This window comes from Lutjanus erythropterus, chromosome 23 (assembly GCF_056507025.1).
Source record: "Lutjanus erythropterus isolate fLutEry1 chromosome 23, fLutEry1.hap2, whole genome shotgun sequence".
NCBI lineage: Eukaryota > Metazoa > Chordata > Actinopteri > Lutjaniformes > Lutjanidae > Lutjanus > Lutjanus erythropterus.
In genome coordinates, this window is record NC_139339.1 from 11,086,563 (window position 1) to 11,147,510 (window position 60,948).

General features: G+C 40.4%; 3 protein-coding genes across 5 annotated transcripts; 1 reads left to right on the top strand and 2 right to left on the bottom strand.

The window, feature by feature from the left end:
* Positions 1 to 8,756: 8,756 nt before the first annotated feature.
* On the bottom strand, positions 8,757 to 25,877 carry trmt44 (tRNA methyltransferase 44 homolog). Its single transcript, XM_084712612.1, has 11 exons — positions 25,318 to 25,877; positions 25,108 to 25,225; positions 24,706 to 24,925; positions 23,664 to 23,732; positions 23,103 to 23,210; positions 21,943 to 22,014; positions 19,334 to 19,440; positions 18,822 to 19,005; positions 16,556 to 16,904; positions 10,776 to 10,892; positions 8,757 to 9,389 (listed from the first exon to the last, which is right to left on the bottom strand). Exons 1-11 carry the CDS (start codon positions 25,652 to 25,654, stop codon positions 9,157 to 9,159), a joined length of 1,914 nt encoding a protein of 637 aa, XP_084568738.1. The 5' UTR covers positions 25,655 to 25,877; the 3' UTR covers positions 8,757 to 9,156.
* A 3,326-nt stretch (positions 25,878 to 29,203) lies between these two features.
* On the top strand, positions 29,204 to 42,490 carry tnk1 (tyrosine kinase, non-receptor, 1). Of its 2 annotated transcripts, XM_084712545.1 has the most exons (15): positions 29,204 to 29,286; positions 29,396 to 29,550; positions 32,714 to 32,892; positions 33,439 to 33,497; positions 33,609 to 33,800; positions 34,767 to 34,919; positions 35,007 to 35,284; positions 35,364 to 35,490; positions 35,681 to 35,827; positions 35,948 to 36,042; positions 36,687 to 36,929; positions 38,246 to 38,310; positions 39,555 to 40,081; positions 40,168 to 40,263; positions 41,947 to 42,490. In XM_084712545.1, exons 3-15 carry the CDS (start codon positions 32,730 to 32,732, stop codon positions 42,115 to 42,117), a joined length of 2,316 nt encoding a protein of 771 aa, XP_084568671.1. In that variant the 5' UTR covers positions 29,204 to 29,286; positions 29,396 to 29,550; positions 32,714 to 32,729; the 3' UTR covers positions 42,118 to 42,490. The 2 variants fall into 2 exon arrangements, with proteins under 2 accessions (XP_084568671.1, XP_084568670.1); XM_084712544.1 differs by lacking the exon at positions 29,204 to 29,286 and having other exon boundaries at positions 29,293 to 29,550.
* Positions 42,491 to 46,189: 3,699 nt separating this feature from the next.
* LOC146305643 (phospholipid scramblase 2-like) lies at positions 46,190 to 60,320 on the bottom strand. 2 transcript variants are annotated; one of them, XM_084711800.1, is made up of 8 exons: positions 60,013 to 60,320; positions 58,672 to 58,769; positions 53,179 to 53,465; positions 51,664 to 51,706; positions 51,238 to 51,458; positions 48,445 to 48,606; positions 46,886 to 47,047; positions 46,190 to 46,764 (listed from the first exon to the last, which is right to left on the bottom strand). In XM_084711800.1, the coding sequence occupies exons 2-8, from the start codon at positions 58,682 to 58,684 to the stop codon at positions 46,705 to 46,707; spliced, it is 948 nt and encodes a 315-aa protein (XP_084567926.1). In that variant the 5' UTR covers positions 58,685 to 58,769; positions 60,013 to 60,320; the 3' UTR covers positions 46,190 to 46,704. The 2 variants fall into 2 exon arrangements, with proteins under 2 accessions (XP_084567926.1, XP_084567927.1); XM_084711801.1 differs by lacking the exons at positions 58,672 to 58,769; positions 60,013 to 60,320 and adding an exon at positions 54,441 to 54,598.
* Between the last annotated feature and the right edge of the window lie 628 nt (positions 60,321 to 60,948).

The window sequence follows — 60,948 nt, forward strand, 5'->3', positions numbered from 1 at the left end:
AGATGTTTTCGGAGAGGGTTGTCTTGTTTTTGTGAAGGGAGTATGGTTGGTTTGGTGAGAGCAATAAAAAAGTTGTTTCTGGTGAAACAAAATGCATCTTATGCTTTAAAGGAAAAAAAAACTTATCGCTGTAGTCATCCTTTCTATAATGTTGTCAGACAGACTGCAATGGTCGCCCTCAACGCTGGAACATTTTCAAAAATTGTTGTTCCTATTAGTCACTTCAACGCACCTTGAAGCACCTCGGAAAGCAGGGTCAAGGGTTGAAAACTACTAAGGTTCCCTTTAATTAAGATTTTTAATGCAATACTTTTAGTTGAAATATTTCTACAAAGTGGTATTACTACTTTTGCTTTATTAAAACGTCTTAAAATTTCTTCCACCACTGCATGAGTATTGATCTCCTCGTCTAACTCTCAGCGTGTTGAAACAAACGTGTTGAACGATTCCTTTAAAGGTGCTCATCGCTTTCTCTGTGCTCTCATTTTATTCCACAAGCTTTAGGCGAATAAATCTAAATCAAACGTGTGCTCCAGTGGCCAGCTTTAATTAAACAAACGGCACAGCAGCAGTCAGGTCTGTGTTTTGACACTGTTTGCGCTCCCCTGTGCAGCCACATGTATCTGTCGAACTGTTTAACTTTTCCTTATTGGCTGCCAGCGGTGCTCACCTCAAAGCAAACACACACACACACACACACACACACACTCACACACACAGATAATACAACTGCGTATTTGGAGAGGTTGTGCTTGATGAAAGGTAAACACTGATGCTTTTGTATTTTTCATGCACGATTTAAATGCAGCAGTACAGTTTGTGTCCAGGCTTGGGGGGTGTGAGTGTTTGACAGCAGACTTCTGGGTAATGCAGTGTCCGTGGCTTCATCTGGATTATATCAGACAGGCTAAAGTGTAGCTGTCAAAGCAGAGTAGCCTCAGATGCTTTTGTGCCATCTGGGTCACCTCGGCCCGTCGCCCATGGTAACGGCACCCCTTCTCAGGTCTGCCTCTATGGTAACCCCCATTTTCACTTCACAACAGAGCCGCGGAGCTGCTCTCATGTTGGCCACACGCATTTTCTTTTTTCACCTTGCGAGTTTGCGAAGACAAGTGTTTACCTCGTGGGGCCTGGATGCTCGCAGCGCATCTTCACACGATGATCAGCTGAAGGTGTGATGTCACACTGAAGGCAAAAGAGCAGTTTTATGTAATATTGCATCATATTTGCTGGAAACAGAAGCTGGCATTGAATGTCTTTCCCAGAATGATAGAATGAAATGGTCTTGTGATGACCAGTCATCCCGAATCATAAAATGAGATTGATGAACAGTTGATTAAAAGGTGATTGTGCAACAGGATGATGGATTGGCTCAGCTTGGTTGCATTCGTATCGTTTTTACCCACATTCAGATGTCTAGACGTGGTCTAAGACTGCTAATGCGGTGATGCAGTGATCACGACTACAAAAACATTAGCTTAACTTTTAATGCTTTTTGAAACAGGAGAGGAGTGTTGATTTGGTAGAAATTATCATCCAAACAGAAAACATTTAAATTTTCGTGCAAAACTTTAAGGAGTTTTTATGTATTTATGTTTATTGACACAACACGTTTTTTTTTTCTTATCCTTTTCGTGGGGTTGGAGTCCCTGTGCTTTACATCCTCTTTTGTTTCTATAGTTTCTTTTTATTTTTCTTCTTCTTTGTCTTCCTTTCTGGGATTTTTTTTCTTATTTGCACTCTACTTTTTCTTTCTCTCTCTTAACTGTATTCAGAGGCATTTATCAATTTGTTCATATAAAGCCATCTTTTTTCTAGGGCTGGTTTTGAAAATAAATATCTTTTTATGAGTGATTTATGAACTAGTTTGTTTTTCTACTTTAATGATCCCATAAATTTCAGTTTTATGAACTTTCCTGTGAATTTGTAACAGTCATCTCTGATGTATTTGGTCCAACAGTTAAGTTAAACCATTAAAGGTCTAATGCTGAGCAGCGAGTGTCAGTCTGTGTCTTGTGCATGTTGGCTGCCTGAGTCACAAAGTCTCTGTTTGTCTGAGAAAGTTTGGAAATAATTATCTCTGATATGAAACATAAATCATCGTTTCATGTTTTTCAGCCTTTGGCCTGTGCTCTCATGGAACAATTTAGATAAGAGGCTCAATCTCAATAAGAAATATGTTTATGCACATGTTTAGAAATAGGTTCTAAACCCAGAACCAGGAACATTTGCTACTGAAGATCCCTTGAAGACAAGGTTCGTCAAGGCTTCGTTGTAAAACTAAGGGTTCCATTAAGAACCCTTCTCATCCAAACACCCCCTTTTGAAAGAAAGGTGGATTATTAAAATCCTTGAAGAAATCTTTCATCAAGGGTTCTTTGTACCATAATATAACAGTGTTCTCAGTAGAATCCCCTGGGTGTGTTCTAGATGTGTGTGTGTGTTCTTGGAATAAGGTTTTCCCATAACCCCCTGGGTGGGTTCTTGTTAGCGCTCTGAGGAAGTGGAAAGGTTCAATGTGGTGCTCCCAGAGCTGGTTCTGCATTGAACCGTTACACCTTAGAAGGGTTCTCTGCACCTCTCATAGGGGGTTCTGGGTGAAACCTTTCACAGATGATTCTGGGTATAACCATTTATGTTGGGTTCTAGGTAGAACTCTCTGAAAGGGTTCAAAGTGGAACTTTCCTAAAAGGTTCTACCAGAAACCAAAAAGGGTATCCTACTGAGAAAAGCCATCTTTATTTCTAAAAGTGTAAGCACAAAAACAGACTCCTCTCTGTTTTAAAAAGAAAGTTTGAATTGTTTTACAGATGAAAATGTGTCATGTAAACACGTAACATGATCGTCACTCTGCACTTTCATACTCCCCAGACTGCACCGTCGCTGAGATTGAAACAGACAGTAATTTGATAGTACATGAAAAAGGAAAATCTATATTTTGATGTGATGAGCAATGGGGAAAGGACCGGGCGAGTGGGAATTCACACTCTGTGAGGCATCTCATTTTGTGCAGAACACAGTATTAGATTAACATCTCATCAAATATTAATCCAGTGGATTGACTCCCAAGTGGCAATTTCAACAAGCGAAAAAATATATTTGGATGCTGCAGATCAATCTGTGAATAAAAGTGATTGTGTTGTGATTCTGTTGTAAAAGAATTCTCTCAGATCAAATTTAATAAATTAGATAAATCAGAGTGTGTATACTCTTAGAAATAAGGGTACCAGAACCATGTTGTTCTGTCAAGAGCCATTATAAAGGCTATAAAGGGTTCTCAGGATAACCCTCTGGTTGAGTTCAAGATAAAACAACTGGAGTACTCTGTAGAACCCCTTGTGTCGGTTCTAGGTAAAACGCTCGGAATATGAAAAGTTTGAGGAAGAACCCCCTGGGTGGGTTCAAGACCCTGGAATATAAAAGGGATTTCCTTAGAAACCTCTTGGTGGGTTCTAGATGAAATCCTTAAAATGTAAAAGGGTTCTCGATAGAACCCCCTGGGTGGGTTCAACATAAAACCCATGGAATATAAAAGGGTTCTCGGAAGAATCCACTTGGTGGATTCTAGATAAAACCCTTGGAATATAAAAGAGTTCTCAACAGAACCCCTTGGGTGGGTTCTAAATGAAATCCCTGGAATATCAAAGGGTTCTTTGTAGAACCCCTTGCATGGGTCCTAAGATAAAACCAGTTCTGGATAGAACCCCCTGAGAGGGTTCTGGGTGGAACCATTTCATCATAGAAGGGTTCTCATTAAGAACCTTTCGTAGGGGGTTCTGGTGAAACATTTCGCAGATGGTTTTAGCTATCATCCTTTATGTTGGGTTCTACATAGAACTCTCTGAAAGGTTTCCAAATGATTCCTTTATAAAAGGTCCTACCAGGACCCAAAAAGGGTTCTCACGTGGGGACAGAAGCACGGTTTATGGTTCTAGTTAACCCCTTTATTTCAAAGTGTGTGTATGACAGATCATATGCATCCATATTCTAATTTTACCTCCATGTACATGCGAGCGTGTTGGGCGGACGCCACGGCACGGTCCGTGTGTGTATCGGTTATTTCCAGCTCTGGGTTGAGAAGAAGAGGTGCCATCCAGGCTCTGGCAGCTCTCCACTGGTGATCACACAATGATAAACTTTTTTTCATTTCAAATGCAGCACGTGTTCAACGGTGAAATGTCAAAAGGAAACACTCTGTCTCTCTCTGTGGGGGACGGTTGATGCGGCGTCACAGTGAGGGAGCACCTGGTCCGACAGCCGCAGAGAGCCTAACACCCTTATCTCTGAGCTTCGCCCTGGTCTGAGGAGGTGATGATGAGGAGGGTCGAGGCCGTGGCTGCTGCATGGGAGGATGGTGGAGTGGGTGAAAAGGGGGCACCTCCGGGTACAGTATGACACTCTGTCAGTAGTGAGTACACAAAAAAACAAGACTGTTATCTGCGGTGGCCATCTGCTTGTCAGCTTCAGACATTGATCGGGTGTATTGACTTATCAAACCTCAAGCGGGAGAGGATTTAAGACTTGTTGTGGCCTTTTTCTGTGGTTGCGAAATCCTCCTCTGAGCTCATCTTTTCAACTAAGTTATGGAACAAACTGAGGAAAAGTTCATGTTTTGATGTCTGTTAGCTGAGTCATTTCTGATTGTTTTTTCTTTGCAACAGTACTTCTTGCATCATCAAGCCAAAAGCAATTTCATAATGACAGAATATTTTTAGTGAGAGACACTCCATCAACTGTGTAACTTCATCAGAAGAAGAGGGGCGAAAAGTACAAAAGAAATTAGATAAACAAGAATAAATACCTCAATATTCCAAAAAACAACACAAAAGTGCCCTCTTGGCCCTCAACGGTAACTCAGCAGAACCAAAGGACAGGGGCAATACTACACACTACATTTGTGAGGTTACTGGTTATGTTTTTACAAAGCCCCAGTTCACGAGTATCCATTGTAGTGTCTCCACACAGATGTTACTACATCGGAGCGTTCAGGCAAACGTTAGCAGCTCTCTTGCTTTGTTATTTGGGAGAATTTTCTCCAACAATCCTAGCTAAAATAAAAGCATTAGTCTCCATCCTAGAGGTCTTTTCTCTTGTAATGTTGAAAGCAAATCATGGCAACGGTTATAAATTAATAAAACAATTAAAACAATTCTGTTTCTTTATTTCCATGTCTTCCACATGAAATATTAAAAATCTTGACTTTTTGTGTGGGTCATTGTGTGGTCACAATATAACGTTTATAGCCATTTAAGACTCCTATATGTGGTTCTTGTTAAAACAAGTCAAGACAACATTTTCGATCCACCTTATGAAGCTAACATTAGCCTATTTAGTTGGCCACAGCTAATTAAAAATGCTAAAGATCACTGTCATTTCAGATTCAAAATCTTTAGTCGCCATTTAAAACTAAGAAACCCGCTTTTGTTGTCAACTGCCTGAAATCAAGGATTGCTTTCAAAATCACCAGTAATTACAAGCGGTTAATCTGCCCCCACTATCACAAAGCAGGAAGATTAGCGTAGGCGTAGCAACAAGCTAAGTGAGATGTCAGCTGAGGTAAAAGTGAATTACTGCAGTTCCATAAATTCAGGCATAAATAAATAGAGATACAGACACATAATGTACTGAAACAACTCCTCGCTCCACAAATCAAATAAAAAGTGAATAAAAAGAGGATTTTCTGAGGCAGCAGCAACAGTCAAACAAAAGATTTCATTGCAGTGACAGCTGTCAGAGTTGCAGTCCTACATGGCTCGCTTTGCTGAGAGAGACTTCTGTACGTCCAAAATAGTGTCTTGGAGACGCTACATTACATCGGGCCCCATGGTGCCACAATGAATAAAGCATGAGGGGAACACAGGAAAAGTTGTTGGCTTAGGCAAAGAGATGCAGCCACTTCTCCCTGACCTAGATTTCAAGCATGGGGAGTAAATTTGTCTGTCTGCTAATGTGTTCCGCTCTGTCCTTTCTTTTGCTCTCTGCATCTTTAATACAACATGTACACGTATAGGCATGTACACGGCTGAGAAATCTAGGAAAAAAAGCTTTTCTTCTTTAGTTATCGCAAAAAGTCACTAAAGTGTTGCCAAATAACTAACCAGAGCCCCTGTTCAGTATCGAACACTGTGGAAGACAGATGCACTTTTAAAGGAAACAGTTTGTTTACATAGTTCACATAGTTTTCCAGTGAACAGCAACAGGATCCTGATATCTGGTTTCGTATGTTTAAGATGTTAGAAACTAACTAAACTAAACTAAAGATGAACATTCCCCTCATAGATTTCTTTTTAACAGTTCTCCAGGAAAAAGAAAAGATTTAGGAAAAGTCAGATACAAATAAACATAAATTGTGTCACAGAAATGTTTTCCTGTATTCTTAATCACTTTATGACTCCTCAGATTATTTTAATGTCCCTTTGGGGGGACGAAACACTGTCCTGCTGGTACTGAAACCACATTTTACACTTAAAACAGATCTGTCTCATAGTCAGGATTTATTTTTTAATGATGAAGACAATGGGACAATGGAAAATGTAAAGTGTCCTCCAGAGTGCCTTCCCAGTGGACAAAACATGATAAAGTGTCCTCTATAGTACCTGTCTAGTGTACAAAATGTGATAGTGTCCTGTAGAGTGCCTTTCCAATGGAGAAAATATAATTAAGTGTCCTCTAGTGTACCTTTCCAGCAGACAAAACATGACAAAGTTTCCTCTAGAGTAAATTTCCAGTGGCTCTGTTTTATTTTTTCCCTCTTGCCCCTCAAGATAACATTTACTTTCTAACCACATGACATGCAGTTTTAATCTTGACACTCAGACATCTCTTGACCAGCAAATTACCAAAACAAGGCTCACTGCGTCTTACTTAAGCCATGTGTTGTGCAGATAAAACAGTTTTCATGTTTGTATCAGCTGCTGTTTTTGGCTCGGTGCTGCATTCTTCAGCTGGATGAGCAGCAGCAGACCTCCTCTGATGTGTTTATGTGATGGGTGAGAGCAGGGAGAATCTCTCGCTGAGGGCGGGGCGGGGAGGAGGGAAGGATGGATGGAGGGGTGGGGTTCATTTTGCTCTCTCTCTCGCTCCCTTCCTCTGGTCTCCAGGGCAGCGGCGCGAGGAGGACTTACACTGATTCATGATGATGGCTTATTGGACAGCGATCAGAGAGGGCTGGGGTCAAGAGGTCACGACAGAGAGTGCGCGGTGGGGGATTCGGGCAGGTGAACGCCCCCGCTCCCCCGGCCACGTCACACTCCTCGGCAGTTAAATGTAGGGCAGCAGGTCGATTGGACCGGGCGGTGTTTGCAGCTGCAGGAGTATTTTCATGAATTGATTTCTTCCTGGAAGCATAATGACATGGGGGGGGGGGCGAAATGATTTAAACAGGTCATTAAAACCCACACATTACCGTGCACATTATGACTGAGCACAGCCTGTCAAAACACAACCACACTCACTTTGTAGTTTATGTCCATCACAGCTGAAGCTTCATATATGTCTAAATGGCCTTTCATCGATGGTAAATTATCTACCAGCTCTCAGAAAACTATTAAGATGTTGTTTTTTGCTCTGTTTGTTGAACCTGTGGTCACGCTGAGTAAATACGTATCCGTCTTCATCAATATTCAATGATGCAGCCATTGAGCTGAAGGGGATGTGGGAGCTTCCAGTGGGCTAATATGTAACTAACCCGAGGATGTCCCTCTCAGCCGAAGTATGGATTTATCCTGTGAACAGGAAAACCAGCCAATGGATTCAGTGCTCATGACACACAGCAGCTACCTGAGACAGGACTCACTGCTGAGTTGTGTCCTTAATATGGAGTCAGTTGATTTTTAAATGGTCATTGTCTAAATCACAAGAACAAAGATATGAGATACAGAGTCAGACCTTTTATTATGAGATGGTATGTCAAAATTATGGTAATGACAAAGGTGGAAACTATATTTTAAAGGAAGAGTGTGCATCATATGTTTCATTTTGGAGTGTGACTTATTTTCCTCTCTTCCTCTTTTTAGTCTGCATAGCCATGCTGTTGCAGCACATACAGAATGTGTCTTGCTGGATAATAATGTATAAAACGTAATAAAGTGTCTTCTATACCTTTAAGCTTCAGTACGTTGCACATATGTGGCTTCAGATGGAAAAAAGAGAACCGAGATATCATCTAATATCAGAAACCTGTGCACAGCACTTAAGCTTCCTGTGATGTAACGTCAATATTCTCAGTCTTCTTTGTCACTTCACCTTCTTCATCTGTGCGAGATTGAAAAAAGAATAGATTTGTATTTCCTGTCCTTTACAGCATGAATGCTCTGATTGTTGTCGCTCACAAAACAAACCCAGGACCCGGGGAGGCTCTTCCCATCACCGCCGTCCCTGGGTGGGCCTTAGTGTCTTTGACATTTGAGCCACGGGGTGATGGCAAACTGTGTTAGAGAGACACAGCAGTGAGCGCTCGTCCAGAGGGGACGACACGCAGCTCACCCCTCATCTCCCGCCAACAAATAATTCATATGGCTAACATTTACTTTGTTCAAACGCCGTCCGGTCTTTATCCACCGCCCCGCCTGCCTGCGAACCTCAAAGTACCTGTCTGAGGTCAACTGACTGTCTAAGTGAAGCGTACAGAAGCTTTTAAAGTTTTGCTGCAGTGGACTGAAAAGTTGAAAAATACCAAAGTGCTCAACAACCTCTTCACCGGGATGAAAACAAAAATCCATGACAGACTTGATTATCTTTAAATAAATACAAAGATGTAGCTTGAAAACACTTTATATACACAAAGTATACAATTTTCTGAGCTTCACAAAAGTCCACTTCTTAAACGAATAAAAAGAAAGACAAAATAATGCCTTGAAATTAAATTTCAGCAGGCAATATAAGCCAGAGGTGTCAGCGATCTCCAACTGTGAAACCTGAAGCTGCACCGGGAAGCATCACACAGATGAAAGAGGATACTGTGAAATTTCAAAGACTCAATTCCCAGAAATGATGTAACGTCGCATCAATAAAACTCACACTGCTTGGACCTGAACTTCTTCCTCTATGGTTCAAGACTTTCAGAATTTCAAGCACTGATGGACATGCTGTTAATTAGAAAAGCAGTTACTCAAAAAAAATCAACTAAATAAAATCAATTAAAGTTTCCAGGAGGCATCAAAATGCGTTGTGTTTAATCTTCTTCAGAGGTTTGGTCGAGGGTCGGAGGTCTTCAGGCCCGTGGGCGAAGGCACAGAGTTCAGCCTGCAGGGGGCAGCGCTGAGGGTGGTGGTCGTGAAACCAGCAGAGACGAGTTTTCAGGGCTCCGGGGGCAACAGGCTTCCTCTTGGCGTCCATCCTGGAGGACTTCCTGTCCCGCCAGTCTCTTATGTACACCCGTCCTCCTTCCACTGAAAGACAGGAAGACGCAAGACCCCTTCAGAATAAAGTGCTCCTTCGAAAAGTTACAAACAAATCTGTTCCTGAAGAGCAGCAGCCCAAAGTGGCATCCTCACATTGTTTTTTCGTCCAACGTTTATATCATAAATGACAAAAAAAAATCATCTAAGTTATGAAGCTGGAACCTGCCCCCAATCAAAGACTTTTTTTGCTTAAAAAATGAATGAAATGATTAATAGTTTATCAAACTAGTTTGTCAAAAAACAACTCCCATGGTCCCATTTTTATCTGTTCCAAGCGATTTATCAGAAAGCTAATCAAACATTAAGCAGTTTGAAGAGTTTGCTTTAAGATTCCTGGTCGTTGTTGGATGTATTCAGTGGCTAAAAGTGGAAGCACTTAAATGTGCCACAGCTCTGATTTGCTGCTGGCCTCTTCTCCATGGCAACAACATCTGAACTTGATGGTCATCACAAAAACCTGCAGTACTGTTAAATTATCAAAGGAACGATTAAAAGAAGACTTTCCCGAAAAAAATACTTTCCCAACTATAATCCTCTCTGATTTTTTTTTCTCTAATTGAAGCAATTGATTAAGTGATTAACAGGGACAACAAATTTTGAAATGTGTCCAGTACTGAGAGAGAGAGCGCTGCAGCTGTCAGCCGTGAAACATGCTGCAATGTAATCCTTACAGGCAATTTCACAACATTATAGAAAGGAGATAGAGAGGAGATAGAGATTTTTTTTAAAGAGTAAGACCCCAGAAACAGCTGATTTATCACTCTCCCCAGAATAACCAGACTCTCTTTGCAGAAGCAGTCAGATTAACATCATGAAACACAGTTCGTTCAAATGTGAAAAAACTAAATCAAACCTTCTTGCTTTGTTTTTCCACTGTTCAAACCAAATAAACCCTTAATTCACCAAGTTAGATGAGAAACTATTCTGGCTGTACACTCATTTCCTCCCTGCTGCTTCTCTTCTTCCTCTCACTCATCTTCAAATATGAATTATAGGGCTGAGAATTTGCAACAATCTGTCGATACGATGCTTATCACGATACAGGGGTTACGATTCAATATACTGCAATAATGTCTTTTATCTCAAGTCCTTAAAGGTTTCTCATTTACTCTTGTATCTGGTCCGCCGTCACTGATTTAATAACAAAAGCAGAAACCAATAAAGGATAGTGCCAATGTGCAATGAATAAACAAGGTTTTCTAAAGAGTGTGAGGTCATTCTCACACTTGAAATTGTGTATCTCCATGACAACTGAGCCCATTCCAATATTTTTTCTATTCAGTGGAATGTTACCACATTTGGGAAAACATTTTTTTCCCCCCAGTTTTATGTGGAGTAGTTATGAAGATGTTTATAAGCGTGTAGCCCAACTACCTCTGAAGACTTGGTGGTTGTTCTTGAGCAGCGTCTGAAGACCGCCACACTCCTTCTTCAGGAGCCGCAGGGTTTCCTGCTCCAGCAGCCCGGCGACCTCGCTCACAGAGAGGCTGCCTGAAGAGGAGGATGAAAGAACAGAGTGACAAAGGAGCAGGATGAGGTCCATTGATGTCATGTTCATCAATATATTAGCACGCTGCTTCAGGCATGCACAGAAATCGTTTTTATCCGCCATTACAGCGTGAGCAAGGAGCAGCATCCGATACGGCAGATTGGCTCGAGTCGATGTCACCAGTTGTTTTGAGAGTCTGACATCGCCTCAGTGAAAATGTTCCAGGAGTGAAGGGGTGATAAATGCTATATACAGAAAAACACCTCAGCCACTGTCTTTCACTGTTAGTCAGGGCTGTGAAGTGTGCTCAATTAAAGCTGCTCCAACAAGCTGTCAGAGCAACCAGCATGCATTTCACCGCTGCATATCCTGACGGCCGCTCGAGAGCGTGAGTCATTGTCGTCACTCCCCCACTGGGACAGTAATTTTAGATACCAAAGAGCAAAAAATTAGACAGGGCTGTAGTGAAATGCACTCAGTCCTATGCCGTGAGTTCAGTGAATGGTAAACAGATAAATGGCAGACCCCTTTCTGTTCACAGCACCCTGCCTTTGGGCTCCGTTTCAGGAGATTTTCAGTATTTCTGGCTTTGCCCTTTTTCCCTCAGAAGAGAATTCAATCGGGGCTGACCTTTGGTTTGTATAAATGACAATCCTCCTCTTCCTCTTCATATTGGAGAGGGACACACCGCAGGATCTCTAATGCTCCTTTGTGCCGTTTCATAAACAATATTTGACAGAAATCTGCAGACATCTTAATGTGATCCTCATCATACTTTTATACCAAACCTCTGGTGGCACTTCAGACAATCCCTGTTGTCTTAGAGGTGACTGAATATGAGAGAATATATTGTCCAGACTGGGCTGCACCAAGAATGATTAATTTAATCTGAGATTAGTTCTGATCAGAGTTCAGCAAAACTAGGTTTAAAATGAGTAAAGTACAAAAGTTAACTAAAATTATATTGTCTGCTGGATAGCTAAAAAGTTAACAAAATGTTACATTGCTGTCTAGCTAGTCAATAAAACTACTGTATAAGTTCTCCTTTGAGAAAAACTTGTTGGCCAAATTATCAACTGGAATGAAAGAAAGAAAGAAGAGACGGATCTACACTTGATTATTTTGCTCAGTCCATCTCAAAAGGCAGCTTTTTAAAAATTGAAATCGATCACATTTTAATTTTGGTGCAACAGAATTAGATTTAATCTACATTTAGAGTTTTTTAAATTTAAGAGAATTTAATATTTCTTACTTTTAAGCTTGTTTAAAAGTTTGGTGCGACATTATTTAAAGTTAAACTATGATTTAATCTGGTTTAAAAATTAATTCTTGATGGTGCCACTCAGCCTAAGCCTCTGATCCAAGTTCAACTGGTCAATTTAATTGATTTTACAGTACATCAACAACCAGATTTGGTATGATATGATAGTCTTCAGTTTTCTAAAACTTGTTTTTCTGGCACTAAAATTTGTGAGAAAACATATTGTCCACTCCAATTCATCCTAAATTTAGCCGGTCAAATTGCTGAGTTAATCCGTAAAATATGCAACACACTCCCACATTCACAGACACTCGCGCAGCCAAACGCAGCCCTGCACTGCAGAGTGTGAAACTGGGCAGAGTGCCGTCCTACAGCAGACGCCAGGGAGCTCCAGGCCTTAATATAATATCAATACACCGTTTAGGTCTGCCCTTTACTGCCTACAATGTTAATGGGGATTAATGGGAGAAGGTCAGTATTGACAGAGTAGACTCTGTTTGGACTAAGACCAACATAGACGATTATTAATGGCTTGGCTCGGCGTACAGTTGTGTTTTTTTTTTTATGTTGAATGCTAAAATGGCCAGCGATTGATTGCTTGTTGTGGATGATTGTTTTTGCTGCTGAGACCAATTCACAATCAGGCTGAGTGGAGAAAATTAGCTTTAAAATTGCTGAGTGGTGACTAAAACATTTGACAGGGTCAGCTGTAATACAGGACTACTCAAGTTTTCTTTTCATTGTCTATCAAAACATGAAAATGCCCAAAAATAGTTAACTCAGAACTATGGCAAGGGGTCTCAAGATGATTAACAAGTCGGTAAAGATTTTTGATTTATGATTTATGACTATAATAATAACAATAATAATAGTATAACCAAAAGAAGTTGCATTAGTTGCATTGCATGTCACACATCTCCTGCCTCTACAGGGAATAATGTGAAATGTGAAAAATAGAGCAAAGCAAATGTTTTAAATCACACATATTTTTTTCAACACTGAATAATGTTCCACTTAATAGTGAAAAACTGCAATTTTCCAAAGGCCAGGTTGACATATTAAAATAGTTTAAAACCAGAAAAAGACTCTGCAACAGCAAATATTCAAGTTTCAGATGCTGGAGCCGGATCATTTTGGCATTTTTGCATAAAACATTGTTTCCAATTAACTTTTTATTTCCACTGGTTAATTAGGGTTGTGTGGAAAAATAAGGGACACCTTGCCAGCGAGCTCATGCCTGCAGGACACAAATCAAGTGGTGGATCTGGGGTCGTCCCCCATGAGAGTATCAGATACTGCATTCTGCTGATTTACGCACCAGTTTGTGCTTTTTATACACCAATTTCAAAGTTATCTGATACACTCAACATCGATGTAAAAACCTTAAGAGGAAAGCACAGTTGCCTCAGTTATATTAATGGCTAAAACATCTGATCATGGACAAAATGTTTAGTAGTCCTCTGCTGAATCTTGCGTCAGATCTGTCTGCACAACAAGACCGATATTATCTGTCAGCCTCTTTCTTTTTACAGGCAGACTCGAGCTGGATGGTATTCACCAACATTTAAAACACGCACATCTCCGTAACCATGGCAACAATGACAGACACCTCACCTGTCACCAGTTCATACAACCAACAGAAGAAAGAAGAATTAAAGGTGAAACCCTTACAAAAAGGCTACTTTTAGATCCCCCTGGGTGGGTTCTAAATGAACAAAGGTTCTGGGAGGAAGCGATACACCATAGAAGGGTTCTCTGTACATGCTCTCATAGTAGGTTCTGGTTGGAACCTTTAACAGAGGGTTCTAGATATAACCCTTTATGTTCGTGTCTAGGTAGAACTCTCTGAAGGCTCTTTTCCACCAAATTAGCTCTGGTTCTTGAACCGTTTTTAAGATTCTTGGAACCAGGTTTTGAGCGGAACCATTTATAAAAGGTTCTACTGGAAACAAAAAAGGGTTCTCCTGTGAGAACAAGCTATATGGGTTTAGTAAGCACCTAAGAATAACTCCTACGAACACGTGCAGGTGGGTGCAGTTCAGATCAGTGAAGGCTGCAGGTGTGGAGGATGAGGATGATAATGCTGCTGGGTCTTCTGAGGGATTGTGGGTCTAAATGTCTAAATGATGAGACATGTCCACCCGTTAATAACACACTGAACCAGGTCTCACCCACTCCCTCTTTAATGCAAACTGCTTCTGTTCGACACATTTAAAAAAAAGTGGACACAGAAAGAACACAAAGAACATTTACACATGATCTGATACTATGTGATTTTTTTTTGATTTACTGTACCGGAAAAAATGTCTAAGAATCCAGAAGTGACTGAGTTGAGGTTTAGTGTTGCATGTTAGATGTAAAGCCGCTCTGGTTCTCAGCAGGATTACGCAAGACCAGTCAGCAGTACAGTACAGCATGCATGAATAAGTAACTCACCTCAAACCTAAAGCAGCCAGCTTCACACAACCACACTCTTCACACGTTAACTATTCAACAATACCACTGAGATATACAGTATTTTAAAGTCAGGACACAGATATTATGCTACAAAACAGCAGCAGTGTTTCAAATAATGAGCTTTGATTAAATAGAAAGCAGTCTAAAACATAGACTGTATCATGAGAAGTGGACTGAGCTTACAGGTCCACTGGTTGCAAAAAGTAATCAAACCGTATGAAGTCTATGAAAAAAGAACTATATTTCTCACCAGATTTATTACCTCAGAAAGACAGCAGAATTTTTACCAGTCCTTCCAGAAAGTTGTGATGTTGCAGGGTAAAAAACATCCAACACAAAATATTTGTTCGGGCAAATCTGCTGGCTCATAAAGGCAACAAACTGTTTGTTAAATACGCAGCAGAACCCTGTTTGTTTATGAGCTAAACGTGTGTTTTTGAGATCTGTTTGTATTTGCAGTGACAGACGAGGAGGCGGCTGATAAATATATTCAACAAAAATTTGGTCACTAACGCCGGGAGGCTGTACAAGCAAAATTCTACTGAAGTATCGCTTTAAATATCAAAAACTAATATATTAAAATATCAATAATTCTCACAGTCTTTGAAGATGCATTAAAAATGGAGAGGAACTGAATCTCAAAGTCCTTCCGATGACTCAGAGGTCCTCCTGGATCTATTCAAGATAACCTGAAGTTACCCTTTGTTCTTACGCAGCAGATAACTGGTAGGAATACCTCAATACAAATGCATACTCATGCATAAATCATAGATGGTGGTGCATTATTCATCCAGTCATCTCTATACAGAGTCACACACTCCCTTCATTCGCTCTCCATCATATCTTCTACCTTAATATCAGCACCGACATCCTGACAGAGAATTTTCTGTTTTAATCATAGTAGTCCTCATCTCCTTATCTCATTCATATTGTGTGTGTCTGTGTGGCAGCGGGGGTGCAGAGGCGTTCACAAAGGTGAAGCGTGGGCGGTGTGCGAGTGAAACAGTGTGTGTGTGTGTGTGTGTGTATGTTGCACTCTCTGTACCGTGCGGCGCAGGAAGAGGCTGGCGGAGGGCGAGATACGGAGTTCAAAGTGGCCTCGCTCTGTGTCACGAAGGCCCCGCCGACTGATGCCGAGAGGGGGACAGGGTGTTGACGAGAGAGGTGGAGGGTTTGATAGGATGATGGAGGGGGGATCAGACGAGAGGTTCAGAAGCTGTGGAAGCTGCCAGTGTGCCACAAAGCACCTAGAAACATATTTTGAAAGGCACTGACGAGAAATGTGAGAAGTGAGTCATCGGTGTTGTTTTGGAGGTATTTATGGCCGCCCTACAAAGACAAACAGGAACTAAATATATATATCTTTTGTCTAAATCGAGTTTAAAAAAATAGTTTGACATTTTTAGGAATATTTATTTTTCCTTTTCCAGCAGAAAGATAAATGTGAAGATCAACACCACTGTAAATAATTTAAGTTTTCTTAAACATATTTGTTAGAAGGCTAAATGAATATATTTTTGTCAGTGGTGAATTTTCCTCCTGCAGAATGTGGTATCTGCATTTTAAAGTATTATATTGGTTTTAAGGCAGGAGGAGGTTTAATAATCAGCCTAAAGATGCTCTGGCATTAAAACCTTTGCATCGATTATACAGTTTGCCAGCCAGCCTGAAAACTTTGACCCATTTTTTCCTCAGATTCGCTGCCTCTGTAGATACTAATCTCTTTCTTTGTATGGGCAGTACAGCTAAAAGATATTACAAAGTAATGAATTCAGAAACCCTCAGAGTGCTCGATAATAAGTCTGGATCAGTGAGCTTCACAGATAATGTGTCCTGCTCTGGATCTAATCTGAACCTGTTCGTCACTTCAGCTGCAGCTCATAGTTCGGGGAGACCTCTGTGATTTACTTGTTCGTCTCGGGTGTTTTGTGGCCGGTGGCGGTTTACCTCCTCGGTTCCAGTCACCGCAGAACCCCCCGCCGTCAGCCGCAGTCATTCCCAGAAGGACGTTAGCAACCTGCAGGACAACGCCATCAACAAAGTCCCGCGGGAGGGCAGCGCAGTTTCGAACCGTTTCCACCCTGTCTCTGGGCTGGAACCCGGCTCCCCAGCTGCTCCCGGGGGTCCTCTCGGTGTCTTTGTTACCATGGAAACAATGTCTGTCATTTCTGATGTCTGACCCTTGAACTGCAGCCCCAGAGGCAGTCTGGCGGCTCTCGACATAATTAGCTCTTTTCCGCTCGACCTCGGCCTCATCAGGTTGCTGGTAGTTTCTGGACTTTCCCACCAGGCAGACCTGCAGACAGAGGAGCTGAAAGTCAGGACGACTCCCAGGGGTGCAGAGGCTCAAAACTGTAAAACTAGAAGCTCAAAAATGGAAAATGACAAAACAAAACCTCAACATATCGGTTACTATGGCCGAAGCATTTTGATTTTTATGTGTCCACGTGCGCAGAAGCCAATAATGGCCACCAGCTGCAAAAGAAATATCCTTTTGGGGACGATAAAGACTATTTATTTCTGTCCGGCTACACTAAATGAGGTTTAAGGATGAACAGCTGTACCTGTTTGAATACCAGGAATACATTTTATAATAATGCTGCAAAGAAATCTGATGGCTTTTTATAAGAAAAAAAAATGTGTTCATCAAATATCTGCTTTACTGGAAAGTAACAGTGAGGAAAAAAAGAGATGTAACAAAAGTCAGAGTCACATCTACGGCTTCAGCGGTATGAGGTACGAGTGCATTAGCTATTCAAGAAACCAGCGTGCTGCCTTGACGTTTTACCACCCACCGATTCTACCACTATGTCATCTTTTTACACACTGCCAGCGCTGTGAAAAGTTACAAGTGTGAACACACACTATATATATCAACATCTTTTCTGTTGTTGTGGTCATTTTCAAACGGAGGGTCTGTCCTAAAATATCTCAGGTACCAGTTCCTGACTGGTCAGTACTGAAATATTGGTAAGTTCATGAATAAACAATACCACTATCAGTATTTATGTAACCTGACATAAACAGAGGACAGAGCAAAACATTCAACAGTGTGGCCTCACTTTACTAAATGTGACGAAAATGCAGCTAAATGACTCAGGAAACAGGTTAACTTGATCTTTGTAGAATGAAAGCAAAGCAAAAATTACTTCTGAATCTTTTCACATCTTTTCAGCTCATGGCTTTATTTTTTTCACCAGATTAAATTGAGTAGAATCACTAGTAGGATGTTTTCGGAGCCACCTACGGGAGCCTGTACCTGGGATCAGTGGGTCATCTCACTCCTGAGATGACTGGTCAGTGAAAGTCTACCATCATCCCAGACCTGATGAACTGGTCTTTGCAGCACTTCGCTCATTTACTGCCGGCTCTAATGTCTCTGTAGCATGTTGATGAACGACATAATTCCTTTTGGATAAAAAATGTCGGACTCACAGATGAAATCTAACAATTTTAAGTTAGCTGCAACATTAGTTTGACTGTGGAGCAAAACGTACAGCAGAGTTTAGCCTGGTAATGTCAAACCTCTCTATTTCCCCTATGAGACAGATGATTCACTGAGTTAAAAGGCGAATTATAACTGGTTCAGGTGGTGTATTAGTGAAATTTCTTTTTGATTGACTGCGAGCCTCTGATTGGACAAATTAAAAAAAAAGATTGACAACTACCACACCCCTTCCAAAGTCTCCGGTCTGCATCTCATTCCTCGGGTCAGATAGACGGACAGTCTAAAGAAAATAACGCAGATTTCCAACAAAAAAGTCAGTGCTACAATGTGGAGTTTGAAAGATAGGTCCAGTGACACTGTTGAGTTGCATTATGGGAAGTGCCGGATTGAGGGTTTTTGCAGCATGATGCATACGAGGGGCTAAAGGTCAGGAAGTGTTCGGCTCTGCTGCATCAACTTTGACTGCTCTTTATGGAAGACTTTTTACAGAGGATTTTTTTCTGTGATAACTAACAGGAGAGATGGACAGAGGCGAGAGTCAGTGAGACGACGTGCAACAAAGGTCCCCTTCAAAAATCAAAACAGGAAAGTTGCAATTACACTACCACTTGGTCACATGGACGGACGGATTTAAAGGTTTGATTTTATGTACAAATAAGGAGTTGGTAATTTCTTTTTGAGTAAAAAAGATGTAAATATGACAGATGTTTGTGGGGAAGGATAAGTTGTGTAGAATATCCAAATCTGTGGACTGTGCCAGCTTACCCGTTTGGTGGATGGTATCCTCAGGCAGTCCTCCTCAGTGTTGAAGCCGCTGACTTGGCCGACCTCAGCGATGAAGTCGATGTATTCCTTATACTGAGACTTCTTACACTGCCGCCTCTGGTATTTTCCATAGAAGTCGAAGAAACAGCAGGGCAGGACGAAGTAGCGGCAGGAGTAAGACGACCTGCAGTGAGAAAAACAAGACGAGAAAGTGACGATTACAAACCTTCGGTGTGGTGAAATGAGTTTGTGTTCTACTTAATGTTCCATAAAGTAAGAATCAGACAGGAAACAACAATCCATTACTGGGGATTATCATTTGTAGTCACATTAGAGAGAAAAGACTGAGGCTCGCCATCGCCATCAGGTGGTCACCACAGGAAGCACACACCGCAGGGATAAACACACACGCGCACTCACACATCGTCCCCCTGCCCATAATGTTATTCCCAATTGGAGAGATCAGCTGGCACTTGAGCCGCTGAGTGAGATTGTGTCTGCTGATGACTCGCCTGGCTGCTATAACGGGGATCCACGGTGTGAGCTCGTCTGAGTGGTTCCCAATCAGCCAGTCCGTACCCGGGAATAAGAAGCTCTCGCTGGGAGTAATTGCCTTTTCCTGAAATAGCAAAGACCCAAAAAGCACAAGAGCTCCTTAAAGCAGGAAGATGCACGCCGGCGTGATTTGATTTTAAATCACTTTATGGAGATCGTCTAAAATAGAAAACTTTTTAATCTTCTCAAACTTTTGATAAATCACAGAACACCTGTCAATGTCACATGGAGGCGCTGACAAGAACCACACAGGGTTCTGCAGCTTGTCTTCATAAGAGAACCCTTTTTGTTTGTCCCAGTATAACCTTTTATAGAGGTTCCATTTGGAACTCTTTCAGAGAGTTCTACCCAGAAACCAACATGAAGGGTTGTACCCTGTTACCTGCTAAAAGAGGTTCTACAGAGAACACTTATGGGGTGTAATGGTTCCACCCAGGACGCTCTCTGGGGCTGCGATCCACAGGCTTTGCGCCTTCTAAGGGTGCTAAGAAGAACCAACTCACCCATTCCAATGGTTTTATCAAGAACACACTGACTGGGTTCTACCGAGAGCCTTTTAATTTTAAGGTTATTATCTAGAATCCAACAAGGGAATAATACAGAGAACTTTTTAATACTCCAAAGGCTTTATCAAGAACACACTCAGGGGTTCTACTGAGGATCTTTCATATTCCAATAGTTTTATCTAGAGCCAAAGAAGGGGGTTCTACTGAGAACCTTTTCATGTTTTGAGGGTTTTATCTAAAACCCACCATGGAGGTTCTAATGAGAACTTTTTATATGCAAAGGGTTTTATCCAGAGCACACTCAGGGGGTTCTACCAAGAACTGTTTTTCATAATCCATTGGTTTTATCAAGAACCCACCAGGGGGAGTTCTTCCAGGGGGAGAACATTTTAATATTTAATATTTAATATAGTTTATCTAGAACACACTCGGGTCCTAACGAGAACCCTTTTACATTATGGTACAAAGAATCCATGATAAAAGAATTTCAACAATCCTTGAAAACCCTTGTTAAACCTTTTCTTCAAATAGTTCTAGGTAGAACCTCAGCCCCTTCAGACACTGTATTTCTAATTTCTTGTATTTCTAAGAGTAATTTAAATAAAACTTTTGATATTTGGCTCATTTCAACAGGCAGGAACGTCTCAATCATCTCACATGATGCAAGTTAAGAGAACTGAGGCTCCAAGAAAGCTTCCAAAATAAAGTTCAGGACTGAGCACAGCACCCCCGAGGGCCCCAGAAAGACTGGTCTACCACATCCGCTCCGCAAAAATCAGTCAATAATAGATGACCTGAAATGGAAGCAGTCAGCAGCTTGTTGTCAAATGAACGACTGAGGCCAGGAGGCAGACAGGAGAGCGCAGCGTTTCTGGGGCAGGTTTCCCTGCAAATGTGTTTACATGAATACATCTGAATTCAGCAGCCGTCCCCTGTGCAGGAGTGGTGTTTTCTTGTTGTTCCCTGTACCGTCAAACAATCCCAACGTTCCTTAAAGGTCCAGTGTGTAAAATTTACAGGGGTTTATTGGCAGAATGTGGCAGAAATGTAATGTAATATTAATAATATGTTTAATCACCTGAACATCAGAATTGTTGTGTTTTCTTTACCTAAGAATGAGCTGTTTACCTCTACAGAGGGCGAGGAACCGCCATGTTGCACCAACATCTTTCTACACAGTGGTAAAATGTAACTAAGTACATTTATTCAAGTACTTTAATCATTTTAATGTGTTACTAACAATAATTTTGACGTCTGGACTGTTGTTGACTGTTCTGTTCAATCTGTCACCAGGGACTAAAATAAGTAAGATGATGATGTTTCTTTATGTATCACTGTAAAATAAAAATAAAAACAGATATTTTAAATGCAGTTTGAATGTTTAAGAATTCCATGTTAAAGAAACATTTCTTCTTCATTGATTCACTCATAAATGCATCTAGTTAACAGTAATTTTGTGTAATTCTTCTTCTTATCTGCAACTCAAATTTAATCCTCAGTGTTTCAAACTTGTAAAGAACAACTGTAAATGTTCAGTTTGGGTCTTGGAAACAGCATTTGACAAAACAATCTCACATCGAGGTCGAGTCACAGCTGCTCTGGAGCTTTCAGTCGTATCACATGATCTTCATCAGCAGATTACTTATCATGGAATTGCTCTGTTCTGTTTCAGAGGTCAAAACTGAACTTTGAAACTCAACTTTAGCAAACCGGTCAAACTCCATTTACTGATAAAGATCATGTGATTCGGCGAAAGCACCAAAACGTTAAATTAAACGGGCCCTAACATTAGTTTGTTTTGTCAGACACCTGAATTTTGTTGCATATTTTAATAGAAAAGCTTTTCTCGTGTTGTAAAATGTGCGTCCGTCTCATATGAAGAGAATCAACAGTTCAGCCAGTTTAAAGGTGAAGGTTTAAAGCAGCGAGGGGGCGACGGCAGCTGAAAAGACCCCCACAGCATGTGATATGATTCCACATGATAAGATAATAACAGCAATTAAAAAACCCGAATATGGCAACAATTAATCCGCCTCCTCCGTCGTGCTCAGCCCACTCACCTCGAGCAGAGTCTGGGGGCCGTACATGTCCCAGATCTTCCTCTTCCGAACGTCGATGCCCTTTCCAGGATGCTGCAACACAAGACGCCATGACGGTCAGCGGTTAATCGCTCTCAGACGCGGTCACACCATCAGCCGCCGTGTGTAATTTCAATTTAAACTGTCCTAGTTTGTGATTGGCCATTAAGGCGACATGGTACCGACTGATTTAATATACTCACAGACATGAATCCCCCTCACCTGTGCTCCGACCAGCTCCATGTCATTGATTAATCTGCCAGTGAAGATCAGGCTGATTGAAAGAGCTCTGCTTTGAGGGGCCATTCAACTGCTACTTATTAGAAATCTGTAATTCTTCACTGATTAAAAACGCTCTGGTTAGTTCATCTTATTGAAGTTTTATTGTTTATTTTTAGCCAGTTAAGCGGGCAGCATGGCTCTGGATACCAGCATCACTCAGACGGTGCAAGTGCTGCAACAATTATTCCATTAATCGATTTATTAAAGAGAGGGCGTGGAACATTAATGGAAACGAGCACTTGAGCCGGATTCAGCCATACAGGCTAATATTCATCTGTGGTCCCCGACAGGTTGATGACACATAAAAAGATTAAAGAAAACATACTGTGCCAAAAGCCCAGAAGCTCAGAAAAACATCAAATAGACTAAATAGATTATTGCTTTGGTAGTTTTTCTAGCAAAAAATCCAAGTGCGTGCTGGTTTCAGCTCCTAAAACGTGAGTATTTTATATTTTAAAGATTTGGGAATTAAATTCTGTAGTTTCTGTGGGTTTTTTAGATTTGTTTGTTTGTTTGATTTGTTTTGGGGGTTTTATTTGACTGTCCTCGGTTCAGTTTCACATTCTATCTGTTGTTGGTTGAGAGTTTTGCGTTCAGTTCAGCACAAAACTAGGTCTGTATAACCCCTGATTACCACTGATGAAGGTTATCAGGTCAGTGACCACCTGTTTACACCAGTTATCACATCACGGTTGTTTTCAGTGGCTTTCGGTATTTTTTAACCAGACTGTGACGTTAAAATCACGTCTTTGTCATCACTGAGGGAAACTCTGATACAAAAAAAAACACTGTTAACAATTTATACGTTACATTCAGACACTGATCACCTCTGGAAAGGCGAGGCCTGTATTGTAACTCACCCCTTCATTGGTCAGTATGTGAACCAGGAGGCCGTTTCCACAGCCCAGGTCCACAAACGACTGTCTGGCAGTGAGACTCTTCTCTGCTCGCTCCTCAGCCCACAGCACCTGCAGCACAGTGACACACACTCAATACCACTGTACTGTACCTTCATGAGAGCTCTCAATCACGTTAGTAAAACCCAATTTACATCTGCGGTGCGACACCTGCTGCTGCTGACACCCTTTCACCTGCCTCTGGTGTGACATGTGAATTGATTTACTGGGTCAAAGCCATGTTTCACGTTCACACTCCCTCATTGATTGACCCAGCTTTGGTTTCACAGTCTGACACCTGACAGATAAAAATGAGTGTCACCTACAGACACAGTACATATATGGGCATGTTTGTGTGCTTGGCAGTGGCAGTAAACACTTAAAGTCAGTGGAAAAAGACATACGAGACATGAGGACTATTGTTCAAGTCACATATCAATCTACCAGACCCAATTCAAGTGTCACTGATCAATCAATCATTGATCTTGGTTATAAAACAATATTATCAACCAGGTTTGAACTCACAAGGAGATATGTAGCGATGGCTACGTCCTCATAGACAAACTTCTCAGGATCTGTGACCTCAGGCCAAACCTAGAGAAGATGTAAAAAAAAAAAAAAAAATCAGTAAAAAAGATGAATACCTAACCTGAATATAAAAAAGCATTAAACCACTGAGGCTGGGTTGCACCAACAAATATTAATTTAATCTAAGATTAGGTGCTAAATTTTGGCTGCTCTGCATTCCTTAACAAAATGTAACATTGCTAGCCAGATAAAAAGTTCGCAAAATGTTATATTGTTTGCTAGCTAACTAAAAAAGTAAACAAATTTCATACTTCTTGCAAGATAACTAAAACGTTAAAGTGTTACATCTTTTGTGACCTAATTTAAAGGTTTACAAATTGCTACATTGTTTGCTAGCTAGCTATAAAGTAAAAAAAAAATGTTACATTGTTTGGCAGCTAGCTAAAAAATTAATGAACATGAGCCTGGTTAGTCTACTTATGATGGCCTGGAAGAAAAGCTCTAATTTATCCTCCTTTACTTTCATTCCTTTACTGAATTAATGGAGCAATGTGGCCAAAAAATAGATGATTAAAAAATGAACAACATCACAGCAATGAAAAAAGAGACTGCTTGGCAGCAGCTGGCAGACTATTTTAACAGATCAACTAGTGACAGAAAGAAGAGTGGTGTAATAAAATTAAATTGGGTTAACTCTGTCTCTTAACTGTGTTCAAAGGAGTTGATTATTTTGTTCAACTCAGATCAAAAAGGCAGCCATTTTAAAAGTTAGACCTTCTCAAGTTTAGGTTTAAAGTTAATACTTGGTCACATTTTAAATCAGAGTTTTACTGCAACAGATTTCAATTTAGTTTTAGTTTAGAATAAAAACTGAACAGAGGTTTAAAGACACGTTTAAATTTAATCGTAAGTCATTTTAATCTAGTTTTAAAGTTTGGTGCAGCATAAAGTTAAACCATGATTTCATTGGTTTTAAAAATGAATCCTTGTTGGTGCAACCACATCTAAAACAGTTAAACGAGAACAGAGCTGACTTGACCTTGACCATGGCCTTGTACTTCTCCTTCAGCTGCTGGTACATGAGGCTGTACTTCTCCACTGGCAGCAGAGACAAGGTGCTCCTGAACTCGCTGCTCTTACACTCGGTGGCCCAGCGCACCAGTTTAGGCAGCAGATCGGTGGAGAGCCAGGACAGCTTCGGGTACGCCACCCCATCGGAGAACCACTCATCTGGAGTCAAAGCATGCAGCTCCAAAGCCCTGCAGATAAAACCAGAATCATTCAGATTTTGTTTTAAGTGTACTGTAATCAAACCTGTTAAATGATTGGCTGTGTGCATAAGCATAAGCGTCTTGTTTGTAGTGAAATTACCAATTAATGCTTATGCAATTTTCTACTTTTCTTAGTTAGTTGTTGAACTCATGTTTATTTAGCCACTCACCATTCCTCACAATCCTGATGGAGGAGCTGAATCTGATAAATGTTGCCCCTCTTCAGACACACCTGCCCCTCTGAATCCTCTCCAAATGGAATGAAGGTCACTTGCTGCCTGATGAAGTCTTGAAACAAAGAAACACCATTTTAGAAAGCTATTGAAACTATTATTAGAGATCAGAGTTTGGTAGAGGCTTTCATTCAAGTCCACTCTTACCTTTGAGTATGAGCTCTTTATGCAGGTTTGTCCCATAACAGTTGACTTTAGGGATGATTGTCCTGACGGTGGAGGACCAGGGTTTGTCCTGATCGTGTGTCTGTGCGGGTGAATCCCTGCTGGTGATGAAGGACATCACATCCTGACAGAGTTCAGGATCATCCAGCAGGAACTTCAGAGCCTCTCTGTCCACATCTTCACCCTCTGTCTCCTTCACTCCGCAGAGACGCTTGTTCACAACGTGGGGTTTCTTTATCCACACGTCCACGGCTGACCAGAAGCCTTCAGGAAGAGTTTTACATTCTCCTGGAAACTTTAAATCAAACAGTTTGGGCATAATTGAGTATCAGACACGACCACGAGCCATGTGTTTCCAAACCGAGAATGGACTTCCGGGGACTTTTATTTTGTAAATGAAGAAGACGGGTACTTTAAGATGAAACTTGCTTATAAAATGATTTCGCATAATTTCCAAAATCACATCCTAGCACAAAAACACACATGGAGCTGTGTTATTAACATTAGCTCTAGAAATAGAAGAGAAGTTGCTGTCGCTAAATGATGACGTGTACACAGACGCTGTTATTACAAACATACAGCAGAGGGCGCTGCTGCTCTTTGTTTAGATTTGATCAGCAAGTAGTGATGACAGTGATGAGAAAAGGACTTTTTTTTATCACTATTCTCACTATACATCACTTTATCACTATACATCAACATTAAACAGCCCACTAAATAAAGTTTCAGTGTTTCATGTGCCTTAAAATCTATTGTCATTTTGTTACGTACTTAAAAAAAAGAAAACTAAATGCTCTTCTTCCCAGTCGATAGCAGTGTAACAAAAGAGATTAAGATATAAATCTAAAAATCCCTTAAACAGCGACAATACATCTAAAAACTTATAATATGTGTCTAAAATCATATAGATTAGCAGCAAAGTGCAATAAAGCACATTTTGATAAATTGCATGTTCATGTTCAGTTTCAGACAGGACATGTTCCAGTTTAAAAAGTTTCAAAAACTCATGTCTTGTCTATATTATTCTCCTTATTTCACAGCTCTTACAAAACTTATACAAAAGTATAAAAATAGTGTATTTACTATATATTTATACTGTCTTACTTTCACCTGAAATATCAGGAAACTGTATCTTTGGGTTTTCCACAAACACTTATCATTTGTTGTTAATCTCATCTGATGGCCCTCATAGCTTTCTAACTTTGCTTTCTTTGGTATTATGTCCAGGTGTAATCATGCGATCACTTGCATGTGTGCATGTGTGCGACCAATGACCCTGAAGCTTCTGTTCGCAGTTCATCTCGAGCATTACTGGAAACAATCAGCCTAATTTCTTTTGCGCATATTCTTGACTGTCTGCTGATGGACCTCTGAGATTCCAGATTTTTTGGAAAAAATCTGTGCGTTATTTCATACAGATTTACCCAAAATTCAGTCTGACATATATGTGTCTTTTGAAACTTTAGGATCTCCACAAGGGTTTAAAATAAAGTTCTGAGGGTTTCGAACAGTCTCGGTATAAGATTTAAAAATTAAAGCCACCAGGTCTTGTCACATTGTCTCCTATGAAATTCTGTGACTCTTTACTTTTTTTGCTAAATAATGCAAACAAATTAACCAGCTTGCCACGGTTTGGATCTCTGACTGTTTTGTCAGTTCTCATAAACTCAGACTTCATATAATCAGTGGGACTACCCATTCCATTCATTCTGTCTCTCATACATAACAAGAAAAATGTCAAAACTATCACATTTCTCTCCGCTCGTTCTCAGTATTGCCTCTGTTTAATTGAAACAGCTAAAACTACATTCTCCCCGCAGTGATTCACAGGCCACGTTTCTTCACCTCCAGCCAGGCCTGTCAGAGAGAGCTTCCCACACTGAAAACTGACGCTCAGGAACTTCAGCCTCAGAGATTTAAGACTGCATGAAGAGCATAAACATCCGTCCCACACACTCCTCGTTGGCTTCAACTACTCATCAGATCCTGGAAATGACAGGTCATTGTCTAAATACCCGCCTGGTGGAAGAACAACTTACATAAATTGTGATTCTGACAGCTTTAAAAATAATGATATGGTCTCATATTTTATCAGGAGCTAAAAATACTGATGTGATTTCCTATAATCTTATCTGTCTTCTAATCTAGTTTAGTTGTAAGTGCCTGCATAAAAGTGTAAAGAGATCTCCACATCCATTCCTGTTCGCAGGTTCCTTTGAATGGCTGCTCCGCTGAACTCTATTGTCTGTGTTGAGTAACTGGGGCGGGCAGTGAGGAGCGACTGTGGGAGATACTGTACCAGGAAGTGCAAAGTGCAAGCAGGTCTTACACAGTTTGCATTCAAATGATCATCCACGTGAGAGGATGAAAAAAATCCTGTCAAACTTGCTTGGCAGCAGCAGGTATGGAAGGAGAGAAGGAGTCATAGCTCATGGCAAGTTTCGTTTGAGCCCAGACAGAAGAATTGAACACGGCCAATGGAGAGGATTAATGACCTTATTTATGAAAAATAATTTGAACCTCCGCCATGACTAATAGGAAATTTTACTTGATTGTAAGATTAGTCACGGTGGCAGTAAATAGGTGTAGATATCCTCTGATCAGTTATGGAAAACAACACAACACATCATAACAAATTAGGCTGTATACTGTAGTCAATATAATGCTTTATTTATTTAGTTGAGAATGAATTACATTAATAATCCATTCATTATATTCAGCTAAAACACCAAGCTAAAACAGTCTTAGCCCTGTGTACCATGTAAACTTGTTTTAGTAGTAGGTGTACCCAGTAATCTAGCATTTAGTTGGGAGCCACGGCAGGGATGCAGGGACATTAACAAACAAACAAGAGGTTGCTGATGATGTCATGCTAACATTTCTAAAACTTCTTCTTATCGTCAATGATTGGTAATAATCGCAGGGTGGGGAGGGCATAAAACTTTTTTCAGCTTCTAAAGGGGGACATTCCAGAAAAAGTTTGGGAACCACTTGTGGACCCTATAAACTAGTATTTGATTTTAGTGAGGTGCATTTGCTATACTATATAAACTAAGGTTTAGTTTTAGCTAGATACATTTCTATACTCTATAAATCAGCACATAGTTTTAGCAAGGTACATTCGGTGGAACCTATAGACTAAAATTTGGTTTTAGCGACGTGCATCTGCTATACCCTGTAAACTAGCATTTACTTTTAGCTATTTGCTCTACACTATAAACTAGCATTTGGCCTAAACAAGGTACATTCACCGTACCCTATAAACTAGGATTTTGTTTTAGCTAAGTTATACTCATTATACCCCATGTACGGCAGAATACACATAGACTGAGCTGTTTCTGAATGTTCGCCTTTTCTGGATTATTTACCTGCAGACCTGAAAAACTTTTGTCACTTCTAGGGATTAAACTCCCGTTTTGGTGGGACACCTCTCTTATTGCCCCAAACATGTGGACATGATATACAGCTATTGATGACCAGAGTGGACCAGAAACAATTTTTTATTTTTAGGCTAAATACATGTGATTAAATAGAAAATTTAATAAATTTAAGTCTAATTTTGTGACTTTTTTCCCTCCATTATTATTGTTATTATTACATTATTTAACTCTTTGTTTTTTGATGGATGTGTTGTATGTCTGTCCTGTGCTATTTCTTATTTAAACCCAATTAAAAAGTGTAAAAAGTTGTGAAACTATGCATGAAACTGTTTTTCAACAGTTAACCATTCATCCAGTTGAACCACATTGCCATACAGTCATTGATAATTGACCTACATTTATTATTTTGGACTAATGACTAACAGGTAACGTTATGTCGTGAGCAGGTCATTTCATTTTGTCTTCAGGGGTGTTTGTGTTGAGCTGAACGCTCAGGTGAGAGGAGTCAGGAAGGGGTGTGGTCAGATCACAAAACTAGAAAGGGGCGGAGCAAAGAGCCGAAAACACACAGGTAGATCACAAACGAGCCTGTACTGAATGAGCGACTCATGTAACAGAAAACAGTTTATATCTTTATCGATAATCTGTGTTTAATGTATCGGATTGTGACGTATTTAAAGGGAGTTCAGGATCCAGAGAAGAGTCGTGATTTGTGGAGAAGTCTTCCGTCGACGTCGCTGCAGGTTTCAGTGCCAACATGGATCACTTGTCTCGGGGTGTGTGCGGTTGAGAAATAGCTGTCAGCTACCGGAGAGCTGCATTATTTTGATTAACGGTGAGTATCAGAGCTTTTATTCGTCTGTCACCGGGTTTATGTATGCAACTATCTGAGGAAACACCCAATGTCTGATAGTTTTATTAAATAATCAGGTTTCATGTGGCTCTAAATAAGAAAAGTAGTAAAAAGCACTGACAAAATGCTCATTGAATCATGACTTAATGACTTAATTCATATAAAGTAGTAATTAGAGTAACTGCAGAGTAATTAAGAATAATTAATAATGGCACATATCTCAAATAACCATTCTGTGTCTGTTTACAAGTACTTATACTCAATTACAAATTTAAGGTACTTGCACTTAACTTGAGTTTAAATTTTATGTTATTTAATTCTACTTAAGTACATTTCAGAGAGAAATATTGCACTTTTTACTCCCTAAATTTATTTACTTTTCAGATTCGGGGTATATATACAAAAGCATGTGGTCAGTTAATGAAATATGGTGCAATGTTATGAAAATGCTGCTGCCACTGTAATCCAAAAATGATAATAATCCAATGATATATCATAGAATACCATGACACTGAGGGGGAATGCTGTATAAAGATTTTTTTTTATACATACAGAAGTATATTTTGCTGATAATAGTTGCAGGGATTATTTCACATTGTTGCATTGCCACACTGATTTAAGTGAAATATCAGAATATTTATACTGCTGCTCTTGACTGTGTTTGTATTGTCTGTTCTTGTAGAAAATGCATCATCAGATATTTTGGCAAATTTTTTGAGAGGCACACCCTTCACTTGTTTGATAGCAGATCTGAATATTCATGTGACTAAAGTTATGCACTTTTCTCTGCTACTGCAGCTTTTGTCTGAGATGAATGAGCGTGTCAAGTGTGTGACTGTGCTCTGATCTTGGTTTGTTCTTGAGCTCAGTTCAGAGGAAGCAGGCATCACCAGTGTAAACACACACTCTTAGTTGCACTGGATAAACAATGCCATCAGCCACGTGAAGTTAAAGATAATGGCCGGTTAGATAAAAAAAAAACAGGCTAGTTTAACCAGTGACTGTTCAGCCGCATTACAGTGAGCTATCAACTAAATAGTTTGACACTTGGTCACACAGGCTGAGAGGATTGTTTCAGTAGCTGTGCAGGTTAAAGATTCATCACTCTGTACATAGAGAGAATGATCACACGGTTTTCTCTGTTTGCCTGTGTGAGTGTTTGATTTGAATGCACTCTGCAGAGAATTTATCTCACACTTAAGTTGGGTGCAAACTAATTGGGAGTTGTCCCTGTAAATTTAATGCAAGCCCAGACTAGTACCCTCCTGCACTTGCTTGGCTTTTGCAGCATCTGTTGGCAGTAAGGACGAGCACGCTGATTGGTGAAGACGATGTGGCCTTGCTAGTTGTTTAATATAGAATAGATGTAATTTTTTTTTTTTCTCTCATGGTAACTGACGGGGGAATGTTCCCTGACTCATACCTGCTGCTGCTGGGCTCGGCCTGCTGATAAGCAGGCGATTTATAGCTGTACAACCCTCTAGAAACATTAAGAGCAGAAGCCAGAGATTATAGCCAACAGAAGAAGAATTTGCTGTCTTATAACCTTTCGTTTTTAAGCAATAAGTAAACTTTGCACACTTAATCATCCTTGCTGTTGCACTCATGCCTCAGGACACTATGATGCATGATAGTCAACATTATAGATATTAAAGAAATGCAAACTAGAAAGCACCTATTACCAAAACTTCCTAACTTGCAAATCTAACTTTATGGTAACCATGTACAGGGTTAGGACTTGGGGCCATATTACAGAAATGTCCTAACCTGCAAATGCTACCTAAACTGTTTGGCAACCAAGGTAATAGGTAGGGTTAGGATCTTTTAGAAAAGAAAAATAATCCATTGCAGGTGAACATTTCATAGGTCAATGTTCTTAGCTTAATGGAAGATAGGAAAAGTGTACAACACCGAAATCCTAACTTCCCAAAATCTTAAATAAACTCTCCTAACTTTAGGATAACCGTTAAGATGTCCTTACTTTGACTTTTTTAGCAGGTAGTGCTAGCTGACAGTAGCTAATGGCAGTGTTAGCAAACAGTAGCTAACCATAATCTCAGCTAATTTATTTAATCCAAACAGTAGCGCTACAGATGTTACAAAGTTGTTAAACTCGGTGGGATGAGAAAAGTAGCGTTGCTTGCTAGGTAACAGACATAAAGGCGGGATAACCATCATTGGACTTAGTATTTAGGATTTCCTAACCTGAGAGGGGTTGAAGTAAGATGAGATAGGATTCCTAAAGTTAATTAGGATTTGCGTCTGTAATTACAATTTTGGAAAAATCCTGTCAGACTCTTCCTGTCTTACCTGAAGATAGATTCAAAGTCACGCTGCTGTCAACACTCTGCAGTAGTTACATAAATACTGTGTGAACAGAATCCTGTCTGACAGGTGCCCCTGAACCACAGACAGACAAGATAATGTTTCCACCTCTCAGTTGTTCACTTTGCTTCAGGACTCCCTGCAGGATCCTGTCCTCCGAGGTTAAACATGAGTCACAGCCCAGTGAACAGTGCTGATGCTGGACCTACTTGTTTGTGCTTCTGAAGAGAAGAAAATTGTTTATGTCTGGTTTTGTTCCCTGACCAGGGGGGGGTCACACACCTTTTTCACTCGTTTGCCTCTTCTGTCATTTCACTCTCATTTGGGTAGCCACTGTAACAGCCTGTTTGGAAATGCAAATGACACTACCTTTACGATATTTTGGTTATGAAAAGTTGAAGGGTAGCAGACAGTCAATTAGTTGCCAGTAAGCGATTCCTCCTTGCAGGACACACTGACAAACCACTTGTTAACAGTTGGCACACAGCTAAAAGCTGAGTAATTCCCCTCTGGCATATTCACCAAGGGCTTTTTGTTAGGTCTCCATGGTAACCTAACAAGGTCTGAGTGGGAGCAAAGTTACCGTTAAACAGGCTCAAATGGAGCATTGGCTCATTATTGTGTCACTGGGTTTTTTTGTAGGTATCCTGACTGGAAATCAGGGTCGAGCGCTTGATATCTGTCCTCTTAGTTTAGTTTTAATGACCAAAAGTCAAAGATTTAATTGCATTTGATGTAAAGGGCTTTAAAAGTACAACGTAAACTGATTAAAAAACACACAAGAGGTTCTCACGCTGTCTTGTAACCTTTGACCCCACAGGCAGGTGGGGCGGGTCATGGTGATGGACCAGGACACTCAGTGGCTGTACCAACTCCTGGCCGAGGTCCAGTTGGAGAAGTTCTACCTGCGCGTCAGAGATGGCCTCAACATCACCCGCGTCGAGCACTTCGCCTACGTCAAGGAGTCCGACCTGGAGCAGATAGGAATCAGCAAACCCGGTGAGCCTGATCGTCTCCTTTGATCATCCATGCTGGGTAGAAATCAATATGTCTGTCCTCCTCAGACACAGAGGACTTCCCCTGATGTTTGGCTGATCACAAGACAAAGACCGGGTCAAAACGCTTCTGGTGCAAAAGCATTGTCTTCTGTTTACCCACCACAGCGTGTTTGTCCTATAATACCCCCAAACAACCTTTGGATGATGGATCAATGGTCCATTTTATAAACTAATGTTTGACAGTAAATCTTCACTCGTCTTTCTACATTTCGGCCAAAAGCAAGTTCTAACAAGAGGAGTGTGATCATCAGCAGCTAATTTTTTTCCTCCTGTAAAACCTGTTGATATTAAAGTCTTTCATAATAATTAAGTAGGTGTGTTTCTCCTTCTGCAGACAGAAATGTGGGTTTTTTTTGTGTGTGCATTTCTTTTGTCGGTTAATCTTAATATTTTTAATAAAACAGTTCAATTTATTGTTGATGTAAAGGCTGTGATAGATATGGTATTTTGAAATCAGACAGTCATGTTTTTTTTTTCTGTCTTCCAGCACAAAGAAGATTATGGGAGGCTCTGAAACGCCACAAGACAAAATCACGGATGCCCAAGGTCTGAAACACGTAGTTACATCAACTACAGTTTATCTGTTGTTTGTGAACTACATGTAATCACGTGAGGCAGTCAGTAATAAATTCTTTATTAATTTATGGACGCACACAGGGGTTTAGCAGTCGAAGTGTGGATGGAGGGGAGCAGTGGAGCGGAGGCAGTCCGGCTCAGGGTCAGGACGGTGGCGGCCGGGCTCTGCCCTCTCTGATCCAGGACAGCGAGCTGGTTCTGGGAGAGAAGCTGGGCTCTGGGTCCTTTGGAGTGGTGAGGAAGGGAGAGTGGCACACACCCACTGGGAGAGTGGTAAGACACAGATTTATAAATTGCTTTTTTTCTGACAGAGAAATAAAATACACTATTATACTGCTATGCACTACTATGTATTATACCACTGTACTATTTAACAAGATACATTTAAAAACAATCAGCATGTTCTGTAAAATTAATGGTATATTTTGTCTGACTTTATTGTTTAAGTTGTTTTAAAGACAATTTTAGAAAAGTACTGATGTATGCGCAGTGTTGCAGATTTTATGCATTTTCCTTAACCAATAGTTGAATATGTTAATCAATAATTGATTCATCATTAATAATAAGATAGAAAACACAAATCAAGTTTTGTTTCAACAACTTTAGCAGCGCATTAGTTATGAAAAACATTAATTCATGAAGCACAAGCTATTTAAACAAACAGAACAATAAAATAATAAGGCCTGTTATAATCTAAAAATTATTCAATAAATGTTTCTACCAAAAAAATCAACCTGAAATATGGAGTGTGACTAACAAAACAGATCAAACCAAACTGTTAAAATGTCTGTGAGCTCCAGAGAAATGGTACAGAAAATATATATTGTGGGTTAATACATTTTTAATAAGTTAAACTGCTCGTAGTGGCCAACCCGCAGATAATTATCATCTGATTCTGCAGTCTCTCAGCTCTACGGATCATTTTAGCCTCTTTCAGCTAACTGTTTTGGTTTTGCTACACACAACTTTACTGTTTTGGTTCTTAATCACTGCTTTCATTAACACACTTTCCAGCCACAAGTACACTACCTGCCCAGCAACAAACACCGGACAGAAACATTAGCGAATAGTTGGTGATGATTTAGCAACTAAAGAGTCAACAAACGCATCACAAATGGTGAAATCAGAGCTTTCTGAAATTTTCCACTTCAGTGGTTGTGTTCATATAGACTCTCCCGGTGAACATGGCAGACGGGCCTGTTTAAAGGCAGCAGCTGTCTCTGTCTTTACTTCTTTCAGTTGCCTGTAGCAGTGAAGTCTCTAAGGAGCAGCACGTCCAGACAGACAGAGACGCTGACGGACTTCCTCCAAGAGGTGACCACCATGCAGTCATTGGACCACCCCAACATCATCCGACTGTACGGCGTGGTTCTCACACAGCCTCTCAAGATGGTGAGATGTCAATCACGGATGATATCTAGATCTATTCAAACTGTTCAGGAGCTTGAACAGATAATCACCTATTTTTCCTTCCTTTAGGTGACAGAGCTGGCGTCTTTGGGCTCGCTGTACGACACCCTGCGCTCACGTCAGTATGAGTACCCTCTGCTCCGTCTCTGGCTCTTTGCCACCCAGATCGTGGCGGGTATGGATTACCTCGAGACCAGGAGGTTCATCCACAGGGACCTGGCCGCGAGAAACGTCCTGCTGGCGTCCAGGGAGATGGTAAAGATCGGTGACTTCGGCCTGATGAGAGGCCTGAGCCAAGAGGCGGACCACTACATCATGTCGGCGCACAGGAGGATCCCGTTTGCATGGTGAGGGCTGTCGGGAAATCGAAGGTGGAGGAGGAAATAACATTCAAAACTCACACTAATTACTCCTTTTTTCCTCCAGGTGTGCTCCAGAGAGCCTCCGTGTCGGCTCCTTCTCCCACGCCTCAGATGTGTGGATGTTTGGCGTCACCCTGTGGGAGATGTTCACATACTGTGAGGAGCCGTGGTTCGGCCTGTCAGGCAGACAGGTACACGCTTGTCAGCCACATGTAAACTTTCACGCTACGCTTGCAGAGATTGTATCCCTGTCAGTCAGCGTATTTGTCTTCGTGTCCTCATGTTTTGGAATGTGTCCCCGCCCTTATGTTGTTTACTTTTATGATCATGTTCTATGACTCAGAGTTTTAATATGCCTGACATTCACTCTCTTTAATCCAGATTCTGTGGCGCGTGGAGCGGGAGGGTGAGCGTCTGGAGAAGCCGCCAGATTGCCCACAAGAACTGTATGCAGTCATGAGGAAGTGCTGGGCCTGCAACCCTGGTGACAGACCAAACTTCGCCCAGCTCACCACGATGGTGATAGAGGTGTGCAACATAATGTGCAGTTTTTAAAGGAATTATTTGTAGGTAAAATCCAAACTGTCTCTTTAAAATGCTGCCAAAATGCATGATTTATTTTCTCCTCGCTTCTTTCTGCCTTTGTAGGCCAAACCGATGGAGGTGCAGGCAACAAGAGACTTCGCTGAACCCAGGAAACTTGCACTTGTGGCCAACGACCTTGTGACCGTCATAGACCATGGGTGGGTGAGAGAAAGGAGGGTGGAGGGTGGGACTAAAGAGTAAAGGGAAAACTTTAACCAACACAATGGGTCTTTGTTAAGATGAAACAGGGGTTTAAATCGCTCTGCTCTCTAAGTGCATTCCAGCCGTGATCTCATGGAGTCCTTGAGCGCAGTTTGCTTTGTTTGTTTGAACGAGTGGAGCAGCTGTGACACTGTCCACAGTGTTTTCTTTACACAAAACATCCATGGTATAGACTACATTTGTTGTGTCACTGTTTACCTTTTTTTCATTTCTTAGTACACATTCATAATCTAGACACATAAGATTTGCATCACTCCACAAAAAACACAAAAGTCCATAAAAGTCAACATAAAATAGACACATTCTTGCTTCCATTAAACTGATTAAATTATGTATTATAGCTAAAATCAGTCACAGACTCATCTGTAACTTGAAGATCTTACATTTTTCTTTTTATTAATAAAGCTAATCATAATACATTTTAGTTTCTAGCATGAAATTCATTCTTGATCTTCTGGAACTCTGTTTGTAATCTAAGCTTAAAGGACTTGATCTTATTTACCTGCATCTGGACTTTACAGTCTCAGTAGAAGAATCAATAGAAGCTCTGTGGTTTCTAACTGTTCTTCTCTCTGTGCAGTCTGGAGCTGTGCGAGTGGAGGGGTCAGAACCAGAGGACCCTGACGGTCGGCATGTTTCCTGCGAGCCTCACCGTGCCGTCACTCCCTCCTGCTGTCACCGCCGCGCTCGCCGCCAACCAGGGACCGAGCCCTGCGCCTATCGCCACGCACATCTCCGCCCCGGTGAAGGGCAGCCTGCAGCACATGGCGCACGGAGACATCAAACCTGAACGCAGCTGGGGGACACCTGAGAGCCTGGACGAGTCAGTGATAACACTTATTCATTCATTTCTCTCTGTCTTATTGAGGCTTTTTCATAAACGCCTGACAAACGGAGTAAACAGAGCAGCTGCATCCCCACTAACTGATCACACAACAAGACTTATGTGTTTTTACAGACACATAAGGAATTTTTAATATATCAGATTTCTTATAAAGTGAGTTTGGTGTAATATTTGTCCAGAGTTTGATTGAAACTGCTATTGCTTATTTTTGTCTCCACTGGGTTACTGTTTAAGTTTGATTGAAACTGGCTATCAGGTTATCAGTTCATTTTAATCTAACAGCAGTATGCAGTAAACAGTTGTCCTTTGTGTGTGTTTATCTGTCACTCACTGTAAAAGGGCAACATAAACTGAGCTGCATAGTGAAAGAGCAGCTAATTTGTCACATATACTGCAGGAAAAGGCACTTTCAGGCTTTAATTAAATGAAAACTTTGCTCCCACTTACTCTTCTTTCAACTATAACGAGGTTCCCAAGGGGTCTTTGGTATATTTGATCCTTCTATGATAATCTGTGTCTGTGTAATAATTTAATGTTGGTGTAAAATTATAAATCTGCAAATTTACAGTTTGGGGCTGTTTTGCTTTCAGAACTTTTCTTCTCTCAGGCTAGTTGGAAGAAATACACATTTTGGTGTTTATGTTTGCTCAGTTTTTTGTTCTTGAAATGCACGCAGATTTGCAGCCATCAGACTCTATTGAGGCTGAACTGAATATATCCTGACACAAAGTATTTTATGTTTGGTCGGTTATCTGTGGGGATAAAAATAAGTATATACGTGATAAACTGAAACTTGCATGGCAGTATAATGACTCTGGAACTATAATTAACTGTCTGTGCTAAACTGCAAGTAATAAAGCAGTCAGGTTGTGTCTCACAACGTTTTCATTTACAGAAACGTGACTTGAATCACCTGCAGTAAAAAATACACTGTCAAAAAAAAGAATCAGGCCCAGAGATGCAAAGTTCATCTCCAGTGGCTGTTTTTAACAATATGATGTTTTACAGTAGGTGTCAGTTTTATTGCCTTGCAGCCTTGGCATCCTTTTCTGCTTTTCTTATAATTTATTGACCTCACAGAAATATACCAAGCAAAGAGCAAAGAAATATTTGTCGTGCTTTCCTGTCCAGATCGTGTAGAAACCCGAAAAACTTCCATCTCGCTGAGTTTTATTGCAAATTGCTGACCACAGTGCAGCGCTGAACTTTCACCCGCTGTCAGTAAATATAGTTGTGAGCCGCGGGTGTCAGGTGTGTTTGTGTGTCTAATGTGTTTACTCTTGTGACCCGTGCAGCAGCGGCAGCTGGAGGGCGAGCCCCGCCAGAGAGAAGGACGGCTCCAATCTGCAGAAAATGGCAGGTAGGAACTGAAAATACAACCAGGTGAGGATTGTAGTGAGTAAAGCTGCGAGGTGGATTTTATATCCTCTGGGATTTTTAACATCATAATATTGTGCTTTAATATACTTTTTTGTTCTGAAAGCTGCAGTGCATGGAGATAAATTGATGACCACCACATTCTTATTGCTAAATTATTTATTTATTTATTTTAAATCCACATTAGCCTCCACAGAGTGGTTGCTAGTCATCATAAGGTAATTTTTCTGATAAGTTTTGTCATCTTCCATAACTACATGTTAGGGCTGCAACTAACGATTATTTTTATTACTGGATTAATAGTTGGTCAGTCAATAAAATATCAGAAAATTAGGAAAAATGTTGATTAGTGTTTCCCAAAGCCCAAGATGCCTCCCTCACATGCTTTTTTGTGTCCACAACCCACAGATATTCAGTTTACTGTCAAAAAGGAGGGGAAAAAACAACATAAAACATTTAAACATTTAAGAAGCTAGAATCTGAGACCACCAAAAAAACACCAGAATACTCATACATACGCAAGGATCAAGAGACTGTTTCACTCATAGATCACTCATACATAAAATAAAATGCAGATTCAGATTCTTTTAAATGATATACAATAAAAAAGGACAATAATACATAGTAAGATTAAAAATAATCTATGAACTATTTTAGTTTTAAGACAAATAAATAAATAATTTGTGCATTTACTTCTTCACAAACTCTATTTTAAAATGTTTGAAAGCTGTTGCTATTAGACCTGAAACACCTCATACATGCAGGAAGTAACTCAAACTCTGTATTCATTCATTCTCTCTCCAATTAGCTCTTTTACTCACAGTTGACCGGTCTGCCCTCTGGTGGCTTCATTAGGTTTTCATAGCGGTACCTACACACACACTACTGGAATCTAGGAGCCCACATCAGTTCATTACTAATAAATTATTAGGGCTGCACAATTAATTTAAATTGCAATATGGGTTTCTGCAATTTTCAAAGGCATGAGATGAGATGTCCTATCCTACAAATCAGATTCTACAGACTTAAAATGTTTTTCATTTGGTACAGATTCCTGCAAAAAACATCATATCATGGTGATTTTAACATATTTTTCATTCATAATAATAATAATGATGTAATTCTAATTTGCTCTAATATCACAAATCATATCGCAATTGCTGTCAAATATCTGTCAAAGTAATCACAACTGTACATTGTGCATTCAAAGTCCTGCTGTGTCTTCAGGTATGTCTCGGAGTCTGGAGTCAGTAGTGAGTGGACATCGTCCTCGGTCTCACACGGTCGGGGCGGTCAGGGTGGATCAGCACGGAAGACTCATGCCCCCTGTGATGGCAGCCCGCAGCGTGGTGATGCAGCAGGACCCGCGTCGCTTCAGCGAGGCCAGCATCGTCCCCATCCTGCCTCCGCGACCGCCGCCCCCCAACCTGAAACGTTTCAACATGAAATCACAGAGGAGGCCCGCAGCCCACCCGGTCCCAGGCTCCTCCTGGCCTCCGCAGGCGGTCCCTTCACCTGCGGTGCCGCCACAACCTCAGCCTCCACCGCAGTACCCGCCGCAGCACCCGCCGCAGCTCCCAGCCCAGCAGGCCGTCGGAGGCAGCAACCTGGCTAAAATGTCCCACATGGCACGCTCCAACCCGATACTGGACGAGTACACAGACGGCAAGGAGAGAGATCGAGACAGGGAGCGGTGCAGAGACAGAGAAAAGTCCCCTCATGTCCAAGCCACGAAAGACAATCTCATCTCACAGGTGAGAGACTGATTTTTTTTTCTTTTTTCTGCATCAAAATTTGTTTGACAGATTAAAATTAAAGCTTCTTCTCTCTCTGTTCTCAGATTATGGAGGCCGTACACGGAGTGACCATCGAAGAGGCTCATCTTGCACTTCAGCGTAATGACTGGAACCCAGTGAGAGCAGAACAACAACTCAAGGTCAGAACAGGAAATGACTGTCAACATATATGAGGAAAAAAACATCTTATTTACATGTAGAGAAACAATCACAATGCTTATAAAAAACCCTGTCCCACGTACATGTAATTTAATGGCAGGTCTTTCACATACACACAATGATGCAAAATAAAAATAATCAATAATTCCTCTCAAATAAAGTAAGGAGCCTGGTTTTAAAATATAAGGATTAGAAAGTACAGACATTTGTGTTAAAATGTAGGGAGTAAAAGTAAAAAGTCGTCAGAAAAATCAATACTTAAATAAAGTGCAGATACCTGATAAATCTACTTAAGTGCTGAATGAAGTATTTGTACTTAGTTACTTCCCACTTGTAGAGATGTTGCTGTTGGGTTGATTTGATTTATGAAAGACACCAACAAAACAAACACAGTAGATAAAATAAGTGCAGCAGAAAGGTTTTATAGGTCAGAAATAAATGTTTGCTGATTTTACATATGTCAGCAGTTCAAATCGACCCGGAAGTGGATGTTATTCAGTCTATAATGTTAAACAGAGTGAGATTTTAGTTTGTAAAAGTGTGAAAAGTGTCACATAGAAGCAACTGATGCAGGTGATTTGCATTAAAACTCATATTTTAAAAACAAGATAAAAAAAAACACAAAACAATACAAAATACACACGAACAGCATTTAAAATATGAAATAATAAACAAATAAAATTATATTGATGACATATAAAACAGAATAAACAGACCAGAATAAATAAAATACAATAAATAATGGAAAAACACAATGCAATGAAAGATATTAATATATGGCCTCAAGTTAACAAAATGATCATCAACAGTAATCAGACAGACAGGAGAGACTTGCGTTATTAACTAATCTCGTGATACCAAATGTAATTTTAAGAACTTGATTTTAAATTATCTTGTGCTCACAGTGCATGTTTCTAAACAAAGTTATGCATGCAGAGTTAATCTAGCACAGTACAGTATACTGTGTGTGTGGTAATTTATTGCCTGCTGTGTGAACTGTGTTAAATGCAAACTTGAAGCCCACAGGGCAGTTGGGGGGTGGGGGGGTGGGGGTAATTGTGTTAAACAGGGGCAAATTTGTGTTCTAACAGGTTAATCCAGTCCTGCTTTATGGGCATTTTTCTTGTGCATGACGTTAAAGATTCATCAGGTAGTTTAGCACAAGGATGCCATAAATGTTATCTGAGGTTTTCCACAGAGCAGAGATGGAAGTCCAACGTGTCAAGAAGGTAGAATTCAATCCTCGTCTTTTTTGTAGACCTTGTCCAAACTATTCCATGAAGGGCCATGTGACTGCGGGTTTTTTTATGTCGACTCATTTAATCAACGGATTTCAGTCTTCAAACAGCTGATTAGTCGAATCAGGTGTGCTGTTAGTCGCGTCACTGAGTCACTTTCCAGAATATCGCAGTATGCACTTCTGTAATCAACTGAATTAATCAGGAGCCTCAATAACGACTCAGCAGCAGGTGTTTCGCATTCGACTGCTTTGAGGTGCAACATGCCTGAAGGTTTCAACCCTCCGAAAGCAAATAACCTGCAGTTTTCAGACCTCGGGTCATGTTTGTCTCTCGTTTTGCCTGACTTGTTCACTAGAAACTGATTTATTTTTGTGTTCTGTGATTCTGATCCCCGTCGTCTTCTTGTTTCGCGTCTGCTTTCAGTTGGAGCAGCTGTACTCACTGAGCCTCTGCTCCAGAGAGGACTGTGTGAGGATCCTGTCCAAGTACCAGTGGAACCTGGAGCAGGCCAGCCGCTACCTCTTCCGATTTTCTCGGCCCAACGGCTCCGGAGAGAGGGAACGACGTCCAGTTAGCAATGAGAGACGAGTCTGACCGGATTTTGGACGCCTTGGACTCTTTGAGCGGCGTCTTGCTTCACACTGACACTGGTTGCTGCCCGGTACATCTGGATTTGGGAACAGCTGGGAGCTCCTGCGCCTAAGAAAGTAGAAAAATGAAGATGGTTGGATGTACAAAACGACAAATGTTTCAAAATAGAGGAAATGAGTAAATGTTTCTAACTGCTGTTTTTTTTACATTTGTAGCGAGACACTGTCCCACACGTTTTTTGTTTTTTTCCAGTAGTTTTTATATTGTAATGAATTTGTATATACTATATTAGAAATTGTTGTTCTATTGAATAAAATTGATGATCTGGTCTTTATGGTGAGCTTCCATGTGGGCAGATTATTCATTTTCCATTGAATTCACATCTGTCAGTTTTAATATTAGAAATTCTTTTAGAGAATCACAAGCTGATACGTCAGTGTGTGTTCACAGGTCTTGGAGAGGATCAGTGCATTTGTGAAAAAAAACTGAAAAAAAATGAAAAAAGCTCCTCTAAATCATTATAACGAGACACTCTCTGGAAATAATGAGTCTTTTTTTTTCTTTTGTTTTTAGCCATTATTCTGAGATATTAGAGTTTATTAGAGTTAGAAATAATAATAATAATAATAACATTATTATAATAATAACGAATGCTCTGTAGCCCCCTCCTCTTCTCTGTGTGAGGCTAACAGCTCAATGGCTACTTTAGCTGCTACTAGCATAAGTTCATTAATCAGGAACTTTGTGTTGTTGTGTTGTGTTCAAGCGCCTGCTGGTTTTCACAAAGATGTGGTGTGTGTAGTGAATGTATTACATCACTTTTTCCCAACCTTGCGGTCCCAGACCACATTCTGGTTCACCGAAGCTTCACCAGGGGTTGCAAGACCTGCTTGATTTAAAATGGTGTGAAACTTTTTAAAACATATCATTTCATTCATAACTGTGAAGAAACACAAATTAAACGGTTATTTTTAAACTTAAGATTATCATTTTAAATATAAAATAAATAAATATTATAAAATACTGACAGAAAAGTCATCTCTGATGCAACATTAACAGAAAATAATCTGCTCAGAATTCATTCAGAGCGCTCATTTTAATGTTCTGTACTGTTATTGTCTTAGTCAGGGGCCATTAGTTTACTCAATGATAGAAAAGGGATCTCTTACTGGTATAATATGCAACAATTTATTTAAAAACAATAGAGAGACTTACATGAATCCCTTTCAAACATCACTTGTGACCAACTAGAGGTGTGTGGTGGCGTCTATCTGCAGAGACACAAGGTGAGTATTTGCCGCACTGACATCCTTCTGATGTGTTTTACAAAGAGCTTGGACAAATTCTACTGATTCTAAGGAAAAAGGTTAGGGACCACTGTTTTACTTTATTTAAATTCAAAGCTTCATATTTCCCTGAATGCAGGATCAAAAGATTAAATTTAATTTCTATTTAAAGAGAGAGGTCATGAACTCTGATGAGACGTCAGCCCAGTCACTCACACCTCAGATATACAGCTCAGCGTTTAGATGTTTAAATTACACAACAACATACTTCTGTGATGTCTGTTGTAATCTGAAGTCGTGTCAAGTCATGCCACTGATGAAAAAGTACACTATGTACATGAACATACTAGTGGAAATATTTACACAGCAGCAGAATGCAGAATTTCAGGTTAACTTGTACGATGAGTTAAGCCACAGAGTCACTGACTCCTGCACATTAAGAATTATATGGTAACAGATCATGGGATAACAATTAAATCCTAAAGTATTTCCCAGGGGTACTGAGGCAAGTGGACAAGTGCAGACATGTTCCCAAAAAATACTCTGCTTGTATTTCCCTCAATTTCCCAGGAGGTGGAGGAGTTTGATATTTAATCAGTATGTGAGCAGGGAGGAGAGGTTTTGTCTCCTTTTGTTGCATCAGAAGTAGGGCAGGGGTATAAACTTGTGAATGCAGAAAGATAAAGGACGCTGATACTGACAACAATAAAGTCCATGTTGTACTGAGAAAGTTATGCAGTAACTAAAGTGTAGCGCTGTTTTGTTGGAGCCGGCTAATTCTGTGCCAGAGAGTGAGAGGCCGGATTTCCCTCCGAATCAAAGATCATTTTTTCCAAGTGAAATCACATGTCCCACATTTAGACTTCAGGTTTCCGAGGGCCTTCCCCAAAACTTTCCTGGACAATCGCTGGAGCAGCGAAGAACACACGACACTCACACTTCAACTTTATTTGTTTTATTTATGAACTACAAGGTATTTTGGGATTGTGTAAAAAAAAAAGTAATTCAAAGTCACAGATATAAAAGTTATGAACAAATAGAAGATATTTTTGATAGAAATGCAGAAAACTGACGACAGATGTAAACCAAAAAAGCAAGTGATCCAAATTAATATAAAACCAACTGAACAAATAATTGCCTATCTTCTGTTCATCCTTTGGCTACTTTCTCTTTCCTTATCAGAGGCTGATGGCAGCATACATAGAATATATTTAGGTAATAAGACACATTTAGTAGCTGACAGTGTAATGTTTAGCTGCAGTCTGGATTAGAGAGCACTAGTGGCAACCACGCCTCACAGGAGGCACACCCTAACGATAAAAAAGAAATACAAGAATAATTAAATGCAGAACAGAAAATTGCATTAAACAGCAACAGACACAGACACTTTATATACATTCTAAAGCACAGCAAAGTTCACATTCAGGTCTCGCTGCAACAAAAAACTTTGCCCGCTGATGGAGTTTTCCAAACGCTCTGAGGTCACCTCACTTCCTGCTTTTTTCTTCTACTTTTTTTTTTTTTTTTAAACATCCCTCCTTCGGTCAGACCTTTCCTCCTATTTAACCTACATTCTCTGTCTCCTGCATCCTTACTCTGGCACATGGTCAACGAAGTGGTATCTTTAGGAATTGCAGGGCGAGGTTCGGCTCCATGGCAACCAGCGAACCATGGAGCATGAGAGCGTTTGCACCGTAGCCTATGATACAGTTGTGTTGGATTATGTACACTGGGCTTTAAGACACAGATGGGAAAGGCAGCTGGGAGGTAGAGGAAAAAGCGCTTTGGTAAATACTGTCAGTATGCATCAACTCCTGTGTTCACAACTTCACCCAAAAGACATTTAACACCCCCCCACTCCTCTCGCTAACACCCTAACCACTTCCCTATACAACGACAGCCTGTTTACTGTGGTTAATGGGTCAGATTTTATATAAAGCTAAGATTACAAGTCAACAGCCGTGCAAGCAGCTCTGTGAGGCTACACTAAAGCAGAGCAGTGTTTTGAGATAAATGCTAATGTCAGCATTTTAGTTTAGCTTGTTTGCATGCTAACACATCCTAATTAGCAACTAATTCTAAATAAACTACAGCTGATGTAGACAGGAATGTCATTAGATTTGCAGGTATTTGTCATCAGGGTTGGGTATCGTTTGGATTTTAGCGATTCAGATTCTTTGAGTGTCCTCCTGCGTTATTTTTGAGTTTTGAGCCTTAACTTAAACTCTTACATTTTGAAATAAAATAAAAAAAAGTTTTGCTGAAAGTTTCAAGTTTATTTAAGAAAGTAAATTATTTAAACAAAAGATTAGAATGACTTGGGCTCAAAACTCTATTGCAGTAAGCTGCCTCGAATTTTTCTTTTTACAGTGTACAAAGACACACAATTTGCACTTTTCACCTGCTAGTCAAGCCTCTAAGCAACGGTTGAGAAGATTAACTGGGAATAATGCATGCATTTAACTCACGTCTATATTTGCAGACAGATAGCCGAGTCGATATACGGTAGGTGTTTGTAGTACGCTGTTTAATTTAACTCAAAAGTTAAAATGAGGTATGACTGCTTTGGAATCGATGCCCAACCCTATTTGTCATGAATTAAAGCATTGGACAAATCAAACTTTTGTACTGAAGGTTTGGTTTGATTCTTGATTGAATATCTGCACTAAATTTCGTGGAAATCCATCAGACAGTTGCTGAAAAGCTTCAGTCTAGAAGTGGTGAACGAACAGACCAACGCCAGCTGCTAGCATAGCTCAAGAAGCAAGACAATGATTACAGCCTGTACATCCACAACAGTATTGCACTTACACTAGAACTATTTCTTCATACAACATGACTTATGAGTGTGATAATAATAGATAAACATGTGGCATAAATATGAAATGTTAAAGCCAGTGTAGCATAAAGCAGACTCAAACTCTTATTTCAATGCGTGGGCACTGCGGACAGAGACACTAAGGGGGCGAGGTTGACTTTCTTTGGAAGGGATTAAATCTCAGCTCGAGGTACGTTCGCTCACTGAAAACAGATAAACGTCTGCAAACTGTAAGGAGTGTAAGGAACGTTGGCAACGTGGCGACCAGTGTCAGTCACTGGGTTTGGATAGATTTGAAAAACAGTCCTTGGCGGACACCTAGAATCACGAGCTCATGAGCTCATATTGCTCTGTGTGTATAAACAGACGACACTGTACTGGCTGGAATCTGATGAGTGAAGGACTTATAAAAACAAATGGAAAAACAGACTACAGGAACGCAGAATGTTTAACTGGAGAAAGTTCTTGCTCTCGTGCTTTTTCCTGTTACGAAAACACCGTGCTGCGTTGGTTGGCCTCCCCGACCTTCTCGAAGAACATGAAATCCTGCAAAGCAACGACAAAGGAGGACGTTAATTCATCCTCTGATCAGACCGAGGCAGCAAGTGTACAAAAACTTAAACTGGTGTTATTCAAAGCAGGAAAACAATTAAGAATCTGGTCTTACAATGAGGAAGCAGGCTCCCATGAGGACAGCTTTCATCTTCACGTCCATGTCCAGCGGGAACTGGATGCCAAAGTTGTCCGTGTCTGTGAAGACTTCCTTCAACAGGCCGCTCCACTGTTTGCTGATGCGACCGATGGGTTTGTTACTGTCTTTGCTCTTCAGCTGCAGAAACATAATAACAGCAATGTCTGTAAGAAGTTTTACCAAGTATACTTCACTGTGATCTTATTGTGAGAGGCGAGAAAGAGGGACTCTGGTCTCTTTCCATCTATCCGGAAATTAAAGCATGTCCAAAACATTCCAGGCTTGGACAGGAACTATCTATTTTAAGAAACTGTTTGACCTTTTGGGAAAAACACTTCGCTTTTTTGATGATAATTAGATGAGAGGATTGAAACCACTCTCAATTCTGCAGGATTACATGAAACTGTAGCCAGCAGTCAGTTAGCTTAATGAAGCATTGGAACATGGGAACACAGCGAGTCTGACTCTGTCCAAAAGTAACAAAAGCTGCGTTTCCACTGCAGGAACTTTTCCTAGGACAGGGGGTCAACAACCTATGGCTTGTTTGCCCCTCTCCAACATTTTAATTTAGCATTGATTAGCTAGTTACTTAAAAACAGAAGTTCCTGGGACTAAAAGTTTTGGTTTTTTGGGTGGAATGCAGCTGAAATCTGTCTACAAGCATCTCTAAAACTCACTAATTAACATAACATGTCTTGTTTATTTATATAATCAGTGCGTTGACTTCTTGCAGTCTTGTCATTACTGTGAGGTTGCCAGACAAAAAGCAGAGACTCAATTTAAAGAAATAATCGTCCATGTAACCTCCTGTAAAACCACAAGTTGTAATTTTTACATGTTTGTTTGTGTATGGATTGAACACATGGGATTCAAAGTGTTAAATCAAAGAGCTTTATAGGTCCTGCTAATTTGGACCAGGGATCGGTGAATGGGGGAATATATTGGCTATCGGTTGAGTTTTTGGGGGCAATTGTTGGCATTTTATTTTACTAATTTATGGGTCTGAAATCTGATTCAGCAAGGGAGGAAAACAGCCCATGGAGCCAGAATAATCTCACATCTAAATCTGTGAATTATGGATTTATTTTGACCAAACCAGAGTTGGTGATTTTTGGAACGGTGTTAAGATGAACCAAGCTGTTTTCAGTGAGTTTTATTTTGTTTCTGTCTGTCAAGTTTGAATGAAGTGAGTTTTTAGATGAACTAACAGGGAAACTTGATTTCAGAGTGTGTACAGCTGTAATGTTCTGTTTAATGAGACAAATGAGTATCTTTTGTTGTTAGTTTATTTTGTATTGGGTGCATAAATGAACAAAATTAATTAAAATGCACAAATACATCAGTGACTGTCGGTTCCTCTGCCGATGATGCCCAGTTGGAAATTTCCCAGGCCAGAGTTGACAGAGCCAGCCTAGCTGTAGCCACCTGTTTCTCAAAATGTCGTACTATTCCTTTAAGGGAGTTCTTGGCTGGTTGAACCACATGAAATTTACCAAAAATACTGACCCTCAAACACAACAGTCCTGTGACCTCACCTCAAAGTTGACGTCCCCACAGCAGTTGCAGGCGAAGCAGGGCCCCTCCAGTTTCATCAGGGTCTCCTTGTTGGGTCCCTGGATGGAAAACCGCGGCACGAACGGGTGCCAGTCCTGTTTGACGTAGCCTATGGTGGTGCCCGGCGGTGCCTGGACCTCCATCTGTGGGTCACATACATAATTACACACACATACTAACATGACACAAAATTAGAAAGGTATCCAGAGAGCTTAAATTCTGCCCTCGTCCCCTGACACTGACAGCTATAAATAAAAGATCTCGGAGACAGCATGTCACATGGGACAGCAGGAATGATAAGTGACTTCTGCACTATGGCACCACATAACAAAGGTAATACGTCTCACATGGCTCCTGTCTGCCAGTAAACAGACGCGCAGTGTGTCAGAATGCAGCAGTTTGGGTTTGGGCCAATGGGAGCGTACTGCGGCCAGATCGCCAACGATGTGATTAAACAGGAACAGAGAGAGAAGACTCAGAGGTGGAGGGATGGCAGAGGACCGGGGGGAGTCTGGGGGAAGGTTTGGACAGACAAAGAGCCATTCATGGTCCTAACAACCCGCCGCCTGAGCGGACCGGAGCACAAAGACTTGGAGGGGCCGCTCAGCAGCTCAACAGTAACACAAGGTGAAGGGAGGGAAGACAGAGGCCTCTAAAAGTGAACCACTGAGAGCTGTGAGGCTGCACATTTTTATGCTAATAGTTTCTCCTCTCTTAATGAAAGAATCTGAATCAGTGAAATTTGCCTCTGTAGAAGAATCCTGCACACAAATTACCATTTTAAAATCCAAGCTCAACTTTGTTTTAAGAGCTGTTTAAAAATTGTGCTTTCTTTCTTACTTGTGCAGGTGCTGCGCAGCAAATTGCGAGTAGGGCTGCAACTAAAGTTTGTTTCCATTAACGATTAATTTGCCAATTTAATCGTTTAGTCTATAAAATATTAAAGACTTGCTCATCACAGTTTCCCAGAAACCAATGCGATGTCTTCAGGTTACTTCTTTTGTCTAACCAACAATTCAAAACCCAACCCAGGACTCGATTATCAAAAAAGCTGGCAACTAATTTTCTTTTGATTACTAATCAATTAATTAACTAATCACTGCGGCTCTTATTGCGACATGCCAGTACTGTTTAATTTATTTACTCAGATTTTAAGATATCCGTCCCAACGACAGCAAGTTTGTGAACACAAGTGCACTGGTTCAATCCCCCAGACAGACAGGATAAATCTGGGTGGGGAAAGTGAAAGGCAGCACTTTCTCCTCCCTCATGATCACCACCGAGGTGCCCTTAAGCAAGGTCTTTAGCCTTCAGAGGCCGGCAGATCAGACTTCTGGGCAGCTTCCAGCTGTGAATGAGAGACTGTGTGAATGTGATCAGGGCGTTACTGAAAAAGAGAGCACCGAGCTATCTGTGAAACTTCACTAGGAAAAAAAAAAGAAAAAGGCCCAGTGGAGACTTCTCATAGGGAGTACTTGTTCCATAGAAAGCAGCTTTAGTTAAAACTAATTATCCAGAGTTACTGGGATGTTGTCTTTGGAAAGAAGCTGCTGCTTAATGTTTTAAAATGCTGTGAGATGAGGTGGCAGAAGAAAAATCTCAGAGACAGATATCTCAAAATCTGGACAAATAAAACCAAAACTCTCTGAAGGACACGGCTGGAGATATTAGGGCTGTTCCAAATAGTTCAAAGCTTCAGTCATAACCTTGACATTCAAATTTTAAATCAACATTTGAATACTGTGCAGCTTTTCCCCCCTTTTTGCATGTCTATTCATTCTGTTTAAACCGGTATTTCTGCTTATTCTGAGGTAAAGAAAAAAGGTTAATATGTTTTTATCTAACAAAATAGTCTGCTTCAATCTATACTTACTGGTGTTTAGCCTTACAGAAACATTTTCACTGCAGTTAAAATACTGTTTACCATGGCGCCCTGGTAGCCCAGTTTTTTCTCCCCCTTCCATTTCCTGCCTATCTAAAGCTGTCCTGTCAATAAAGGGTAAAAAGTGCAAAAAATAATCTTAAAAAAACAAAATGGTTTGCTCTCCCGCCTGCACACGTGGCGGAGGCACCTGTACTGGTCTAGCAGCAATATAACAGCACCATAAATCACATTCATGTCATTATTATCAGCAAATTCCATTAAAAAAAGACCAAAACCAACAATGCATTAGTCTGTCTCTGACTGTGTTTGTAGCTCTCAACTCAACACCCATTGGTTCCTACTAAGAGCTATTTTTTTTAGAGCCGTTTCATTTTACAAAGAAACTCTGTAATGTCCTAAAACGGCTGAAACTGAAAGCTTTTCTTTAACAGGAGAAAGTAGTGGATTTGTTGGGACTATTTTCAGCTGTGGATTAATACGCGTTTGTGAGTAATGAATATTTAAGTGACCCAAATTAACTATAGTGGTCATATTATCCTTTAACTTGATATTAATCCATTATTGCTGTCCAATAATTTTTATTGATGCATCATAAGATTTTAATTAAGCACTTAACAAAACATTAACTTAACATTTCTGTTTGCTTCGGTTATTTTTATTGTTCGTGAGCTGGAAACAATAAAAACAACCTTGGCAAAGTAATAGTTCAGACAATCAATATGGTTAAATATTAACCACTTAGGGCAGATATTATAACACTTCAGAGTGTTTCTCTCTGACTGGAGTGAGCAATTTGTCACAGAATGGACTGTGGAATATTTGTCTTGGTGTGGTCGATCAATTTAACACAAGGCTATTCAATTTAAACGCCTGTCACACGCGTACGGACCTCTTGCAGGCAGCAGGGACACCAGCAGGAGACGCAGCGGAAAGGCCGTATGAGGCGGATGACCTCCCTGTCCATGTTGTCCTTGATCTTCATGTCGAAGCTGCGCAGCGAGCCGCAGCAGTTCCTCGTGCAGCAGTCGTTCTTCTCCTTGGCCTTGTAGATCTTCTGGCCCAGGCTGTTCTTTATCTCGTACTGGTTGTTGGTCTCAAACCCGATGAATGCTGGGCGTGGAGAGAGAGGAAGAGGGTGGGAGAATAACAAAGAGTAGATAAATAGAGAATTCCAAGGACAGGAGTCACTTCATCATTATGATTTATACTGAGAGGTTTAAAGTTCCAAGGTGCGCCAGAAACTCACAAACCCCTGCTGGTTATTTGCAGCTTACAAAGTGTTACGTGTAAATGTGAGCGGACGAACACGCCTTACCTTCCAGGAGTTCAACTTTTTGGTGGATGAGTATCTGGTCGATCTAAAACCAAGAGAGAAAATCAATATTATAAAGAACAGGAAGGGGAATTTTCACTTATTTGCAATGCAAAGCGAGTTTCTGCATGAATTTTCATAAATCTACCGATAATCTTGATACTAGTCGCTTTCTTTTCTGAACGTGTGAAGGGTTATGTTGCTGGAGAGCTATAAAAGCAAGTTAAAGTGTTTGTTTAAAGTCTGCGTACACAAAGAAAACCCACTGACTTATTGAGTTTAAAGAGAATAATGTTGGACGTGATCTTTACAAGTTAAAAGGCTGCGATGAATGAGGTCAGACTACATTGTTTTGAATACACAAACTTAACACGGCACTAACTGACTATCCAATGTGATTCACTCCAATTTCAGCTGCAGACCAGACACTTTCAGTATGTACTGTAATCGATTTCAGCTCTGGAGAAATGCAATGAACTGAAAAGTAAACAAACAAGCTGTAAATTATTCAGAGTAACAGAAGTAAATGACTGGAATCTTTGTCGAGATGTTGTGGCTGTTTTCACACATGATGTTTTTCACACATTGAGGAAGTTAAGAGTGTGAAAAAAAAGTCTTTCATGCATTTTAATGTTCTGTCTAGAACAGAGTTGTTGCATTTTTGTATTGTATTGTATTTTTTATTAGTTTTTATCTTTATTTCATTTTTAATTTTTGTTTTCAAATCATTTTTAGTTTCAGTTAGTTTCCAAAGTGGGTTTTCTCAGATTGTTTATTGAGGAACAAAACATATTTTAGCCACTTTAAAACACCCACCCATCGAGAGTACACTATATTTAGAATATTTTCAATGCTTTACTTTGTTGTCAGATGGCCTTTTCTGAGAGAAATCGCTGTTATACAAGCCAAATATCGCCCTCACTTGCTCAGTAAGAACAAACGAGTTGCTGGTCCACCGCTGCCTCACCACAGTTTGTTTGTGTTACTGTGTGACTTGTGCGAATCAGAACTAACCCTATAAAACACTGAATTCACACAATAACACAAACAAACTGTGGTGAGGTTTGGCAAAGCAGACGGTGACTTTTGAGAGAGCAATATTTGGTTTATATAACAGCACATTCCTGTCAAAAAAGGCCGTCTGACAACAAGGTAAAGCAGTGAAAATATTTTTAAATAGCATACACTTAAACTGGTATTGATTTTTTCAGGTTGGCTTTTTTATAAGCAGCTAAAATTCAGTAATACACTCTCTATCGATGAGTACTTCTTACAGTCCAACTTAAAGTAGCATTTCAGGATAACTTATACACCTTCTTATCTCTATGAGTCAGTAAGTCTTTGTCAGCCAGCTGAAGGAGTGGTTTCTGAATAATACCCCTCACATCGAGATGAAGGCACCTCTAAGAAAAATCTAACAAACAGGTGGAACAGCTTTAAAAATAATCTGACCCATCTGACTGACCTTTCCCTCACCTGAAAGAATTTCAAAAACTTTCTTTGTTTTCTCCATCCTACCTGTGTGAGGTACTCAAGCCCCGGCGGGACACCAACGGGAACAGCGACCGGAGGCGCAGCAGGCGCCGGGGTGATCCCTCCACCATACTGCTGGCCGCCGTACTCCGGGCCGGGGCCCACTGGACCGGGCTGATACATGACAGGAGGCTGGCCTGGATTGTAGCCCATGTTGAAGCCTGGCGGAGGGGCCTGACTGGGGTCTCCGTACCCCCCTGGGGCAGAGGGGTAAGGAGCTACGGAGTGGCCGCCGGGCTGAGGCATCGGGTAAGGTGCCTGGTTGGGGTAACCTGGACAAAGACACCGATATTAGTTCATTATCGTCTATGGGTTTGTTTGTTTTTACTTGACTGAATTATTTTTTTTCACAGAACAAAACCAGATGACATTCAAACTTACGCAATAAAGGTTTCAACCACGCTCTTAAGGACGCACACACAGATGGTTCAAGGTATAACCCTTTATACTGGCTTCTAGGTAGAACTCTCTGAAAGGGTTCCATGTGGAACCTCCTACAGGGCCAAGCCAAAGAACCCTTTATGGTTCTAGCTTGTACCTTTATTTCTAAGAGTGATTAAAACGAGCATAAAAGCCCCCATATTATAAACAAAAAAAAAACATAACACATAACATACATTTATGAAAATGAAAACAGAGACAAAACAACAGGGTTCCTACATCTTCAAGTCAAATTCAAGCATTTTCTTGAAAATTTTCAAGGTACATTTTCAAGCTTTTCCAGAACCCTCCAGCAGTGGCAGAATACGTTTATATACATATACTCAAAATGAGTATTTTACTCCTTTTTCACATTAAATCAGATGTTATTGAACCCAAGTTATTATTAATTAAAACAAGCCAAAGTATGTTTCATAACAGCATTCTACAGAATGGTGTCACATTAAAGGAAAATACAACAAAGTTTCATGTTTAAACATGAGTCACCTGTCTGTTAACAAACCTGGCAACCCGTACAACCTGTCTGTGCCAATGTCCAACTTACTTTATTGCTCTATCAGAAAGCAAACTATTCAGGCAGACAAGTTATGCAATTACCATTTGGAGTAGTTTCAAGCATTTATACAAAATCCAAACACTTTTCAAACCCTGAAAACACAACATTAAAATTCAAGTGTTTTCAATGTTTTCAGCACCTGTACAAACACTGAAAAAAACACAATACAAGCATAAAAAACCATAAAACTGCTTCCTGTTTGTAACATCTCTAATTCTCACGATCAGATGTCTTGTCTTTAACTTCTCACCTTCCAATAAGTAGATAAAATAATGCAGAAGCTCACGTCCTGGTTGCACCACAGTGACTTTGGTCACAGGAAGCCGTGATCCGTGTGCGTCTGACTGATAGCGGCTGCTCTGTGCTCACAAGTGTGTGAGAGAGCGTGTGTGTGTTTAGTGTGGATCATCCTACTTTTCAGGAGAGCCAATAAGCTACTTATTAGACGAGTGACAATGCAGACACAAAGTACTCATGACGGAGTAAATCAACAGCCAGGACTGGACTGTGTGGCACAGTCACAGCTTCTGTGGCTTTCACATGTTTTTTGTCATGTTTTTATGGTAAATACTCTCTTTAAACACAGTTACATGATGACAGTCTTTAATTGGGCATAAATTCAACAGCTTATCTGACCGGAGCAAACTACACTAATCAGTTTTCAACAGGCAGTTTAGAGCTGTATGAGGCGAAAAAAAAAAAAAATCCATATCAGTTCACAGCTTCACCTTGCCGTCAGACAGCCTTTTCCAACTGGAAACCGCCATATTTATAAGCTAAATATCACTCTCTCTCAACCAACCAAACTCCGTTGGCAAAATCAGCAATTTTACCTCACAGTAAACAGGAGTCGCTGGACTATCGCTGCCTTGATTGATTGGTTTCTTTGTGTGACTTTGGTGAAACCAAACTAACATTTTAAAGCACCAAAGTTACACAACAACACAAAGAAACCAACCAATCAAGGCAGCGATAGTCCAGCAACTCCTGTTTACTGTGAGGTAAAATTGCTAATTTTGTCAATGGAGTTTGGTGGATTTGGAGAGAGTCACTCAATAACACAAACAAGCGGACCGATTGCATCAGTGGTCGAGCAGCAACTCCCATCTTCTGTGAGATAAAAAGGCAAAGGAGTTTGGTTGGTTTAAAAAGAGCAATATTTGAATAAAGTCTGTCTTAAAATCAGCCTAGATGCTTTAAATCATCTCATAAGAACAAAGTCATCATTTCGACATGATAGCAAACATTTGTTTCTGCTTGTTTTTTTCTGTTTTAAGCGAGTAATCGAGTCAAAACAGACTTTGCCCTGCCATTCTGATGTTTCAGCGAGGATCTGCACTTCAGTATCCACTAATAAAAGAAGTTCATAAAAGACTGCATGTCTGGTTCAAGAGTTCAAAAGCAGTTGGATAACATTGAATTAGTCAGTCAGCACACATTCAAATGCAGTTTAAAAGAGCCACGAGAAACACAAAGAAATGAATGATGACTGTCATGTGTTCGCTCGCTAACAGATGTCTGAAACGTAGCGTCACGACAGTCCTGCTCTCAGAGAGGGAAGCCTGGCCACTTCAACAAGTTTCTCACTTATAAAAATCCTTATTGTGCACAAACAAAGCACAGGATTTATCACTCAGCCAAGAGATGTCACAACAACGGCTTAGATGCAGCTCCTGACTTCTTTATTCTTTAGAGGTTTCACAGCACTGAATGCTCAAAAGAGGAAGCTGTTGCAGTTTGTTTGCCCGCAATAAGCTGACAAAACTGCTTTTTCACTGTTATTGATTTGTTTTTCTTTTTATCCTCATTTGTAATTAGCAGCATACTGAAACAATTTATCGATTCGTTGATTCACTGAGACAGAAAATTAGCCTAGTCAACTACAAATTTGCTAATAAATTAATTGTTTAAGCCATTTTTTCCAAGCAAAAATGCCAAATATTCTCTCGTTCTAGCTTCTTAAATGTGAAAATGTCGCTCTTCTCTTCACACAGCTCATCTAGGGCTGCAACTAACAATTATTTTCAAGTCTTGTTTTAATTACAACCCAAATATATTCAGTTTACTTGCATGGGGGAGTAATGAAACCAAAAAATATTCACATTTAAAGAGCTTAAATTAGAGAATGTCGACAACTTTTCTGTAAAAAAAAATGACCAAAAGCGATAAGTCGATCAAAATAGTTGGAGATTAATTTAATAATGAATTAATTGTTGCAGCTCTTCTCTCATTAGCAACAATCAAACTACAGGAATGGGGTGAAACAACTGGCCACGTGGTGCAAAGATAACAATCTCTCCCTAAATGTAGTGAAAACAAAGATTGTTATTGTCTTCCAGCGAGCCCACACCTAACAGCTCCCACTGACCATCAGCGGCTCTGCTGTGGAGCGTGTGAGCAGCAACAAATTTCTGGGTGTCTACATCACCACAGACCTCTCCTGGATAAATACTGTATAACCAACAAAGTAAGCGCGGCAATGTCTTCACAGCAAGCGCCCCGGCTGGGACGCCCATCACATCCTCCTCCACGCCGGGGCATCACTGACAGCATCCTGCATCTCCGTGTGGTTCGGAGGCTGCGCTGCCTCCAAACCACAAGACCCTGCAGCGCATACTGAACGCAGCCGGCGCCTCCCTCCTTGGACGTTTACACCACCCTCCTCCCAGCCCACGAAGCCACCAGCGTAGTGAGTGACCACACCCATCCTCCACACAGCCTCTCCAGTCTCCTGCCATCTGGGAAAAGATACTGGAGCCTCTGTAACAGCTTTATACAGCAGGCAGTCAGGACGCTGAACTCACGTCCTTCAACCTCCAAAAAGACTCTGGACTGTAAACTGACTGTAAACCTCCCACACCAACATCAAGGTTTATCCCTGTTTTTACTATATTTGTTCTATTTGCGCTATAATTACAGTTCATACAATCATATTAGAGCTGCAACAATTAATCAATTAATCTATTATTAAATTAATCACCAACTATTTTCATAATTGATTAATCGGCTTGAGTATTTTTTCAAACAAAAAAAGCTTCTTAAATGTGTTCTTTTTTGTTTTTTTTTACTCCTTTATGACAGTAAACTGAATATCTTTGGGTTCTGAGTTAAACAAGACATTTGAGAACGTCGTCTCAGGCTTCCAGAGACGATGATTGACGTTTTTCATCATTTTAAAACAAACAACTATCAATCGATTAATCGAGAAAATAATTAACAGACTGACTAGATATCGTCATAGACTGGATTTTGGATGTGATTATACTTACCAGACTGTTCTAGCTGTTCTATTATTTGTGATGGTATTTGCCAAGAACCAGTTCCACTTTCAAAAAGCAATTGAAAACTCTTCAGGCTTGTGATCACTCAGTGTATATGCATATCAACACGTATCTGTGGTTTCTGTCTGTGGGGTGGATGTGAGATTGTTTTCTGTGAATGGGTGGGTAGCCTTTTTTTGTATCCTGTATGTACTGTACTTGTTGCTGTTTGCACGTCCATGTAGTTAAATGTGCTATGCGCATAAAAATCTCCTCGCCTTGCTTATGTCAAAAGCACAGCGTCATGAAACACCACGTGTTGACGTAAGGATTTGTGTGGCAACATGCATCATAGCTGACCAAACTGGTTTTTGTTTGCATGGCAGGACAGTCCAACAGAAGGCTCAAACAAATCAGTTTTAGAGGTCGCTGAGCCATTTCATAGTGACACTCCTGCTGAGTTTTAAACATGAATTAATCTGGAAACAAATGTGGATTAAAGTTAGGAACCAACTGATGCTACTTCTGCCTTTTTAACAACAGCCTGAACTCAAAAAAGAGGACATGAGGTCTGTGAACTGTGAGGCTTGTTGTTGCTCCACCTCCTTTCACATTCCTTTCTCTACTTGCAGGAAACAAAACAGAAAAATTTAAACCAGTGTGCACTCAGGAAGGCAGCACTCACATACTCTGACAAACGAGCCCACACAACGGTGCCTTTCACCTCCTGAACTGATCTTTTCCACCCAGAGGGAGGAGTACGCTGGACTTAACCAGCTGGCCAAATCAGACTTGTTTTCACTTCAGTTTTCAGGCAGGCATTCAGGGAATTTCTTTCATATTTCTCCACCTTGGCGAGGATAAGATTTCTGCAGGGCGTTGAGGGAATCTGGGGGGAGGACAGGGTTTCGATTCACTATGCAATGATGCTCAGTGACCAAGAAAGTCTGGAAACTCTGACATGCAAGAGTTCAATTGTTTCACAATGCCAGCAACATGTGACACAATGGAAGAAGCTGACGAGGAAGGAAGGAAAAGTGTTAAAGTTGTTATATTACACTGTGATTGAAGTGTCTAAGCGTACATGAAGCAGAAAAACTCACATCAGAGCTCCAAGTATAACTTTCTAGCTCTAATTTTCTGTCAAAAAGTCAAACCAAACATCAAAATCAGACAGAAATCTAGTTTTTCTTCCAGTTTCCTTGTTGTTGAGCCACTTACCAGGAACGGACATGGCGAGGAGCCGACTGAAGCTTTTCTGGGCACGAAGGAAAAAGAGGTCACACTTCCCGGTCCACTCCCAGGGTCTCTATGGGAAACTGGAGGAATGAAAGGGAGAGGGAGGGGGGCGTGATTAGAAACCAGGAGGGAGGGGAGGGGGATTTCACAGACACAGAAAGTGAGTGACGGTGACTAAAAGAGTCCAACACTAAAAACATTTAGCCTCATTTAGTCACACCATCACGCTGAGTGACTGCTACTGACCCACAATCATGTGTCTGGATTGTTACACAATATGTTAAAGCGGATGTTTATGTTATAGTTTGTCCTGCTTAATTGTAAATCTGGATTTACTTATTTTAACCCTAATTTTACTCAAGTTAGATTAGGACTACACTAAGGTCAAATTAATCTTTGTTGGCGCAACCCAGTCTAAGTATATTAAATCTCAGTCAGACTAATCATACTTCAAGTATGTTAATGAATAGTTGATTTGAAGTTTGCTGTTTTGGAACAACTAACTCTGGACTAATTATAATGTAGTACAGTTTGTACAGCTTTGAATAAAGTTATATTTAAGTCCACTTTTTCTAAGTATACTATACACACTTCTAATGAAGTGAAATGTACACTTTAATAAAGCATACTAATTGTGTGTGGAGAACTGAATTGGGTCTTAATAGCGATATGTGAATTATTATTATCTTAATAATGACTTAATTCTGCTTTTCAAAAGTAAAATAATTTACCTCGATAAGTATTTGCAATTTAGCATACTTTTTAAAAGTACACTAGTGTACAACTTACAGCACACTAACCATAAAATGCACTGACTTGTAATACCTCTAATTCTATTAAATTATGTTTCCAGTATACTAAAATATACTACTGTTTTTTTCTTTTCTTTTTTTTTTTTAACCTGTGAAGGTCAACTTATTGTTCTGTTGTTCTTGATGGAACATGTTTGAGAGAATAAAAAGTGGGTGTGACGTGTTTCAGGAAAGGGGGGTCTGCTCATTAATTTTTCCACTGGATTCCCTCTCTGTCATGCCCTTTTATTTTGTTAACACCCCCATTAGAAATCACTACATAAATCTGAAAAACAGTTTAAACAACGTTGAGGCACATTCAAATCCCTCATCAGGGGTCGTTTTACTGAAGACTCTTTGTGTAACTTTAACAGCAAAGCTTAGATGCTGCAGATGTGCAGACCTCCTCTCTGTCTGTATCTCTGCCTCACACATAAACACAGTGTGTCTGCTAAAACCCTGATAAAAAAAAAAACTCTAATCTTTGCCAAATTAACTAGAAACAAACATGTGAACGACGCAGAGATCTCACCTCTTTCACAGCAGGTTTCTTCTCGGTCCAGACTATAAAACTGACAGTGAAAGTAAATAAAATGAAAGTAAAAATCCACAGAGCCAAGGAGCCTTTTTTCTTCTTCTTGACCTGTTCCTCGTTGCTGCGCGGTTGTTGTCACTGCTCCTCCCCATCATCATCATCATTTCATTTATAATCTCCTCCCCCTTTCAAACTCAGACGACCTTTCTTAAGGTTTCAGTCTGCTGCCGTGATGTCCCACAGACCCACGTGTAAATGTACGCACTATTTTTTTTTTTTTTACATATTTTTGTATGGATTCACCGTTTTTACTTCTTCTAGTTGCGCACTGGCAGCCATTGTCGGACATATTGGGTCTTGTGCTGTGAAAATGGGAACATGTTTATTATCAGTTCATGCAGGCTGCAGGAGGGAGGGGCTCGTCTGTTAAACGTCATGTCAGCAACGACCACCAGAGGGCGTCAGTACCTCTGTAATGACAGACATGCTGTCAGTACAGTTTACCAAACACGCTTCAAATTGTTACATTAGTTCGGAAGTGTTATCAGCAAAATGTACAATGTATCAAAAGTAAAAGTACTAATTATGAAAAATTGTTGCCTTCAGTGTTGTTTTATTATATTTTTTATCACTAACTGTCGAGACAAATTGCGATATTGAGAGATTGTATATTAATGGTTAGATTAGTGGTATAGTGCTAAATTATATCATAAGCATATCATGTTTTTTTTCTGCAAAAGTTATCAGTTACTGTACCTGTCAAATAAATGAAGTGAATAGAAAAGTGCAGTATTTCCCTTAAGTACAAGTATGTCAAAATTAAGCTTAAGTACAGTACTTCAGTAAGTCTACTTAGTTACTTTCCACCACCGACAAACAGTGATGAGAATTATTCTTTACATTAAACTACAAGTAAAACTTCTGCAGTAGTAG

Excerpts from the sequence above, each read along its gene's own strand:
- tnk1 (XM_084712545.1), top strand. The coding sequence starts at position 32,730 with ATGGTGATGGACCAGGACACTCAGTGGCTGTACCAACTCCTGGCCGAG. Across the intron at positions 32,893-33,438 it reads GATAGGAATCAGCAAACCCG|CACAAAGAAGATTATGGGAG; the intron begins GTGAGCCTGATC and ends TCTGTCTTCCAG. Across the intron at positions 40,264-41,946 it reads GAGCAGAACAACAACTCAAG|TTGGAGCAGCTGTACTCACT; the intron begins GTCAGAACAGGA and ends GTCTGCTTTCAG.
- trmt44 (XM_084712612.1), bottom strand. The coding sequence starts at position 25,654 with ATGCCCAAACTGTTTGATTTAAAGTTTCCAGGAGAATGTAAAACTCTT. Across the intron at positions 24,926-25,107 it reads CATCAGGATTGTGAGGAATG|GGCTTTGGAGCTGCATGCTT; the intron begins GTGAGTGGCTAA and ends TTTTATCTGCAG. Across the intron at positions 19,006-19,333 it reads ATCCCCGTTATAGCAGCCAG|GTCGTCTTACTCCTGCCGCT; the intron begins GCGAGTCATCAG and ends TTCTCACTGCAG.
- LOC146305643 (XM_084711800.1), bottom strand. Across the intron at positions 48,607-51,237 it reads GTCCCTGCTGCCTGCAAGAG|ATGGAGGTCCAGGCACCGCC; the intron begins GTCCGTACGCGT and ends TGTGACCCACAG. Across the intron at positions 47,048-48,444 it reads GTGGGGACGTCAACTTTGAG|CTGAAGAGCAAAGACAGTAA; the intron begins GTGAGGTCACAG and ends ATGTTTCTGCAG.